The sequence below is a fragment of the Oryza sativa genome, chromosome 4 (assembly GCF_034140825.1).
Source record: "Oryza sativa Japonica Group chromosome 4, ASM3414082v1".
Classification (NCBI taxonomy): domain Eukaryota; kingdom Viridiplantae; phylum Streptophyta; class Magnoliopsida; order Poales; family Poaceae; genus Oryza; species Oryza sativa.
In genome coordinates, this window is record NC_089038.1 from 8890645 (window position 1) to 8962733 (window position 72089).

General features: G+C 45.0%; 2 protein-coding genes, 2 long non-coding RNA genes and 1 pseudogene across 4 annotated transcripts; 2 read left to right on the forward strand and 3 right to left on the reverse strand.

Annotated features, from left to right (window-relative positions):
• Window positions 1-11223: 11223 nt before the first annotated feature.
• On the forward strand, window positions 11224-13862 carry LOC136356400 (uncharacterized). The gene is made up of 3 exons (XR_010741185.1): window positions 11224-11721; window positions 12037-12234; window positions 13619-13862. It is a non-coding gene; the product is annotated as an uncharacterized lncRNA (long non-coding RNA).
• Window positions 13863-14019: 157 nt separating this feature from the next.
• Window positions 14020-20140, reverse strand: LOC136356155 (uncharacterized; annotated as a pseudogene).
• Window positions 20141-31843: 11703 nt separating this feature from the next.
• LOC107280604 (uncharacterized) lies at window positions 31844-32509 on the forward strand. The gene has a single exon (XM_066309734.1). The coding sequence runs from the start codon at window positions 31844-31846 to the stop codon at window positions 32507-32509; it is 666 nt and encodes a 221-aa protein (XP_066165831.1).
• Window positions 32510-47103: 14594 nt separating this feature from the next.
• LOC9267537 (uncharacterized) lies at window positions 47104-50457 on the reverse strand. The gene is made up of 7 exons (XM_026024587.2): window positions 50376-50457; window positions 49090-49208; window positions 48805-48953; window positions 48311-48727; window positions 48176-48235; window positions 47993-48106; window positions 47104-47914 (listed from the first exon to the last, which is right to left on the reverse strand). The coding sequence occupies exons 3-7, from the start codon at window positions 48841-48843 to the stop codon at window positions 47534-47536; spliced, it is 1011 nt and encodes a 336-aa protein (XP_025880372.1). The 5' UTR covers window positions 48844-48953; window positions 49090-49208; window positions 50376-50457; the 3' UTR covers window positions 47104-47533.
• A 7200-nt stretch (window positions 50458-57657) lies between these two features.
• LOC112938603 (uncharacterized) lies at window positions 57658-61854 on the reverse strand. The gene is made up of 4 exons (XR_003241764.2): window positions 61348-61854; window positions 61159-61258; window positions 59287-59342; window positions 57658-57949 (listed from the first exon to the last, which is right to left on the reverse strand). It is a non-coding gene; the product is annotated as an uncharacterized lncRNA (long non-coding RNA).
• Window positions 61855-72089: the final 10235 nt, after the last annotated feature.

Sequence of the window (72089 nt, forward strand, 5' to 3'; positions counted from 1 at the left end):
TTCTTCGGAATTTTCTGTCTCCAATAAGCCTATCTTATATGTAGAGACCACTACATATTATTCCTTGTATATCCGAAAGACCAATTGATCATATCATTGGACCCCGCACACTATGACAAGGAGACATTTATGGAATTCCTCACTATTTTGAATTTGTAAGTGATAAACATTTCATTACTATAAATTGTTTAGGTCGATCACCAGTCTTCTAACTACTAATAAAACAATTGTTTCCTTCAAACAGAGCACACAAGTACTACCGCAAAAGAGGTGGACCAGTACATATTCCATCCCAGAAGAAGTTATCCGTCAGGACTGGCTGGCCGGTACTATCAAATTTATACCAATACAACTAATTATCAAACAGTACATATATACTAAATATATCTACTGAGATCGGTCCCCATAATTATATCGCAGTGCTACAAACAACCACCAGGAACCAACTTGTGTGGTTATTACGTGTGCGAGATGCTCAGAGTAAATGGGAGGTACAAAACAACCAGTAACCGAGTAGGTCATCGAACTCTTCTCTACAAAGAAACCCATCTCGCACACACTTCTCACTGAGTACCATTTTATTTTCCTTTCTGTGTGCAGATCCCCGAAATCCCATATATTGCACAACGATTCAACGACACTACTATCTTGAACGTGGCCGCTGACCTCTGCCGATTCATCCGTCGCGATGTCTGCAACGCAAGAGGTCTCTTCTACGACAACCAGAGTGAACTCGCAATGGACGACAAATTTAAACCTCTCAGAGAGTGGGAGAAAGAACATATGCAATAACATGTACACTACTTATACATATGCAATAACATGATGAAAAAACTGTGCCACTTGCTATTATATATTTGTATGTAAATTACGATTGAATTAATGGTTATGTATTACATGTTTGTTACTGCGGCACTTGTCTTATCTTATTTGCTTACTACTCCGAAATACGATAATAAATCCCTCAATAATTTAATATTAATTACGAATCACCAAAATGCTAGAATAAATATTATTTTAGCTATTCGGAAATTGAATTTCGCATGCGGTCTACTTAAGACGCCCGCATGCGAAAATAGATCTTCGCATGCGGTCTTCTTAGGTCGACCGCATGGGAAAATATATCTTCGCATGCGGCTTCTTATATAGACCGCATGCGAAGATCTATTTTCGCATGCGGCCATCTTAAGTGTCTTCGCATGCGGCTGCGATGGCCGCATGCGCAAATGGTGATCTTTGCATACCATTTCGCGCATGCGGGCCGGCCAACCGCATGTGAAGATCGATTCCGCCCGTATGCAAAAACGCTTTCTGTAGTAGTGTTAGCACTGGGTAAGTTACGTAGGGTATGAAAGGAACACCAGGTAACTGAAAACGTTACCGGGCGTTCATTTGTCACACTAGGACACTACGCAATTATAAAAGGATTACGGAGTGTTCTGCCATCAAGCTACGGAATTTCAGGCGCCATCCGTCCAAAAAACTGATTTCGTTGGCGCGAACAATATTTGGTGGGAGGCGGGAACGGTTCAGCAGGGGCGGGAACGGGAATATAGCGAAAGGTGTAACGGCACGTTATGATTGCCGTGTTGTATATCGTGTAACACCCGGTAATCCTAACTGACCAACACGTCGTTGGCCCACCAGTTATTTAATCTTGAGCTCAAAATTCGCAGTTCCAGCCGTCCATGGTTCCCTCCCTTGAAAATTTTACAATCATTAAATTTTGAGAACCAAAATCGTGAAAATTTTACAATCATTAAATTTTGAAAACCAAAATCGAGGCTTCAAAGTATAACTTTATATATGCTAACTGTTAATTTAAAAACTGTTTCATAAAAAATAAAAATAAGACTCCCCAAACAACAAATCAGTTAGGATTAATTAATTAGACCAACTGTGGCGGATCCAGATTGATTTGTTGGTGTCATAACGTGTCTATTGGTGTCATAGTATGCTAATTATGCTTAGATCATAGTGTTATAATATATGGATAAATAGTTTCGCTATAAGTTTTGCCAAAAGTCGTCGGTGTCGTCTGACACCGGTCATTATACTGTAGATCCACCCCTGAGACCATATGAATATTTATTATTGGGTTTCCATACAGTGTACAATTTTTAGCATTAATTAATTAGAGTAATTGGGACAGTGATCCAAGAACTTGGCTGAAACCTGAAAATTCAACACATATTGGTACATAGGTGAGTGCATTTGTAGTCTAAAATGTTGCCACCCATTAAATTTTGATACATCAGCCGTCCACCTAGCTAGCCGAGAGTTCCACACCAGCTAGGCGGGAGGTTGTCGATTTTTTTTTTTGAAAATATACATTATTTCTAACTTTTTCTAATTATATACATGATTTCAAAAGAAATACGAAAATATATCCGTATCGTGGGGGTGAAAAGCAAAAACGCGGAACTGAGTGTTTGGCGCGATGCAAAAACGTGGGACCGAGACCACAGGCTGGTTGTGCGGCGCCGCACAATTCCCTGAGATGGCGATGCGATACCACACGGTGCCGCACGGCCAAGCCGTGGGAACGATGCGGTACGATTCGTCCACAATGCGGGATTGTATGTGCTAATGGTCCCGCACATTCACTTTGCGCCAAACAGCCCGACGCATATATTTTTGCAAATTTTTCAAAAGCATGTATATAACTGTAAAAACGCTAAAAATAAAGTATATTTTCAAATATTTTTCGGAGGTAGTCATGCCAAACTTTCTTATGTGGTAACTTTTTGGACTAGGATGCAACTAGCTAGCCAAGTTGTTATACTGGAATATTCAATTCAATTTGTAAGTTCTTGCACTTAATCGTACCTTGTTATCAACCTTTTTAATTGTTGCTTATTTTATTTAATTATTTAATTCCTAATTGCACGATTACTTATTAGAAAACTTAATAATGTAATATAAAGAATATCATTGTTGGTTATAGGCACAAACCACCACAGAATCATTACTAACAGTATACTAAGCGGTGATTCATAACAAGGACGTTCGGTGATACTACCCCTATTACGAACCATGCTTGTGGCGGTTCCAACTAGTATTGTTACTCCATTAGTTATCTCGTTCACGGGTCTAGAAGCATTAAAATCCATTGTCATGATCGGATATAGAATGTTATAAAATACTACTTCCTCCGTTTCACAATGTAAGTAATTCTAGTATTTCTCATATTCATATTGATGCTAGTCTAGATTCATTAGCATCAATATGAATATGGGAAATACTAGAATGACTTACATTATGAAACGGAGGGAGTAGAAAAAAATGCAAAATCGAACAAATGACTCAAGCCACTTGTCACCTGAACTTGACGCTTACCTTGTCGACGTTGTCACACCATTGTGTTTCAGTTTTATCCTAATTCAAAGTCCCCCTACTTTGACTAACTTTATAAAAAATAATTAACATCTATAATGCCAAATAAATAAACTATCGAAACATTTTTTTCCTTCAATGATGTTAATGAAACTAATTTGATTTGATGTTGTAGATATTGGTGCACTTCCTGTAAATTTCGTCAAATTTGAGAATTTTTAACTTTGCAGAAAACTGAAACAATATATATTTTTTAACATTTTATTAGTGATGGAGTATAATTGAATATTTAATCATGTACAACATTTTTTTAGTATGGTTGTAAAACAAAAGGGTTTGTAATATGAATCTAGATAGTGAAAGAACTACCTGTAATATTTAGCTCCATTGGATCCAAATCAAATGGCTCAGATCTGGTAACTGGAAGATATACTTACCTAGTAGTCACCGATCAGGTTCTGATTTTTCCAGTTTTTTGAATTTTTTTTCTGACCATTCTGCTGCTTGCCACGTGTTCTGCTGATTATCTCTGAGATTTTATTTTTGTTGGGTGACCGGTTGGTTTCTTAATTCAGGCGACGTATCCGGTGATTATGCCTCATGGACGCTCTCCGCGTACGTGCCAGTGATTTCTTTCGTTTGTTTGTATTGTTTTCTGCTCAGCCGGTTCCATCTACACATGTTGTTTTCTGATTCGTAGTTTGTGTTTTTGGTTCGTCCTTTTTTTTTGTGATCGCTGCTGTGAGCAAGCGTGCCCAGTTGTGACTTGTGAGCAAGCTAGCGTGTGAGCAAGCGTGCACAGCTATATGCTTGCCTTGTGCTGGCATGCGCTGCCTCAAGGCTGCATGCGTATTCCACGTGCTCCCACGCACACTCACGTGTCTCTCTGTAGGTTTTTTTTACGTGACTTAAGGCTGTGCTTAGTTCACACTAAAATTAAAAGTTTGATTGAAATTGGAATGATGTGACAGATAACAGAGGCGAAGCCCAATAGAGGCCCGTGGGTGCAGATGAAACCCCTCTAAAAAAAATTTTAGTTATTACCCCCATATCTCGGCCCTATATGCACCCCCTCGGCCCAATATAGTGCACCCACAGCCCAAACAACAATTATTAACGTTGTAAGCCCATGAGGAGAGTCGAATCCAGATCAATCTTTTCTCTTCTCGACTTCTCGTATGCCGCGTCCCGTCGCCGCCATTCTTGACGACTCCGCCTCGCGTCTGTTTGGCTTCCATGCCGCTGCTCTGCAATCAGCCACATTGTGCGTTAGTAGAGACAAGGTAAGAAAGCATGCTTCATCTATTTCTTTTTTAATCAATTTGATTTATTAGATACAAAGGCCTAAAATTTTTATTGGTTGTTTTTTTTACATTGTAGAATTAGGAGGCCAGTAGGGTTCAATTTGGAATCCTTCATAATTGGAATAAAATTGCAGATTGGGGGAAAATTTGAGAATTGAGTTGAAGGTGCTATTTGGATGTGAGTCATATCAATTTTCATTCTACTTCTGTACTTGAATGAATGATAAAATCAGTATATATTTACATCCTCCTGAATCATCTAATGATAGGTTAATTGATGGAACGATTTTACAAAAGGAAAGTGCCAGAGCCGAATAGTGCTAACAATGCATGTAATTCATGTTTGGATGATATAAACTAGGAAGATGAGATTACATATGATCCAGGATTAAGAAAACAAATTGATGAGTACCATCCTAATCTCAGAGAGAGGGTGAGAAGGAAATACTTGGAGAATGGCCCTTGTCAACCTCGCACATTTGCTTTTCCTATGACAAGTTCAAGAAGGTTTGTTCCGGAATGGTTTGATGAGTTTGGAAGTTGGCTTGAATACAGTGAGTCCAAAAATCGAGCATATTGTTTTTTCTGTTTCTTGTTTAGAGAAAAGAAGGATGGTGGATATGAAGCATTTGTTAAAAATGGTTGGAATGGTTTTCATAGAAAAGAAAGGTTGAAATTGCATGTAGGTGATGTCGGTGGTTCACACTATCAAGCAATGAAGAAGTGTGATGATTTATTACAAAAAAGACAGCACATTGATGTAGCTTTTCATAGTGTGAGAGAAACTTGTAAGAGGGACTATCTTACTCGGTTGAATGGATCCATTGATGTTGCTAGGATGCTAGTAAAGCTAGGATTGCCTTTCCTAGGTTACGATGAGTCAAAGGAGTCCAACAACAGAGGCAACTTCAGGGAATTTCGTGATTACACAGCGGAGCAAAACCCATCCTTAAGAAAGGCAATAGGTACAAAAAAAAATCAGATAACAGTCTTTTGGTTGCTCCTGAAATACAGAGGGATATTGTGAAATGTTTTGCAAAGGAAGTGCTACATGCTATTCTAGAAGAAATTGGGCATGATGTTTTTTGCTTGCTAGTTGATGAATCAAGAGATGTTTCTTGCAAAGAACAAATGGCAGTGGTCTTGAGATATGCTGATAAATATGGAATTGTGTGAGAGAGATTTGTTGGTCTTGTCCATGTGACTGAAACAACTTCTGCCTATCTCAAGTCTTCTATTGATGCTCTATTTGCAAAACTGAAGCTAACTCTAAAGCAAGTTAGAGGGCAAGGATATGACGGTGCTAGCAATATGCGAAGTGAGTTCAATGGTTTGCAATCATTGATCATGAGGGAAAATAGTTCAGCTTATTATGTTCACTGTTTTGATCACCAACTCCAATTGGTTCCTGTGGCTATTGTGAGAAAACATAAAGGCGTTAGTGATTTTTTTACTAAGATTTCCATCTTACTGAATGTGGTGGGTGGATCATCTAAGAGAAGGGATTTGATTAGAGATATTAATGTTAAAGAAATAAGTAAGGCATTGGGTTGTGGGCAACTTTAAATTGGAACCGGGTTGAATCAAGAGCAATGTCTTCAGAGACCTGGGGATACTCGATGGAGTTCCCACTATAAAACTCTCAAAAGTTTGGTTGGCATGTTTGCTACAATAGTCAAACTGCTAGAAATTGTGGAAAATGACAAAAATGATTAGAAAATTAGAGATCAAGCATCGAATCTTTTGGAGTACTTCCAATCTTTTGATTTTGTCTTCTATTTGCACCTCATGTTGACTATATTAACAATCACAAACAGCTTGTCACTAGCATTGCAACGGAAGGATCAAGACATAGTGAATGCTATGAAATGTGTAAAGTCAACTAGGCTCAATTTGGATGAGCTTAGAAGAGAAAAGTAGGAGAAAGTTCTAGATGAAGTCTCTGACTTTTGTGACAAGTATGATATTGTCAAATTGGAAATGGAAGATACATATATTGATCCCAAGAAGCATAGGCACAAATCTGGAATTACAAACAAGCATTACTATCAAGTGGATTGTTTTAATGATGTTATTGATTGGATACTTGAAGAGCTTGACAATCACTTCAGTGAGACAAGCTTTCAATTGCTTATTTGCTCATCGGCTTTTAGTCCAAGAGACTCATTTCATGATTTCAATCTAGAGAATTTGATGAGTTTAGCAAAATTGTATCCTAGTGATTTTAATTCTGGAAATTTGAGGGACCTTAGCCACCAACTTGGTCTCTACATCGCTGATGTGAGGGATGATGGTAGATTCTCCAACATACAAACTATTGCCGAACTTTCTCAAATAATGGAGGAGACAAGAAAACATCTTTGTTATCCATTGGTTTATCAACTTTTAAAACTTGTACTTGTATTGCCCGTCGCTACTGCCACAGTTGAGAGGTGCTTTTCAGCTATGAAGAATGTGAAAACATATTTGCGCAATAAAATTGGTGATGAGTACTTAAGTGATAGCCTTATTTGTTATGTGGAGAAAGAAGAAATGAAGAAAGTCACCAATGAGGCTGTTGTTCGTCGCTTCATGAAAATGCAAGGACGCAGATTTGATGATGATAGGTAATGATTGTATCTAAGTGCGCTGGATTCTACTTTTTATTTGAAAAATGAGAACTGATTTTGATGTTAACTTGTTTTAGGTTATCAAATCATCGTCGAGGATTTTGAGATAATGAAATAGAACGGTGTTTGCTTATGTTTGCATATGCAGATCATCTTTTGCTCATGGGTTAGTAACCAATTCTCAATTATTAATGTTATTAGTGGATTTCTTAATTTTGAAAAACAATGTTTGTCACTTTTTTTATTTTATTGATGCATGTCTGTCTCTACTGTTGATGTAAAAAAATATTAATCAATGGTTCTATCGAAAATGTAGCTTGAAGTTATATATATTGATATACTTGTGGCAAAATCTCAAACCCCCTCCATTTTGCTCTAGCTTCACCACTAGACGAATAAGTTGGAAGTTTGTGTGTAGGAAAGTTGTGATGTAATGGAAAGTTAGAAGTTTGAAGAATAACTTTGGAACTAAACACGGTGTTACTGAATATATACCAATGTGTTTTGTTGCTGCCCTCGATATTTCTGTTTCTCATACTTAGTATTTTTCTTCTGGGTTGGGTGTGTTCGGCCCCCTATTTTCCTAACCCCTCCCTCTTTTTTCACGCGCACGCTTTTCAAACTACTAAATGGTGGTGTATTTTTTGCAAAAAGTTTTTATACGAAAGTTGCTTAAAAAAATCAAATTATTCTATTTTTGAAAAAAAATAGCAAATACTTAATTAATCACGCGCTAATGGACCGCTCCGTTTTTCGTGCGCAAAGTTAGTGTTGGCAACCTAGCTGCCGAACACACCCTAGTGCTTATATTTCTATCTCGCTTTAATTCCATTATCTTTCTCTATTTAGGCCAGACTCTCTTGTTGTTTTATCGTCCCTCCTTTAAATCAAACTTCCATTCTTTCTTTAGTCTGTAGTTATTTAGCTATATGTGCTTTGGATCTAGCTTCTTCTATGGACGTCATAGTTCTTGCTTTGTGGTGTGTATTCTGTGTCGTGTCTGAGACTGGCAGCGTCGACACGTAGAATAGCAGGATGAGTAGTGGCGAGCTGCTACAAGTCGATAACTCAAGGAGGACGGTAGCGTGTTGGTGCGGAGGTTGACATTGGCGAGCCGGGAGTACGACGCGACGCATGGGTGTCATGGCCGCGGGCGATGAGCTCGCGGTTGTAGCACCGGAGGCGCTCGATCGGTGCATGTGTGGCAGTCGTCGGCATCGATGTCGACGTCCGCCGCGTCTTTGGCCTCCATGATGACGGGTCGGTGACGGCTGATCATGGGTCCTCTCTTGGGAGAAAGGTGTGGCGCTGGCACAGCAGTATAGAACCTAAGCTCCACATGCATGTGGTCGCACAATCGGGATCGAAGCTTGCAGTATTGGTGGTGCGCCAAGCCCGCCCACTCCAAACACGTACTCGACGATGAGGATTCCACCCTCCATTTAGTCCCTGATGCCTTCCCATGCCGCCAACACCGCCGAATTCCAACTTTGCAAGGCGCGTAGGTACGCCCCCTCCCTGATCAAGCATCGATGCCGCATTTTCTACCTAGCTTTCCATATCATCGGCAGTATCTCCTCTCTTTCTTTTCTGTGTAGAGATAGTGACCATTGATTTAGCATGCCATGTATTCTTGTTTTTTTGGTGGCAACCTCTCGGAGAACTTTCTTTAAGTATCTTAGCCAAATGTTTGCACGGTTCTATATACTTGTTTGACTAGCTTTGATTCAGTTTAATTTCGGCTGGATAGAGACAAGTGAGTATTTCCTAATGGAGTACGAGCTAGAGAAGATCAAGTAGCCTATTTAATAATGGAAGATTCCAACGAAGGAACGAACGAACGAAGATTAGCGCTCCAAAAAGAAACGCTGCAAACCATTATTAAAGAAAACAGAGAACCCTGCAAAACTTTTCTCCGTCATTTGAACTAAAATAATACTTTTTTTTAGAGAACGGTATATTTTACTCGGCCTCTACATCCAACTGGATATATGCAGCATTTTATATTAGAATCTTAGCCTATCAAACTAGGAACTTAGTCTTCAAATAACTTAATCAGCACTTCGCTTCTGTAAAGATTTGAACTCAGGACCTTGGGGTGCTACTTAGGTCACTGCAACCACTAGACTACATGTCCTTTTAAGAAAGATTTAAAATAATACGGCAGAGCTCATCAAATGAAAAGATAAGTGGTTGTAGCAGAGAAGGTGATAGTGTCTGAATTATTTGAATGCTTATTCTCATAATAATATGGTTAAGCTTAGGATTCCTAAAAGAATCGGTCGATATGTATGCATGTGTATCTGTTCTGTTCTGAGCTATACATATTCTCACACGCGTAGAGCTTCATGGTGATTCAACTATCGATTAATTTCTTCCTGTGTATGTAGATGGTTCTGTGGATTAGTTTTAAATTATGGATGGAAATTAATACACATACACATCCATATTTGGAGAAAAAAATTACGGTGTATTGGTCTCAGTCTACGAAGTAACAAACTATTGCATACTCCCTCCGTCACCCAAAAAAAAAAAAAAAGACAAACCCTAATTTCTGTGCCCAACGTTTGACCGTCCGTCTTATTTAAAAAAATTATGAAAAAAATTAAAAAGACAAGTCACGCATAAAATATTAATCATGTTTTCTCATCTAACAACAATGAAAATACGAATTATAAAAAATTTTCATATAAGATAGACAGTCAAAGTTGGACATGGAAACTCAGGGTTTGCCTTTTTTTAAGGACGGAGAAAGTATGTACGATAAATAAATATAAAAAAATAGCATAATCTTTCATTGACATTTCTAATCGCGCGGCGTCACGCTGCGCGAACCGCGTCTAGTATATTCAACCCTCCATCTCAATCTCTAGTCCAGTCCGGCAGTCCCCTTCCCTGCCACCCCTCACGGGGAATTTAACTATTTGCCACTTTTAGGTTGGACAATTATCCAAATGCCCCTTTTAGGTTTGGACATAATTTTTTGCCACTTTTACGAGATGCCTTCTTAACTATTTGCCACTTTTGCCCACGTGGCATGCCAACATGGCAACGGAAGGTAGAAACCGGTGTGGGTCCCACTTGTCAGCCTCTCCTTTCTCTCCTTCTTTCTCTCCCTCCGGTCCGGCGGAGAACGAGGCAGAGCGGCGGCGGACGGGCTCCTCGCAGTCGCCGGCTAGGATGAGCCCCCGGCGAGATGCGCCGGTCGTCATGGGAGCGAAGACGACAACGAGGTGGGAGCGTGTGACGGCGGCGTGGACGGGCAGTGGGGGCGAGCGGAGGAGGAGGCAGCAGCACACAGCGTCTGCGGTTGCAGACGAGGGCGGCGCAAATGAGGTCGGGCGGAGGGAGGCGGCAGAGAATGTCGTGGAGGGCATGGTTGGCGAGCACTGTGGTGGGGGAAATTTAACCGCCGCCACGCCTCCTCCTCCGTCGGCGCCGCCGCCACGCCTCCACCTCCGGCGGCGCTCCTCCGTCGGCGCCGCCGCTACGCCTCCTAGGCCGTCGCGAGGAGCCCGTCCGCCGCCGCTATGCCTTCTCCTCCACCAGTGACGCTGCTACTACTCCTTCTCCACCGACGCCGCCGTTCCACCTTCTCCGTTTCCGCGAGAAGCCCGTCCACCGTCGCTACACCTCCTCTTCCGCCGCCGCCGCTGCTCGCCTCCGCGAGGAGCCTGTCCGCCGCCGCTCTGCTTCGACCTCCGCCGGCACCGCCGCTCTGCCTCGTCCGCTGCCACATCGGACCGAAGGGAGCGAGGAAGGAGAGAGAGGAGAGGCTGACTAGTGGGTCCCACACCGGTTTCTACCCTCCGTTGCCATGTTGGCATGCCACGTGGGCAAAAGTGGCAAATAGTTAAGAAGGCATCTCGTAAAAGTGGCAACAAATTATGTGTAAACCTAAAAGGGGCATTTGGATAATTGTCCAACCTAAAAGTGGCAAATAGTTAAATTCCCCACCCCTCACAGCCTCTCTTCCCCTTCCCCTTCACCTTCTCCAGCGAGGCACCGGCGCACCGCCTCCACCTCCCTCTCATCCAATCCTTCTGTTCCTCACACCCCTTCCCCTCCCTCTCGCCGGGCAAGTGCCACTACCCTGTCGTCATCCACCTCACTCTTCTCTCCCTTGACCAGGCCAGCGCAAGCTTGTGACGGCCAGATCCGGTGCCCTTGAGCTCGAGACGGACAGATCCGGCGCCCTTGTGCTCGGTGCCACCGGATCCAGCCCCAATGCGACGTAGTGGAGGCGGCAAGAGGGAGAGGGCCGCCAGATCCAGTCAAGACCCGCTATTTTCTTCTCCAGCCGTCGTGGCGGCGGAAGCATGCTCGATCCCCAGCCCCCCAGGACCTGAGGGTGGGGGTTGGGACGCCGTTGCATGTGACACTCGATGAGGAGTGTCCACGCGCCGTGGACGCATTCGACCACCACGCTTCACGGCTGCTTCATACCATGGAGCTCCTCGGTCGCCACAGGAGTAAGCTAGCTAGCATCACTTTTGTCCCATGCATTCTTCATCGCTGCACATATGTTATAAAGGTTGCCTTTGTATATTCATTTCCTAGCGCTATGTCCAATTTCACCCTTATGCATGAATACTATCAGTTTAGTCTTCGCAAGAGTTAATTTGACCTACACTACTTTAGTTCTAGCTTATGGCATAGGTAACAGCTATAAATACATACCAGAACTAAGTGTTTGTCACTATATAGTACTCTCTAAATACCATAACAAAGTATCTATCGATGCATATTTTTTCCATTTGATTTTGATTTTTTTTTCAAATCTACAGATCATTTACCTCTTATGGTTGGCTTCAAGCTCTACTTCGCTAGCTAAGCTATTTTCCCAATCCCATGGAAAATAAGGAAGCAGAGTACAGCTAAAGGTCCAAGCAGAGGTTTTAACACCATGGCTGGTAGCAAATAGTGGCATGTTATTTTTGAGTGCTACAGTGATCTTACAATGACGGAAATATACCTGGTTCATGGTTAGTATCAATTCCTTTTCTTTTGCTGAACATTCTTTTTCTTTACTCGGTATCAGACTCTTATCTTATCCCCTGTATCATGTGCACTTGCCTAGCCACCTTCACTTTACTACACTGTTTTTGCTGCTAAAAAAACAACCCTTGTAAAGAATGACTCTATCCATGCTTCAGTATTGCGTATATGATTAAATTGACACCCCTATTATATGCATTTAAATGTGTCATGTACTGCAAACAACATAATAATAAAGCATTTAGTTCAACTACTGACCTACTACTACCACATAGTATCTAATTAGTAATACTATGATCTTGGCATGGTCAATTATCCAACTGTGCTGTACAATTAGTAATGTCCTAGTAGTGTTTTTCATCCTCTTGGCGTAGTTATTTAATCAATGTAGCTAATATGAATTTTGTATCAAACCTAGACAATCATGAAGAGAAAATTGCTTTCGACTTCCATAGATTATATCTTGCTCAACTGCTTTGTGAGAATCTACCTAGTTAATACACATCTTCTATGCAATGTACCTAGTATGACTACTCTCCATGTCAGTACTATGTTTTGGTTATGATTTTGCATAATTGCTGATTGAACATTAGCTGATACCTAAATTTTGTTATTTCACTCGTTGACAAATGCTGATTGAGCAATGCTATTCTAACAGTAAGATACATCTCTTTATACAACCTTTTTAGCTCTTCCCGTATCATGTTCAGAACAGAGGTAGTTAGATTAACATTTATGTATAAAATTTCCCTATCAACCGGCTTTTGTTTTTTGAAAATTTGTGGAGCCCTTGTCAAATGATTATTGTATTGTTGAATATAAGGTTATCTTAGTAAATTCATATACCCGAGGCTATGTCCAATTTCTCCCTTATGCATGAATATTGTTGTGCTAGTCTTTGTAAGAATTAGTTTCACTTCACCTACATTTACTTATATGTACCTGAATCATACATAGTAATGAGTCCATTTCTTTTGCTGAGCCTATTTTTTTCTTTAGTATCAAACACCCTTGTAAAGAATGACCAGGTATTCATGCTTCAGCATTGCATACATGATTAAATTGACACCGTTATTTTAGGCATTTAAATGTGTCATATGTACTGCAGATCAGTAATGATCTTTTGGCCAGATCAATTATCCAATTGAGTTGTATCTGAGTCCTGCTAGTGTTTTTCATCCTCTTGGCATAGTTTTTTAATCATCGTAGCTATACATGAATTTTGTAACAAATCTAGGCAATAATGAAGAAATCATGCACAAGTTCAGATTACCTTATTGTTGTCGATTTGCCGAGATCATTTATTTATCTTGTTCAATGGCTTTGTGAGAACCTACCTAAATAATTCTTACCTCTTCTATGCAATCTCAGGGTATCAAAATTAACCGGCTACTGGTAATCATCCGAGGTGCTGTCAAATGACCTACGACGCCATTTGTCAACATTTTTCTAGTTGCATGGCCTCTTGGTTGCCCAAGGATGTACTCATATGTAGGAAGTATTGTTCAGATTCATCTCAGTTGTAGCTGTTCCCGAGATTGGTATTGCTAGTTTTAGATTACATTGTTGTCAAATTGATTAATTCAACATGATGGTAAATGCATTCAGAAAACCATTCTTTTGTGTTTTCTAGATAATGGAAGCTTTATTGATCTCAGTCAATACTCCCGGCCTCTGCACCACGACAGTGCACACAGCCAACAAACTCCAACACACTCAAAATAAGAGAAAAAAAAAACAGCGTGCAAGATCAAGGCCCTACAACCCAAAGACTAGGTCGCCACCCATATGCCGGCGTAAAAAACTCCTTGACCACTTGCTCTAAATGTAGACAAGCCGAAGTGACAAAGTCCTGCAAATTGGGTTTCTAGAGAATAACCCATGATCGGAGCTAATGTGTAATCAAGAAAATAACCTGTAAAGGAGAAGAAATAGTTTTCCTATCGAAAACCACATCATTCATTGAGAGCCAAATTGCCTAGCAAGTTGTTGCCGCCCCTAGTAAGACTAGAGGTCTAAACTCTTTAGTATGTCGTAAAACCCATTGCCCAAAATATGTGACACGTTCCTAGGCGAACAAATGTTTGAAGCAATCTGGATTAGAGACCAAACTGACCGTGCTAGCTGACATTCAAAAAATAAGTGTTTTATCGTTTCTTCTTTGTGGCAAAAACAACATATCTTACTCCCTTTCCATTTCCGCTTAGCCAGGTTATCTTTTGTTAACACAACTCCTCGACGTAGATACCACAAAAAGATCTTTACTTTAAGAGGCATTTTTAACTTCTAAATAGTTTTGTTAATATTGGGAGCTCCCGTATGAGCCAAAGCAAGATAATGAGATTTAACCGAGAATCTTCCATCTGGTGTTAGATTCCATTTAAACTCATCTTGCTCATGTGACAAAACTATATTAGCGATGCGTGGGAATAGATGATTCCACGCCACTAATTCGGAGCCAATAATATCCCTACGCCAAGTGAAATTTAATGGGGTTGTTTGGAGAAAATATGATATTGTCGCTTGTTTGTGTCTTACAACGTTATAAAGACAAGGATATTGTTCTCGTAAAGCTGCATTACCCAACCATTTATCTTCCCAAAACCGAACTTGAGAACCATCCTTAATAAAGAAAGAGCCAAACTTTAAAAAATCGGGTTTGACTCTCATAAGGCTAGCCTAAAAGTGCGAATCCCCAGGTTTCCACTGGACTTGTGATAGATTGTGAACCGAGGTATTTATTACGCAGTATCCGTTGCCACATTACATCAGTTGATAGTAACTTAAAAAGCCACTTGCTCAGAAGGGGTATATTTTTAAGTTCCAAGTCTTGTATCCCTAAACTCCCTTGATCTTTTGGTCGGCACAAAATGTCCCATTTTGCTAGCCGATACTTTCTTTTATGTCCATCTCCTTGCCAATAAAACGTAGATCTAAAGTAATCCAATTTCTTGATTACGCCTTTAGGTATAGCAAAGAAGGACATCATATGCATCGGCAAACTTGTGAGAACCGAATTGATGAGCGTCAGTCTCCCCCCAAGAGAAAGAAGTTTGCCTTTCCAACTTGCTAGTCGTTTCTCAAAATGTTCTAGCACCTCCTTCCAATCTGCGTTACGGAGTTTCCTATAATGTATAGGGATTCCTAGGTAACGAAAAGGAAAGTTACCAGTGGCACATCCAAAAAGGTCAGTGTATTGATCTTGACAAACTTTTGCCTCGCCAAGACAATAAATTTCACTTTTATGGAAATTGATTTTGAGGCCCGACAGTTGTTCGAAAGCGTTGAGGAATGATTTCAAATTGCGTGCCTTTTCTAAATCATATTCCCGAATAGAATAGTATCATCGGCATATTGCAGAATTGACAAACCACCATCTATGAGATGTGGCACTATTCCATCAATCTGACCAGCTAATTGTGCTCTCTGTATCATAATGGCGAGCATGTCAGCTATAAGGTTAAAAAGAATGGGAGAGAGAGGATCTCCCTGTCGAAGATCTTTCTTTGTTTGAAAGAAACGTCCAACATCGTCATTCACTTTGATGGCTACACTTCCACCCGAAATGATGGACTCAATCCAAGAGATCCATTTCGGTGAGAAACCTTTCATTCGGAGGGTTTGTAGTAAGAAAGGCCATTTGACTTTGTCATAGGCTTTTTCAAAATCAATCTTGAGAATGATCCCACTGTGCTTCTTGCGATGCAATTCGTGAATCGTCTCATGAAGGACAACCAACCCATCCAAAATGTTGCGACCTCGCATAAAAGCTGTCTGAGATGGTCTCACTATTCGGTCAACCACTGAATTAATTCTGTTAGTGGCATTCTTAGTGAAAATTTTAAAGCTGACATTTAGAAGGCAAATCGGTCTGTATTGCTGAATGCGATTAGCCTCCTTTACTTTGGGTATCAAGGTGATTACCCCAAAGTTGAGGCTAAACAAGGGGAGATCACCAGTATAAAATTCATTGAAAAAAATTCAATAAATCATATTTAATGACTTCCCAAAACTTTTGATAAAACTCAGCCGGAAAGCCATCTGGACTCGGCGCCTTATTGGACTCCATACCGAACACCACTGCCCTTACCTCCTCCTCAGAGAAAGGCGCAGTGACGAAATCGTTTTTAGCCTCAGTTACTTGGGGGATGTCATCAATTCTAGATTCATCAAAAGAAAGGGAGTTCACTTCTGGAGGACCAAAAAGTTTCTTGTAAAATTCTGTGATCTAGATTTTTAAAGCTTCATTCCCCTCGATCTTTCCATCGTCCTGATCTAGACTAATAATCCGTTTCTTCCTATGTTTGCCATTAGCAATAAAGTGATAATATTTTGTATTATTATCACCAAGAAGAATATCGGTAGTTTTAGCCCTTTGATACCATTTTATTTCTTCCTCCCGAAGAAGTTGTGCTAATCGATCTCTGGACCGAGCAAGACACTATCTTTCCAGATCAATTAGAGCACGACCTTCAGCGGTGATGTCAAGATAATCGATTGAATGTTGTAAGCTCACTTTTTCTTTACGATAATGGCCACTGATGTGTGCTGCCCATCCTCTAAGATGACATCGTAAAGCACTCATCTTATTATTCCAACGTTGGACTGCATTATTCCCTTTTACCGGCTTATTCCAAATGTCAACCACTCTATCATGGAAGTCATCACGAAGGAACCATCCCAGTTCAAGCTTGAACTACTTTGTATTCCCCGTAAATGCCTGTACACCAGTGTCAAGTAGGAGAGGGGTATGATCTGATAGACCTCTATCCAAAGCATGAACCGACACAAGAGGGTACTTGGACTCCCATTCCGTAGACATGAGTACCCTATCCAACTTCTCAAAAGTAGGACTTGAAAGGGAGTTCGCCCAAGTAAATTGTCTGCCTGTTAGGTCAACTCTTAAGTCAAAACTATCGATGACAGCATTGAAAAGAAAAGGCCATCGGCTACTATATCGGTCATTGCTTTTTTCTGTACTCCTCCTGAGGATATTGAAATCACCACCCAACAAAGTTGGTAGGTGATTCTGTTGACATGTATGAACCAGTTCAGCAAGAAAACTCGTCTTAAAGTCATCTTGTGCTGGCCCATAAACTGCCATAAGAATCCATTGAAAGTTGTCTTCCTTATTAGTTAAATGGAATTTGAGATAGAAATCTCCTTCCACAATAAGAGATAAGTCCAACTTCAATGCGTTTATCCCCAGCAAAATACCACCAGACTGACCACGAGGAGGGAGACAATGCCAGATAAAATCTGCACCTCCCGCTAGTCGATCTAGGTTTGTCTTAGATATTTCCTTTTTTCTAGTTTCAGAAATCGCAACAAAATCCAATTTGTGTTCCCTAATGCAATCAGCCACATACCGATGTTTAGCCAAGTCCGAAAGACCTCTGCTATTCTAGAATATGCCTTTCATTAGGAAACTTTGTTGGATTTTTTGGATTTAACGGATTTGGCTTTGCGCCCTTTCTTTTTATTTAACGGTTTGGATTTTCGAGAAGAAACAAACAAGTCACATAATTCTGTGCTTTGGTCTACTTCATCCAAATCGACCTCAGAAATGTCCTTGACTAAGTGAGTGAGTAGGCCGTTGTCATAATCATCACCCTCGTTATCACTGGTCAAAAAAGGATCCATCTCATCATGTGAAAAATCTTCCTTTGACAAGGTAGAATTATGTTTCTTAGGATATACTTTAGAGCGATCAATATGCATGTGTCTCAAATTATTAACAGAAAGATCAAAAGCAGTAGCAGTAGTACCCAAAGAAATCCCCACTTGATTAAACATCGAACACAAATTAGTAGTAGATGAAATTGAGGGGGATTTAGAGGTACCTTGTGCAGTGGCTGGGATTTCCAAATTTTTTTCAGCCTTTCTTGATATGGCTTTCGTCAGGGAGTCGACATCGGCCGAGGCGACACCGAGAGCCATCTCCTTGTTGGATCGACGGCTCCAGCGTCGCTCTGGCTGCTGGTCACGCTTTGAGTCAGCCGAGATAGCTCCCTGGACATGTTGCGCTCCTTCTGGTGGTGATGCAGCCGCTCGGCTCAGCATCTGTATGTTCCCTGCTGCTACCGCCCCCAACTGCTCGGTCGACGGTTGGTGTCGTGCAACACGAACTGTTGTTGTCGCTGCTTGTACCGGTTGCTTGATGCTTTCTATTGCCACCGAGGCAGCCACCAAGGCAGCAGGCTGAGCCGACTGCTGGTCCACATCTGCAGCCGCTGTGTGAACCCTCTGCTTGGCACCTCTTGTTGTTGCCGAAGCTGCTATTAAGACAGCGGACTGCACCGGCTGTTGTTTCACATTTGCCACTCTATCCATCATTGCCTCCAAGACCGGCGACTTATCACGACGCACCACCTGATCCCGCGAAAGGGCAGGCCTTGCTGCCCTCGCCGAATCACCCGTAAGTGGCTTAACATCCACTCCAACCGCTCCATGCACTGCTGCTGTTGGATTTGCTTGGATAGCCTCTGGACGTGCCACTGAACCAGCTGTACCAAAGTTTATACTATCACTTTTTCTGTCGACAACACTAAGCTTGCTTGGTGGTGGCCTACATGATCCAAAAGGAGTTAAAGCCAGTTGCATTGAGGAAACATCGGATATAGGTTGCTGTCCCTGCGAGGAGGAAGACGCCTCCGATTTCTTCGGACATTTAGCAATCTGGTCATCCCCTCCATTATTTGTGTCATCCTTGTCCCCCACTCCGTCATCATCATGGTCCATTGGGTCATCATGCAAAGGTATCGCAGGTTCGAAACCCTCCTCCTCAAGGGCAAAGGTCACCGGATAACCCATTGTACCAAAAAGAAGGTCTGTGGTAATTGGAAGGTCGGCTCTGCTCAACAAAGCTACCCTTACTCGAATAATTCCCTTTTGGCGGAAGGTGAGCATGTCTACTTCTTGTGTTACACCAACTACACACCCTAGTGCCCAGAACGCCAAATAATGACGCCATTTGTGAGGGACACCAGTGATATGAACCCACACTTCATCCAATTGGTATGCTGGGGTAACATCCGTCGATGATTTCCAATCTGAAATAGACAGTGACACTCCATGATTTTTCAAGCGGAACTCGACGTCATCCATTCTTTTAAGCTCTTCAGCGGAAGGGAATGTCACTAGGTAGGAATTCTGCTCATGTGGAATGGCCTCCCATTTCCAATCAGCGCGGACAAGGCGTGCAAGTTCTCCCTGTACGTTGTCCGCCGATAGATGGCCACCCCCAATGGAGACAAGAGCTGTTGGGACAGGTGATGGTGTGTCAAACTTGAAATCAAAATCAGGGATTTGGAGAAAACCAGTCTCGGTCTTCCCAAAACCAAAAAGATTTCCTGTCGGCTTGGGTAGCTTGAGAACTGGGCACCTCTCTGCTCGATGTGAATTTTTCTTGTTACACACGAAATAGTCAAGGTCCGCCTTGCATTCAAGCATTGTGTGACCCGAAACCTTGCAGCGGTGACAGTGAGGTGGTCGAGGCTTCTTCGCTTTTGCAGGCACTGCTATGACCGGATTCTGATGTGGCTGCTGATGCCCTGCGCCCTGGTGTGGGCGATGGTTCAGTTGAGACTGCGTCTCAGCCTTGATCGATCCTGGCCGTGGCTGATCTCGGTCTCTACCACGAGGCCCCCCTTTGTTCAAAGGGAATTGTTGATTCGATCCTTGCCCAGCAGCACCGACCGGCCGCCGAGGGAACGGAGGATGCTGATGAGGTCAGTTGAAGAGCTGATGCGGCCGGTGCTGCGGACGCTGTGGAAAGCGGTTCGGTGGAGCAGCATTGTGATTCGCGGTGAACGGGCGCTGCGACTGATGCTGGCCAGGGACCTCGCGATCAGCTTGACGGGCATCCAGATTGTCTGGATGGCGCGCCGCCATGGCTGCATATGAAGGTTTGGTTGCGGCGGCTGGGTGTATGAGGGAGTTGGATAAATTGGGAAAGACACAATTGTTTTTGTTGTCCCACCGATTTGGCCGAAGACTTTCCTTCGACCTACCGAATTTTCGCTGACCAACCGGGCCCAGGTGAGGAATGACAGAGCGATGTTCAGAATCCACGCGCAATCCCCGCGACCGAGCGGTTTCAGGAAAATCTGGCGAGATACTCGATCCCACAACTGTAATTACATGCGGCAAAAAGTCAGCAAGAATCACCGGCGGCGATCGCCGGGGACGAGGCAGTGGCCCTTTCCACGGCCGGACAGCCCATCCCTTTCGTCGATTCACCGGTTTTTCCAGAGGTCTAGAGACAGGATCGTCGGTGACATTCTGTTCTAGTGTTTTGGTCGTTGACCTCGCAGTTTCCATCCGAGAAGCATCACTCTCCCACCAGCGTGATGCTGCAGACGGAAAGCCCACGTCCGACCAGAAATTTTGGACGATCGCAGAGGGGCATGCATCGTCCTCATTCACTTTCTCATCAGAGATCAGCTCCTCCACCAGGAATTTAGTAGGCTCTTGCAGTTCACCTGGCGAAGCAGGAGCGAAACTGACAGCCTCCTGGTCGAGTGCAAAGGCCTCAAAACCATCGTTCATTGAGAATAGGGGAGATGCATCTTGAGCTAAGCATTCATCCGACGAGAACAAACGATCGCTGTTTTCCATTACCTTGGATGCTTGATGAGGTGCTAGAGTCAAACGTCTTTTGCGAAGAAAGCTTTTGTGCCGCCCGACCTGACATCACTCGTAAACCCGAAGGCTTGTCGAAGATGCAAACCCTGCAGGCAAAGAAAGAGGCGAGGCAGGAAAAACGAGACTAGGAGAAGAGGGAGAAGGAGAAGAGGAAGGAGGAGAAGCTAAGCAGGCGAAACGGTTGGAGATTGGCGGAGGCGGCGAGGGGAGCGCCGTCGCCGCGAGCGCCGGGCCCCTTGCCGGCGGCGAGGACAGGGCACCGTCGCACGCTTACTTACTATTCACCGTCCTGCAAGTCGCCGATGCACCGCGACAAGCGGTGAGAAACAACGATCGCTGGCTGGTATCCATTCTTTTGTGTTCTATACGTGTGATTATATATGTGCGTTGTGTTCTGCTGTACCTAATATAAATAAATTTGCAAAATGGTATTGAATTACTCCCTGCGTATCAAAATGCTGAAGCAACCAGAAACAAGAAGATTTACCGAGTTCTTTTACAGCTCAAGGGGCTTTGAAGAGCACTCCCTAACAAGAAAAGTTTACGGGGTGTTACATGCAGAAACACGGTATAGGCAACACTCCGCAAACTAAAATCTTGCTGGGTGTTTCACTGCCACTACATAATTCTTGTCGTTCTCCGTTCCGCTACCGTTTGCCGTTTCCAGTTACAGTTAACTCATGTCCCGTTCAATGGCACAGTGCCACAGTGGTGTTGTTACCGAGTTTTTGGTTGCGCTCTTAAACTTTTCTGATGTTCCAGAGTGTATGCATTTAGAACACACCGCATGCATGCACGGGAATTTTGAATCACTCCCGGGTGGAGTTTACCTGGTGAGCCACAGGGGAAGTAGTGTTGCAGCGTGTTTTTCTAGCGTTACATAGTGTTTTAGGCACTAGGGAGCCTATTGTTAGTGATATGTCCTATAGGCAATCATAGAGATGATTATATCACATACCATGTTTACATATTTATCCGACTTTGTTCCTTGAAATAGATAACTCATTATTTGTTAATGAATATGTGATTCTTTCATGAGACTCTTTATGTTGTGTGTTGCTATTTCTAAAGGATCCCTGATCAAATATCATATGAGGAACAAATATATTTAGATGATCAGCACATGTATTAATTGATGATCATGTCTCATGGATCATGGTATAGATATACCAAATTAATAATGTGGACACATGTTAGTGAACATGTTGTTGGATAGACCCAACATGAGACACTGCAAGAGTCATATGTGTTGTGTCATTAGTGATCTCATTTAGTATTGATGTTGAATCCTTAGACCTGATATTATCATGGTTCCCAGCATGTGTAGTAGCTTACTTAGGGACTGCTAAACGCTACTCCGTAATTGGGTAGTTATAAAAGTAGTTTTCGGGTATGCTATGAAACATGTAGTGGGATATGAATAATCAAGATGAAGTTTGCCCCTCCTATGGAGAGATATCTCTGGCGCCCTTGATGTTGTAAATTATGGAAGTGCATGGCCATGCCAAAGGTGGTTGAGGAGTCAATCACAAGTTATATAATCTATCAACAGGTTCGAGTGAATGATTGAGCTGTTAGAGGATGACACATATCTAGTCTTGAGCTTAATCGATATCGTGAGGCAAAGGGGTTCATACAAGTATACACTAGAGGTTCAGCCGATATGATTTTTATGTATGCCCGGTGGGTCAATACGTTCTGCTAGGGGCCGCTGTTGACGCGTGGACCGAAAAGGAGTTTTTGGGTTACAGCCGAGTGTACATGAACCTACAGAGTCGCACGCTTAATGGGCCGGAATAAGGGGATTGGATGGAGATCCAATATGAGCTTAATTTGGATAGGGATCCTAATAGGAGTCCTACGGGCCTTGGAGGCCCGAGTGATGGATCCCATATATTCGTGAGGGGTGTGACCGGCGGAGGTATTGCATCACGTGAGAAACCCTAGCCGTCACTCCCCTCCCCGAGCAAAACCCTAGCCGCGCGCGGGTGCTAGCACATCTACGCGTGGCGTTCTGTCCCTGTACGTGTGGATACCGGTAGAGGCGCCGCTGGTTTGCGGTGCTGATTAGCGTGGGAATACGGCAAGGAGAACGCACGAGGAGGAGAAGGTCGAGCTGGTGCGATCGATTACTTCCTCTACATCGACGCGCGCTACTTCGCGAGAATTCCTTCGACTTCTTAGCGCCTTCTTCCGCTGCGCAGCGCGTCGAGTGGTAACGATCTATGGTCTAATACTTGCATGGTTCCTGGTTTACGCGATAGAAAATTTTGATTTATGCTATCGTAGCCTATGCGTATCCCAACACCTCTCCCTCTCCAGTAGTGCCCCTGCCACTGCTGTTCAATAACGACATCCTACGCAACTGCTATGAGTGGTACCGGTACCAATGATTCAACATATGCGTGTAGCTTAGCAAAGCCGTCTTCGGCGAGTCGGTGGACAACGCAAACACTAACGAGGGCTGGTACACCATAAAGGCACGAACCACTTCAGCTTCACCGACATCTTCCATGCTAGGATCAAGCAATACATGCGCTGGTTTTGACGATGTGTAGCACCTGTAGGGCACCTGCGCACACGCGTCCAGCTTCTATAACTTGGTCGGTTGGTCCAATGTTAGAAGGGTGAGAAGAAGTGCCTCGTCCCAAGCACCAGCATGTACGTGTTCGCCGGCTTCCATCGTAGGGACTCAAGTCAGCGCAGACATCGGCTTTCCTCGACGTGCGGAACTCGCGGAATCCGCCTTAGCCCCGAGGCCCCCTATCCACTCAAGTCAGCGGTGATAGATGGTGGGGAATGAGTAGAGGGATGCTCGAGGGATGGAAACAGAGGAGGTTGTGCGGCGGCAGAAGTCGGGGAGTAGTGGGAGGGAGGCGCGAAGGACAGGGAAGGAGGAGTTGGTCGTCAGCGAGGGAGGAGATTGCAGCCAACGATGATGGATGCAACAATTGAGGGGATGGGGACGGGGATGAAGACGACGATGTGACATAGTGGTATGGTTCTAATTTTAGAAGATTGTAGTGGCATCCATCCGATTTCATTAATAGTAGTGTTATTTTTTTAATACGATATATTTGCAATGGCATCGATCCAATTAACCTAATTTTAAATAAATCGGCACCAATGTATTCAGACAAATGTATACTAAATACATTGGTGCCGATATATTTAATATTAACCAGCACTGATGATCTCATATCAGTGCCATTTGTTTGCTCCCATTTTTATTTGAGACACCAAATCCTTTGTGTTTCCAAATATATTGCATGTAACTCATAATTAAGGCCTGAAATTTTAGTTAAGGCTTTGTTTTGTATTACGAGAGTAAACTCCGCTTGCATGTGAAACTATCAAGTCTTCCATGCCAACATCTAACTCTGCTAAGTATTGATAACTATCTCTATATTCTTAACTTATTCGTTGTTTGATCCGTTGCAATGCACGGGCTTCTTTGCTAGTAAAAATTAAAGATGTTTTCGTCGGTATTTTGGTACGTCATCTGTGTATGAGTTGGTTTTTAAGTTTGTTTGCTTTTGAAAATGCATATCCGTATTTGAGTCAGTTTTTAAGATCGTCACTTTTGGTAATACAGAAGGGATCATGTAAGAAATCTGTTTTAAAAAACTTGTATGCTAACTTGAGACGATCGGACTTCTAACTGCACCTCATGATTTTATAAAAAAATATGTCCAAGCGAACTCCCACGGTGAATTTCATCTTAACTAAACCATATAACAATAATAAGATTAAAATAGACTTCACCCGTTGCAACGTACGGGCATTTTTTCTAGTTTTATAAATGTTTTACTCTTTGCATATAAAATTGCATGTTTCACTAATTACATGAGAATAGAGTCTAACTATCTGCTTGCTTGTGCCATGTTTATTTGATATCCATCTTTTGTCAAACTTGGGTAATAATTTGACTAGCCTCTGTCAATAGGGTTGCACAAAAACAAGATATCGAGGATAGTAATGTAAATTACTACTTTAATAGAAATGTGTGCCGTCCATCGAATTCTGTAGAGACTCTGATACGTTGGATCACCGGTGCCGACTTATATTCTGCATGTTCAACTCTATGAAACAGTTAAACTCCATGCATTTCTGTACTTCTGAATCTGCATCGTGACATCTTTTCACTTGTTTCTAGTTTGTGACAAAAAAAATTGTAGTTAGAGTTAACTCCAGTTTCTTTCATCACAGTTGAATTGGATGGTGTAAATTTTCTGACGTCAAACTTAAAGGAACCAAGTTACTAGTAGTACTTAATTTTCTAGGACTTGCAGTATGAAATTATATAATGTGCACCAGGAATAAATGCACCATTCTTAATACAAATAATGATATAATTGCACCATTCTTAATACAAATAATGATATAATTACTCACTCCGTATTTTAATGTATGACGCCGTTGACTTTTTTTACCACCGTTTGATCATTCATCTTATTTAAATTTTTTGTGCAAATATAAAAATATTTTTGTCATGCTGAAAGATCATTTGACGATAAATCAAGTCACACTAAAATAAATGATAATTACATAAATTTTTAGAATATACGAATGATCAAACGTTGTTCAAAAAGTCAACGGCGTCATACATTAAAATAATATATTATAAACGGACAGACTTTGTATTTTTGCCCTCAAATTTGTTAAGGTTGTTCACCTTTTTTGTTTTTCGGATTCATTATCTCTCCATTTGTCCACATTGTTGTTGATATGTCTTCTGAAATTGTGGACACCATCATCAACTTGCAGAACATCCAGAACCTTGCAAGTTTCGGCGAAGAACTTGGCGAGGCGAACCCCAAAGCAATTCACATCCTCCATCTGAAACTGCAAAACCACACGTTTCAGATGATTCTGCAAGCAGTCGAACCCGCAGCCAGTCAAACCAGGCAGGTCGGCAACTTCTTCAAATTCAGACGATTCATCATCGTCGTCAAGCATAGTTCTTCTATTGTTGAAGAGATCCCTGGAAGTATTAAATTCCGTAAATAGTAGCGACTTTCTTCCACGGGCACGGCGACTTCTAAAGGACATAAACTTGCTACTCGTACTCTCCAATGCGAGTTTCAGTTCATGGATTACAGGGAAGCAACGGAGCAAGGTTGCAACAGACATGGCTGAACCTTTCTTGCTGTGGTGCCAGCCATCTGTCTCAGGGTCACATTCCACCTCCAGATGTTTCAGATTTTCAAACACAATATTGTCGCCATTATCGAGTAATGGAATGCTTCCCATTGCTGGAACATTCAATTTGAGTGACTTCGTGTTGCGAAGGCTGCCAAGAAATTTCCAGAACGTAGAGGCAATGGCGTCTGACTCACCAGGAGAGTACCATATTTAGAGGTTCAGATAAACATGCGTCAGGTCAGTTGCTTTGGATTTCATGGCGAGATCGACGAGTGTTCCTGTGTATCTGAAGGTGACAATACATGGCGCGTAGAGGTCGATGGCTCTGACCTCTGATGCCTTCGATGCATGTTATGTCGTTGTCCAGCGTGAGGGACGTTAGACTTGGGCAGTGGAGGACGAAGCGGCCGTCGTCGAAGTCGCGTTCGGGGTACCAGCAGAAGTTATGGCGGGCGATGTGCAGGGTGGCCAGGTTCGGCGCGGCGGAGATCAGGGTCGCCAGATCGCGCATTGGCGACGAGCACCTCTCCAGCCGCAGCACAGCAAGGCGTGGGAAGGGGAATGGCGCGGCGTGGTCCGGCGGCGGCAGCTCGATCCGGCAGCTCGCGAGCTCCAAGATGCGGATGGTGTCGCCGGGGATGGAGCTAATAAGGCGGAGACGGTATACGTAGGTCAGGGAGCTCCTGTCGTCATTGCCGCAGTCGATCTGCACGCGCAGCTCCTCGGTACGGTGCATCGCCTGTTCGAAGAGCACGCCGTCAATCACGCAGAACTCGTGGTGGCTGTATCGGTCGCCGCTGGCCAGGACCTCCTGGCAGCGTCGTTCTTCGCTCCCCGTCGCGAGCACGGACAGCTTGGTGACGGGATGCCGCCCCGGCGCTCGGAGTGACGCCGTGACGTCGTGGTAGAGCATCTCGTCGAGAGGGCAACCGGGGACGCGCTGTCAGTGACCGTACGATATCCCTGAACAGACGAGGTTGAGGTTGAGGGTGGGCGAGCAGAGCCAGAGCGGCCGCCAACGCCGCGAGAGCGATGCAGTGCGGGCGGCGCCGGTGAAGGAGAGGAAGGAGATGATTTTGACGAGAACTTCGTCGGGTAATCCGGAGAATAGATCACCACCTTCCGCCGCCGCCGCCATCATCGTGTATCAGGCGCGAACTGGAACCTGAGCAGGATTTCTCGCTAGTCGCAATTTATCAGATTTCTCGAACCGGCTTGAATTCGAGATTTCCATTTAGGAATAGGTAGAATCCAAATACCAGAAATTCTGAAACCGTCCAAAACGGATTTACCGCCGGAGATAAGGATAATGGGGAGGGGTTGTGTGGGGGTGGGGGCGGCGGCGGCGGGAAGGGGGCCACGTGGTGGTTTCTTTTTTTTTGATTTGGACGGTTAATTGTATACGAATTTTGTATATGTGTATATATAATTTTTTGTGAGTAAATTTCACCGAACTACAGGTATTTTACCCAATCTATCATAAAACTATAGATTTAGTGCATCCGTTATCACAAAACTACATATTTTATCATTCACCGTTAGATCCACTGTCACCTCACATGTGGAACCCATCCGCAGTCTCAGGAACCTTTAGGATGCACCATCTTTCGCTGTCACGTCAGACGCTTGCGTGGTTGAATGATTATATGAACAGAACAAGCATCCTTTTCTTGGAAGGAATCGGACCCCTTGGTGTCCTACAACTACATTATTTATTATTGTTATACGTATAAGAAATGCTAATTTCCCTTTATTAACCATGAACAAACAAGACGGTGGGTTGTATCTTGTGGGTATAGTTGTTCACCTCTAGCCAGATTAAAACTATTTGAATAGACATGTAACGGTTATGGGCGAACGATCAGATTCACCGTCATTAGTCCCACTCTCTTAATTAACTGGACGTAATGAACTAGTGTAGTTCAGAAGGTATGGTTGGGCCTATTCATTGTGGTGTAGCAATATTTAGTGGATATTCAAGTAGTCAACTGTTTTACTATTTTAAACTATAAATGTTTTACAACCGCTTTTATGCAAATAGCCACAAACCTCACTTGTTTCGCCTTGCACAATTGCATCGTTGGTGTGGTTTGCTGAGTACGGTGGTTGTACTCAACCTTACTATTATTCCCCTTTTTAGAAGTGTTGTGCTTCTAAGCTGAATACGATGTTAGAGGACCAAGGCTTTTACCCCAATTGAGTTTTTGCCTGTGGATTGGAGCTGAAGCCCCACTAGGATCGCATTTTTCCACTGATGTTGCTTTCTTTTCGGTGTGAGGACTAAGTGCTCATCTATAAGTATTTACTCTTTATTAACGTCTGGATCTATATATTAATTTGTCATTTTGTGTACCCTGCTTGATTCCTGGATAGGGGTTTATACACAAGATAGTCTGAAAAATTGGGCTAAATTTCTTTGTGTGACACATTCCGTGCCATTCTCCGAGTTGTCTTGCCAGAAACGCTGCTCCTTCGAACCCCCTCTTGTGCAACAAGAGGAATGGTTAGCTCCCGACAATTATTACTACTGAAATTTTGGGTTAGGTAACAGAATCTCCCTTGTATATTCTGGAAGGAAAACACAAGAGAGGCATTTGGACCATGTTTTAAAGTATACCCTTGCACAAGATAATCCTCGTTAATAATGGAGCAAGGTTGGGGAATGTCTATGATGGTGATGGGACCATTCAGACTTTAAAAGCAATACGAGAAATTATGGATATGCATTCAATTGGTCCTGCCATCTTAACATATTCTAACCATTGTTTAATCATGGGTTTTGTCAAGGTTACAAATAAGGTATACCCTCTATCCTTGGATATATGTTGTATGCCAACACGGTATACCTGTGCGTATACGGATATTTCCTGTATGCATTAAGGAAATCTATTACGAGATAGAAATAGAGTTCACAGATGGACGGAGTCCTATTTGGAAAAAACTGGGTCGTTACCATTTTGTGAGGGGCCCGATATCTCCGAGTCCCACTTGAAGATCAACTGATCCGCGGTATAAAATGGACCCCCCGGGCATGACCTAAGGCATCGAATCTCACCACCAACACATCCACCACAGCCTATGAAGCCGGAGCCTACAGGAGCCAAGTCGCCTGGTGATCTAGTCGAACCAACTCGATTACGATCTCGTTGGTATCATCAAGTTCCATTATTCCCTTTGTAATCTGTGACTTCCATCATATAATCCCATACCAATTGGATTAGGGCTATTACCTGTCAAGGGGCTTGAACCAGTATAATCCTTGTCTTCTATTTGCTTGATGTCGTATTATGTAGATCCTCGTACCAGCGTACCCCAATACCCTCCCTATCCGGTCTACGGGCATCCCCCGTTGGCAGTGGCGCGCCAGGTAGGGGGACTTGGTGCTCAAGGTTCTACTACTATGACTTCAAACTTTTTCGACGACAGCGTCGACCCCGGCATCAACCAAGGATCTTCAACCTCAACGATGCTGGTGCGGACCCAAGTCGGCGAAATCATCTTCCCGGTCTATACTACGATGCCGATCTCGACTAGCCCAGTAATGGCCGGAAGCGAGAGCGATGTGGCTACGACCCCAACAGACTCCATGTTGAAGGATCCTCCCGCAGAAGCGGAAAACGGAACATCGACAACGTCTGAGCCCGATAAGGATCCTAATACGGCCCAATCTTGTCCTTCCGACAAGGAGTATGAGCCGACGAGGACAACTTCTGAGGCAACAAGGTCCTGGTGTCCTATCCACAAAACCAGAAAACACACCTTGCAAGCTTGCTGGGTTTTTCTTGACGTACAAGCCGAAATCCGTGCCTGCAGAGAGCACGGAATTCACCGTACTTCTCCAACCCATGATGTCTATTGTCCTATCCACAAGACGAGGAATCACGATCTTTCAAGCTGCAAGGTTCTTCGCAGCGCCATGCGGATGCCACCTCCTAAGGTCCAGCAGTCACAAATCTCTCCTAGAGATGCGGACAAGGAACGAGGAGCGGCAACCATCTCAGATCGATTCGTTGGGGTAATCGATGTCGATCCCCACGAACCATCTGTTCTACATTTGCTCGAAGACCAGGCCTCGTCGTCGACAAGTACACCACATGACGTGTATGCTATCGATGGGACTAGCACGTCTAGGGGTGGCAACACGGAAACGGAGGATCAAGAGGTTACACCGGCACATCACATCAGGACCATCAACGCAATACTGAGGGAAACCCCTTATGATCCCGTTCTGAACGATGATCTCGAACAGTGAACAGAACGACTACGGGAATCAGTGGCCAACCTCAGCAACGCGTTCGAGGAGGCCGCTGCCAGGGTACCACCAGAACAACCACCAACCGGCGGTGCTAATGGCGAACTACCTGAGCAGCGGGCATCACCTCGTCAAGCCACCCCTCCGCCTCGTGGCACCAGTGATCTCCGTGACCATCTGAATGGCCGCCGAGAAGCACGACGCACGCGAGACAATGAAAATCGTTCCCGACATCGCGTCTCTTCGCGACGTCACGAGAACGAAGAGCAAGGAGGACATTTGAGCGAGAACCAAGACCATGATAATCGCCACAACCGCCGCGAACACGATAATCGCGAACAGCGGATGCCTGGCGATACTAGGCGAGGGTGCCGCCGTAATGATGACGACGACGGAGATCAGTGCCGGGACAACAACGGTGGGCGACGACAAGATTCTCGAGAACCCGGCATCATCCTCGTAATCGCACACCGGAACCGAGTGACTCATCGTCATCGTCATCATCCTCATCATCTTCGTCATCGGACAGACATCCACGGAGGACATATGATCGCCGACAATCCACCGCCCCTGGCGGCGTTGTAGGGCTTTCAGTTGTGCCCTACGAGATGTCCGATGGCCTGAGAGATTTTGACCGGGAGCGATAGAGAAGTACGATGGAAGCACCGACCTTGAGGAGTTCCTTCAGGTGTATTCCATAGTACTCTACGCTGCCGGAGTAGACGACGACGCATTGGCAAACTATTTGCCGGCGGCATTGAAAGGATTTGCACGTTCATGGCTGGTTCACCTCCCGCCCTACTCGATTTCTTCATGGGCAGGTCTGTGGCAGCAATTCGTCGCTAACTTCCAAGGAACATATAAGCGCCACACGATTGAGGACGACCTACACGCATTGACGCAGAATCCAGACGAATCATTGAGGGACTATATTCGGTGCTTTAATGAGTGCAGAAATACGATCCCCGAGATCACCGACGCTTCTGTGATCCGTGCTTTCAAATCCGGTGTCCGAGATCACTACACCACCCAGGAGTTGGTGACAAGACGAATCACGACTGCTCGCAAGCTATTCGAGATTGTCGATTGTTGCGCTCACGAGAACGATGCCCTAAGACGCAAGAACGACAAGCCGAAGACAGGGGGAGAGAAAAAACTAGCCAAGGACGCACCTGAGTCAAGCAAGAAGAAGAGTCACAGGAGTGGGAAACGGAAAGCCCAAACGGAGGTCCTCGTAGTAGAATATGTGGACCTGCCCAAACACCCAGACCCACAAGGCGACGACACAAAGAAAATATGGTGCCCTATACACAAGTCGGACAAGCACTCTCAAAAAGGCACTCGCAAAGCAACTGGCATTGGAGAAGGGCAAGCGAGTACGTGTAGTCGAGAAGGCCGCTGAAGCAGCTACTCAGGACTCAGACTTAGCATACCCAGACTCCGACCTCCATGTCTCGCACATTTTCGGAGGTTCCACGGCGTACTCCTCAAAGTGAGAGTACAAGAAAGTGGAGCGCGAAGTCTATTCGACATGGCAGGGGGCTGCACCCAAAATGAAGTGGTCAGAGCAGAAGATCGAATTCTTAGAGGCAGACCACCCCAAGAATGCTGTCACCTCAGGGCGATATCCGATCGTGGTTGAGCCCACTATTCGGAATATCAAAGTTGCACGGGTTCTCATCGACGGCGGTAGCTCCATCAACCTACTCTTCGCTAGCACCTTGGACGCAATGGGGATCCCACGAAGCGAGTTGACGCCCACTGACCAACCCTTCCATGGAATTACCTCTCAGTCGTCATCCAAGCCATTGGGCAAGATCACGCTTCGTGTGACTTTCGGCCAAGCAAACAACTTCCGAACAGAGCAGATCACCTTTGATGTTGCTGAGTTTGACATAGCATACAATGCCATCAGCGGGAGAACTGCACTCGTGAAGTTCATGGCCACATCTCACTACGCCTATCAAGTGTTCAAGATGCCTGGGCCGAAGGGAACAATCACTATTCAAGGGAACGCGAAGCTGGCGGTACAGTGCGACAAGCGGAGCCTCGACATGGTCGAGCACACCCCCAACCCACCCGCCACAGCTGAGCCACTCAAGAAAGTTAGCAAAACAAACAAGACGCCGAAGCCAGATGGCGCAATCAAGATCGTTCCGCTCTCCAGTGCCAACCCCGGCAATACCGTCAAGATCAGGGCATCACTGGACGTGAAATAGGAACTCGTGCTTATCACCTTCCTCCGCGACAATGCAGACGTGTTCGCTTGGCAGCCATCCGACATGCCGGGGGTCCCCAGGGAGGTGATTGAGCACAAACTCATGGTGCGACCCGATGCCAAGCCAGTAAAACAAAAACTGTGGAGATTTGCACCAGACCGGAAACAAGCCATACGAGAAGAGCTCGACAAACTTCTTAAAGCTAGCTTCATCAGAGAGGTTCTCCATCCAGAGTGGCTAGCCAATCCAGTCATGGTGTGCAAGGCCAACGGGAAGTGGAGGATGTGTGTTGACTTCATCGACCTCAACAAGGCGTGTCCCAAGGATCACTTCCCTCTTCCTCGAATAGACCAATTGGTGGACTCCACAGCTGGTTGTGAGTTGTTAAGCTTTCTTGATGCCTACTCCGGCTACCACCAGATCAGCATGGCAAAAGAGGATGAGGAAAAGACAGCATTCATCACGCCGTTCGGTGTATTCTGCTACATTAAGATGCTGTTTGGACTAATAACCGCAGGAAATACTTTCCAACGCACGGTCCAAGGGGCACTTAACGATCAACTTGGGAACAATGTCGAGGCCTACATCGATGACATTGTTGTCAAGACCAAGACAAGCGACTCATTGATCGATGATCTTCGGGAAACGTTCGACAACCTCCGACGATATTGCCTCATGCTCAATCCAGAGAAGTGCATGTTCGGAGTACCATCGGGCAAGCTACTCGGATTCCTCGTTTCTGGAAGTGGGATCGAAGCAAATCCCGAGAAGATCAAGGCAATTGAGAACATGAAGTCGCCCACAAGACTCAAGGAAGTCCAGAAGCTAACTGGATGCATGGCGGCATTGAGCAGATTCGTCGCTAGGATGAGAGAACGAGGACAACCCTTCTTTGCTCTGCTGAAGAAACAAGACAAATTTCTGTGAACACAAGAAGCCGAAGACGTGTTCCTCGCACTCAAACACTACCTGTCAAATCCCCCTGTGCTTGTTGCCCCCAACCTAATGAAGAATTATTCCTCTATATTGCCGCCACACCATATTCTGTGAGTACCGTCATTGTTGTCGAGAGCGAGAAGGTGCAAAGACCAGATTATTACGTCAGCGAAGCTCTCCACGACGCAAAGACAAGATACCCACAGATTCAAAAACTGCTTTATGCAGTAATCATGACATCAAGAAAGCTACGCCACTACTTCCAAGCCCACAGAGTCATAGTTGTTTCCTCCTTCCCTCTTGGTGAAGTCGTGAGAAATAAAGACGTTGCCAGCCGCATTGCGAAATGGGTAGTCGAGCTAAGCCAATTTGATGTTCATTTTGTGTCACGAATAGCCATCGAGTCCCAAGTCCTCGCCGATTTCGTAGCTGACTGAACTATGCCCGACAACAGGCCAGACAATCAGACCGATAACGAGACATGGACAATGGCATTTGACGGTGCACTCAATAGCCAAGGAGCAGGGGCAGGGTTCATCTTGACATCTCCTTCGGGAGATCAGTTCAAGCATGCAATTCACCTCAACTTCAGGGCGACCAACAACACAGCCGAGTACGAAGGACTACTCGCTGGGATAAGAGAAGCAGCCGCACTAGGAGTCAAGCGACTAATCGTGAAAGGGGATTCCGAACTAGTCGCAAACAAGGTGCACAAAGACTACAAGTGCTCTAGCCCTGAGTTATCCAAGTACCTCGCAGAAGTCAGGAAGCTGAAGAAAAGGTTTGATGCGATCGAGGTCCAACATGTATACCGCAAGGACAACATCAAACCAGACGACCTAGCACGACAAGCATCAAGATGAGAGCCACTCGAACCTGGCACCTTCCTGTACGTCCTGACAAAACTATCGGTGAAAGAGGCAAACGACGAAGATAGCACAGTCGTCCCCGACATCGGCTTAGGGGCTACAGAGGCAGGATGCACCGTTGCCGACATCGAGACCACAGACGACTGGCGGACCCCACTCATCAAGTTCCTGAGAAGTGACGAGTTGCCCGAGGACGATGCAGAAGCCGAGAAAATAACCCGACAAGCCAAGATTTATTGTATGATCGGCAACGATCTATACAAGAAGGCGCCAAATGGGGTACTTCTCAAATGCATCTCATTCGACGACAGCAAACATCTCCTCCTCGACATAAATGAAGGGATCTGCGGGTCACACGCCGCAGGTCGGACATTAGTCAAAAAAGCCTTCCGACAAGGGTTTTTCTGGCCGACCGCGCTCAAAGACGCTTGCGACATGGTTCAGCGGTGTGAAGCCTGTCAATTCCACAGCAAGCACACAAGGCTACCAGCGCAAGCGCTCCAGAATATCCCTCTTACCCATTCTCGTGTTGGGGGCTCGACATACTCGGACCATTCCCGCGAGGACAAGGCAGCTACAGGTTCCTATTCGTGGCGATCGACAAGTTCACCAAGTGGATTGAAGCGATGCCCACCGGGTAAATCAAGGCTGACAACGCCATTGAGTTTATCAAAGGGATATTCTGCAGATATGGATTGCCTCACCGCATCATAACAGATAACGGCTACCAGTTCATCAGTGCCGACTTCCAGGATTACTGCATTAGATTGGGAGTAAAGATATGCTTTACCTCAGTTTCTCACCCTCAGAGCAATGGACAAGTCGAGAGGGCAAACGACATAGTACTATAAGGGATCAAGACCCGTGTCTACGACAGACTCATGTCACACGACAAGAAGTGGGTCGAAGAACTCCCCTCTGTCCTATGGGCCGTGAGTACCACACCGACAACGTCCAACAAGGAGACACCCTTCTTCCTCATGTATGGCTTAGAAGCCATGCTCCCCACGGAGCTACGACATCAAAGCACACGAGTACAGAAGTACTCCGACGAGGATCAAGAGGAGCAGCGAAGCAACGATGTGAATCTACTCGAGGAACATCGAGAAAGAGTTGCCGTCAGAGCAACCAGTTACCAACAGTCCCTTTGCCGATACCACAAGAAGCGCATCAGAGCACGCACGCTTTCGAGCGGCGATTACGTCCTCCGACGGGTTCAAAGCGAAGCAGGGCGTAACAAGCTCTCACCCAAGTGGGAAGGACCATACACGACCACGCAAGTCTTGCGACTTCAATAAAGTTGATTTCAGGTAAAGACTATGATCAAAGAGTTCCTTCCCGACGACCCCTTACCACGACGACACCTAGCGTTGAAACCTATCCTCATGTCCCTTTACGCCATCTTGACAAGGCCTCTGAGAACCTAAGAGAACTTCGGCTGGGGATGCCCAGAGCGGATAAGGCCTTGTCGGATCATGTAGAGACAAACGACCATGTAAGATCTGGTCATGTAAGAGTCCTCGTCGTGCGTATTAACCAAACCGTGTAATCGGAAATTGAGTTTTCCAACTTCACGGCTGGGGGCTAGTGTCAGTGCTTTTTCAACCAAGGCAGGTCAAGGGTCCAAGAGCCTTATCCTCCAAGAACGATTCTCCGACGACAAGGCTGGGGGCTAGGGAGAGTGTATGACTCAAGTGACTGATCGGAGTCGCAAAGTGAGAAAACACTCATACACAGCATATCCAGAGTAAGAGAACTTAGCTAGATAGATTCCTTTCCTATTTTACAAGTACCTCTTACAATTCGTAAATATCCCAAAATATATTACATGTCTCCCCGAGATATTTTCTACAGGATACGAAGACTACCAGGACGGCCAACGCCAATCCATGGATTAAAAGACCTTCCGGCGAGTGGCGCCATCGACTTCGCCAGATCGTCTATCTCTGCGGGAGCCCTCCGAGAACGTGAGAACCCTTCATCGAGGAACTCGAGGTGCAGCTGCGGGCGGTGATCTCGGATACAGGTCAGCACATGCCCTCTGGCATAGCGGCTCGATCAACGACACTCCTGTTTCAGGGCCTCGTCGATACGCTTGCCGATGCCTTCGAGTTGGGTGCAGGCCCTATTCAACCACGAGATATATCCGGCCGCTGACTCCTCGGGATTCCTGCGAGGTACTTGGAGCTCCCTACAGACTCCAGCCATTGCCGTACAATAGCTCCTGAGGTACGCGTGGAACCACACCTCGCGACCTCGGAGGGCTTCCACGGCTTGGTCTTTCTTCACTTCCACCGTGGTCCTCTCGAGTTTGGCCACCTCGAACTTCGTCCTCCAGTACTGGATTCGACGATCTCGGTCGGCCAACGCGCTCTCGAGGTCTGCCCAACACGGAAAGGACTGAGTCAAGCTGTCCTTCTCTCCCGAGAACAAACCAAATTAAGTCAATCCAAACAAAAGAGCAAAGGAAGTGAAGCCCAAAGTACCAACCTAAGGACGTTATTGCCATGTTCGTCTCCGCGGACAGGCTTTGATCGACGTCATCCTGCGGCACGTATGGCTCAAGCGCAAGTGCCGGAACGATTACCGGTGTCTCAGGCTGCCTGCGCTGCTGGACATCCTCAATATCGACATCTCTACAATGACAACAAAGTACTCGGAATCAACATGCTAAGAAAACAAAGGAAACAACCGCATACACAAGGGCAATTTGAACCTACAAAAGTTTTACAGCATAATTGGTGGTTAAGGGAATTAAAAAAGGGGGACCACGGATTCCCCTAGGTCACCGACCTCCTCCATTACGCCCCGACGCGCGTCATCAGTGCCCCCTGATCCAAAACCTTTTTAAGGTCAAGATCACAGTGCGCCAACCTCACGCACGTGAGGACGTGGCACACCCCAGTGTAGATCCCGTTGGACGTCTCCTCGCCGATCCTGGCCGCATGCTTGGAGGGGATCTCCTCCATCGCCGTAGCCAGCTTCGCAAGCGAGGACGTCAGTGAGAACTGATCAGGGTTCGCCGGGATGGTAGTCGTGACGCCGCATTCCCCGGCGAGCTGATGTAGGCCGGTGTATGACACCCGCAGTGAGCCACGGATCTCCGACAAGTTGTTCTCGAGCTCCGACATCCGGTGCTCGAGTCCTTGCTGCTGCCTTTCATTGCCGGCCACCAGCTCCCTCATCTTCAGGAGGTCCTCGCGGGCCTCCGCCAGGTCGTGTGCTAGTTTGTCGGCGCGCTGGTTCGCCAACGACGCCGCCGTCCTGGCCTCCTCGATCTCGCGGCCTATGCCACGAGCACCAGCCTAAAGGATGTGCTCCATCTCGGCCTGGAGCTCCCCCTAGGTGAGGGCATCAGCAGGCGGGCCCCGAGCGGGCACAAGGTCACCGGCGGGGCCGCTTGGTGTCACCTCCTGGTGCCTAGTCATGACCACGACATCTGTCGAGGCCGCTGCAGGGGATGCACTGGAGGCCGCACCAGACCCGTCTTGCGCCGCCTTTGCTCGCACCGCCTTGCGAAGAGTTTCCGCGATTTCATAAAATCAGGCGATCAAGGTTTTGTGAATAAAAAGACTTCAAAAACATCTACTTACTTCTCGCCAAGTGTCACTAGCCTCTGCCTTCGCTGGGGCGGGGGAGATGCATCCGAGGCCTAAGCAAGATAGCAAGGTGTGAGGTCAAAATATTCCGACTACGCGTTAAAAGACAAGAGAGGCTTACCAATCAATTAGGCGCCTTCCGACGGGTCCCGAGTATGGAGGAGAATTTCCTCCCCTTCTTCGGAACATTGCTGCCGCTCGTCGTAGCAGCAGCAGCAGCAACGTCGGACGCCTCCTTTGTGATGCCCTCCTTCAACGACGTCGCCTCTTGATGGTCTGCAAGCGGCCCTATGACATCCGTCAGAGGGAGAGCCTGCGTACATGAAGTCACGATGCGATCCCTAGAAGACAGAAGTAAAGGAGTCATCGAGTACACTCACGTTGATTGCGGCTTCGCGTTCAGCCGGCCCCTTCTCGCAAAGAGTCGCTCGCCGTCACGGGGCTGCTGGTCATCACCTGGCCGACGCGGCGTGCCACGGTTTCACTGTTTAAACCAGTAGATCGAGAACATGAACTCGATAAGTCAGGAGAAACAGGCACATCCGGAACAAAATCTGGAATACAAGAAAAATACCCCAGAGGAGAAACCCGGGTCGCGTCCTCCGGCCTAGAGTAGTCAATGGCCGGGTGGGCACGGGCCTGGAGCGGTTGGATCCGCCTACCAATGAAATCGGTAGCGACTTCGTACCCCGACAACCCTCGTACTCGGAGGTCATCCACAATATCGATGAAAGACTGGAGGGAGGGAGTCAGGGCGGGTTTGGCGGTCCACTCTGGAATCTTGTCTGGTTGTTCCTCAGGGACAACAAGGACAAGATCCGAGTTTTCTATCTAAAGATAGAACCATCTCGCCCGCCATTTGCTGCGAGAGGAAGGGCACTGGAAGGGGATGTAGCACGACTTCAGGCCATCCCAATGTCGGAATCCGACGCACCTAGATATCCTATTGGATTCCATCCAGCATAACTCGTAGTAAAAATGGAAGAGATCAAGGAATGGCTCTACCCCAATGTAGGCCTCACAAAGATAAGAGAAGATACTGAGGAATGTGATGAAATTGGTGTTCAGGTGAAGCAAGGAAAGGCCGTATAAGTTCAAGACGAGAAGAAGAAATTCGGAGGGCGGAGGAAGAAAACCTCAAGAAATGTAATCCTCAACCGCAACCATGCGGCCCAAGATGGGTTCGAGTTCAGTACCTCCTGCTTCCCTCTCCATGGTCCCGCGACCAGGGAGGGTGCCGTCGTCCTGCAGTTTCTTCAGGGACGCGGTGGTGGAGGTGGACTTGTCGAGATCCATCGTCGCCGGAGATCGCCGGAGAACAAATTGAGATGAGCAAGCTAGGGTTTTTTCTGCGGGAGCGGAGAAGACGAGGGGCGTGTGAAGGCTGGAGAGTTCTTTGGCAAACGGACTTCAAAATGGATTCCCAAAATCCCCTTAAATAAGCGCACCACCGACGGTGCGTATTCCAAGGAAAGGAGAGAGATTGCCGCTGGAAAATTCTGGGTCCGTTACACGCAACGGTTTTTCGGACTTGAATTTAAATTCACTCATGACCGTTGAACTTCGTATGGTGTTGTCGATAACTCTTCGTCTCTACGGTTCCCACACCGAGATCGACCAGATGAGAACGACAACGATTCTGACATCAGAAGTCGCGATCGGTTACATGAGTTCATTTAAGTAGAAGTCGGGGGCTACTGTCAGGGTTACGGATAAGGTATACCCTCTATCCTTGGATATACGTTGTATGCCGACACGGTATACCTGCGCGTATACGGATATTTCCTGTATACATTAAGGAAATCTATTACGAGATAGAAACGGAGTCCACAGATGGAGGGAGTCCTACTCGGAAAAGACTGGGTCGTTACCATATCGTCAGGGGCCCATATCTCCGAGTCCCACATAGAGATCAACTGATCCGCGGTATAAAAGGGACCCCCCGGTGTTAACAACCAAATTTGGTAATATCGGCATCGGAAAAGAAGATTAGATCGAAATGGAGTCGAAGGCGGAGATCGATTCGAGAATAGAGTAAGAATCGGCTGGAGTCCAGATCGGCTACGATTAGGATCGGCTGGGTTTGAGTCGGACTGGGTAAGCCGATGCAGCCGATTCCGACAATACGACTTTGTGTATGACATCGGGTTGAATTGAGGTACTTCGGGATGATTGCCACACATGGATAGAGTCCTGAGAAGGCAATTGTATCTATTAATTAGGATATTTTATATAATTTTCTTAGAGATATGTTTGGTCAAAAGTCTGCCGCAAAGACTTATGGTATCTTAGAGTTTGTTAGAGATAAGAGTCGTGTCCGGTATGGACATAGTTTGTAATTTTCGGGTATAAATAGAACCCGAACCCCATGTAATCAATTAACACACATGTTTAATACAATTTCGGCGCATCGCCACCCTTTTGCTTTAGTTTTATTTCGACGAGTTCTTGCTTTCGGGTTGAGCTGCATCGGTTTCGATCTTCAACAAGAGGTAAAACTTGTTATGATGGCTTGCGTTCTCAGGATTAGTGCTTCCATCTTTATGATACTCTAATCTTGTTTATGTAATTCATCAAGTTATCATATATCTTACATAATCTCTGGCAATATCGCTATCTAACCTACAATCGGCTAACATCTGTTAATAGATGGCAGCCGATTAGGTTAGATTTTGACGTTGATTTAGATTATATAAGATATCCACCACTCTATGAAACTTCCGGCGGTTTGATTGTCTATACATTGTTCTTCTTTTCATACTTAATGCTGCACCACCTTCGGCTCCAGGCCAATTGGTCAATCCCCGATTGCTGATAAGAGAACAACCACAACACGCTGGACAGAATGTGGATCGGCTAACACAAGACCAGGTTGCATCTATGTTTTTGCCTCTTCAAAATACTGTCGATCCATCCCAGCAGCAGCCGATTCAGCAAGCACCGCCAAGGCAGCAGGTTGTGCAACCTATCCAGCAAACACTGCCAATTCAACAAGTTGTGCAACCGGTTTAGCAAACACCGCCAATCCAACAGGTTGTGCAACCAGTTCAGCAGACGCCACCAAGACGGCAGGTCTTGCAGTCGATTAAGCAGCAAGTTCCAATGAATGCATTGGCTGGGTTTGTAACACCTGGTGGTCAGCCTATGCAACATGCTGCAAATGAGGTTGTCCCAGAACACTTAGTTCATCATGTACAACCAGATGGCACAGTTGTTCCTCAAGTTGTTCCTGAACACTTGGTGTGTAATATTCAGCCAGACCTTCAAAATTACCAGGGGGGCAGTTTAAACTATCAGTATCAGCCACCATCTCCTCATGTTCAGTATCAGCAAGCAGGATTGGCTCAACCCCAATTTGTTCCTCAATACAACTAATTCGAGCCTATGCCACAACAACCACAAGGAACACCTCAACAGCGACCATGGGCCGATTTGATTGCAGACGTCATGAAGGAGCAGTCTGGACTTAGGCCTAAAGATGGTGGAAATCTATATCGATAGCCATATCCTGAATGGTTCGAGAGAGTTCCTCTACCTAACCGGTTCAAATTTCTAGATTTTTCAAAGTTCTCAGGGCAAGATAGTACATCGACTTATGAGCACATTAGCTGATTTCTAGCTCAGTGCGGTGAAGCATCGGTTGTGGATGCCTTGAGAGTTAGGTTATTCTGGTTGTCTTTGGCTGGATCGGCCTTTACTTGGTTTTCCTCTTTACCATATGGATCAATTAACAGTTGGGCTGATCTAGAGAAGCAATTTCATAGCTATTTCTATAGTGGGATTCATGAGATGAAATTGTCCGATCTAACGTCGATCAAGCAGAAGCATGATGAGCCGGTGCATGAGTATATTCAGAGATTCAGGGAGATGAGAAATAAGTATGACAGCCTAAGTTTGATTGCTGCCCAGTTAGCCGATTTGGCTTTTCAGGGTATGATTGCTCCAATTAGGGAGAAGTTCTCATCTGAAGACTTTGAAAGCTTGTCACACCTTACACAGAAGGTAGCCTTGCATGAACAAAGGTATGCAGAGGCAAGGAAAAATTCTAGAAAGATTAATCATGTATATCCTTATATATATGGGTCGGACGATGAGGATGATGATTCTGAGATAGCTGCAGCCGAGTGGGTAAGGAGTAAAAAGGTTATACCATGCCAATGGGTAAAGAACTCTGCATACCAGTGGGTATGACTTTGACATCACTAAGGCTGACAAGATTTTCGACTTGCTACTCCGAGAGAAGCAGATTCAACTTCCTGCCAGTCATACAATTCCATCGGCTGAAGAATTGGGCAAGAAAATGTATTGCAAATGGCATAATTCTGGGTCTCATACGACTAATGATTGCAAGGTCTTCAGGCAGCAGATCCAAGCGGCTATTGAAGGGGGCAAAATCAAGTTTGACGACTCTAAGAGGCCGATGAAGGTTGATGGCAATCCTTTTCCTGTTAATATGGTGCACACAGCTGGCCGAACAGCCGATGGGGGCCGTGCAAGGGGTATTCAGGTAAATTCGGCTAAGATTATCAATAAATATCAGAGGAAGTATGACAAGTAGCAGGAGAAGCATCATGAAGAAGATGACGATGGCTTTGATCCTCATTGGGGTTGTGAGTTCTTTAGATTCTGTTGGAATGGCGGTATGAGGCTGCCATCTATTGAAGACTGTCCTGGGTGCAGTGGTATTGCCGAGAGCTCAAGCCGATCATATAGTAGGGGCAGTCGGCTAAGGCAGACAAGAGTTCCTGTTCATCAAAGATTGGGTCCAGTGAATCAAGATCGTGGCCAGGAGGACAATGAAAACAGAAAAAATCAATGGTGTCCGTTTGGTATCTTTACGAAGAATCAAAAGAGAAAGGTTCAAAGATTGAGGAACAGGGAGCGCTTTCTGGAGGTCGAGCAGGAAATTAACCATCGGCTGAAGAAAACAAAGCCGAGGCAGGAGTGGCGTGTTAAGAATTAGGTTCCTGTAGCCGATGAAGCCACAACTGATCAGGCAAAAAGGTTAGCTAAAGGAAAAGGCGTCGTAACTGCTTTGGTCAACATGGTTTTCACGTTGCCTACCGAGTTTGGGATGAAGCAAGCCGATGCCGATGAAGTTGAAGAAGAATCGGCTAAATTGATTTTGTCACCAGAGCAGGCGGTTTTTGAGAAGCCAGAGGGGACAGAGAATCGGCATCTTAAGCCATTGTATATAAATGGTTATGTCAATGGGAAGCCAATGTCCAAGATGATGGTCGATGGTGGGGCTGTGGTAAACTTGATGCCTTACGCTACATTTAGAAAGTTGGGTAGAAACGCTGAAGATCTCATCAAGACAAACATGGTGCTTAAAGACTTTGGCGGTAATCCATCAGAAACCAAAGGAGGTTTGAATGTGGAGCTGACAGTCGGCAACAAAACCATCCCTACAACATTCTTTGTCATCGACGGGAAGGGTTCTTATAGCTTGTTGCTTGGAAGGGATTGGATTCATGCTAATTGTTGCATTCCTTCAGCCATGCATCAATGCTTGATTAAGTGGCAAGGCGACAAGATTGAAATTGTGCCAACCGATAGGTCAGTCAATGTTGCCAGTGCTGATTTAGCTCTTTGGGAGATGGATGGTCTTGAAATTGTGCCAACCCAAGCTATTATTTTGAGGGCGTCGTGGAGGGTTCAGATGTCTACAACAAGGACACAGTAGATGATTTCGATGACAAACAAGGACAGGGTTTTATGTCGGCTGATGATTTGGAAGAAATTGATATAGGTCCAGGTGATCGACCAAGGCCGACATTTATTAGTAAGAATTTATCTGCAGAATTTAGAACCAAGTTAATAGAGCAGTTGAAAGAATTCAGAGATTGCTTTGCTTGGGAGTATTATGAGATGCCTGGACTCAGCCGATCGATTGTTGAACATCGGCTACCTATTAAACCAGGGGTTAGGCCACACCAGCAACCTCCGAGAAGATGTAAAGCCGATATGCTTGAACCTGTCAAGGCTGAGATTAAACGATTATATGATGCTGGTTTTATTCGTCCTTGCCGATATGCTGAATGGGTTTCTAGTATAGTTCCTATTATCAAGAAAAACGGCAAGGTTAGGGTGTGCACTGATTTTCGAAACTTAAATAAGGCTACCCCGATGGACGAATATCCAATGCCAGTGGCCGATCAGCTGGTTGATGTTGCTTCGGGACATAAGATTTTGAGTTTTATGGATGGTAATGCAGGATATAATCAAATCTTTATGGTTGAAGAAGATATCCATAAGACAGCTTTTAGGTGTCCTGGTGCAATCGGCTTGTTTGAATGGGTTGTGATGACTTTCGGCTTGAAGAGTGCTGGAGCTACATATCAAAGAGCCATGAATTACATATACCATGATCTAATCGGCTAGTTGGTTGAGGTTTACATTGATGATGTGGTTGTTAAGTCTAAAGAAATAGAGGACCACATAGCCGATTTGAGGAAGGTTTTCGAGAGAACCAGAAAATATAGCCTGAAGATGAACCCGACAAAATGAGCTTTTGGTGTATCGGCTGGCCAGTTTTTGGGATTTCTTGTTCATGAGAGGGGAATCGAGGTGACTCAAAGGAGTGTTAATGCGATCAAGAAGATTCAGCCTCCGGAGAACAAGACAGAACTACAGGAGATGATCGGCAAGATAAATTTTGTTAGAAGGTTTATTTCTAATCTGTCTGGAAGGTTAGAGCCTTTTACACCATTGTTGAGATTAAAAGCCGATCAGCAGTTTACTTGGGGGCAGAGCAACAGAAGGCTTTGGATAATATTAAGGAATATCTTAGCTCTCCTCCTGTTTTGTTTCCTCCACAGAAAGGAATACCTTTTAGGTTATATCTGTCAGCCGGTGAGAAGTCAATCGGCTCAGACTTGATTCAGGAGTTGGATGGAAAAGAACGAGTTGTATTCTACCTCAGTCGTCGGCTCTTGGATGCTGAAACTAGATATTCCCCTTTGGAGAAGTTATGCTTATGTCTGTATTTTTTGTGTACAAGGTTGAGGCATTATCTACTATCCAACGAGTGTACTATCATATGCAAGGCCGATGTTGTCAAATACATGTTATCAGCTCCAATTTTGAAAGGAAGGGTTGGAAAGTGGATATTCTCTTTAACTGAGTTTGATCTTCTGTATGAGTCGCCGAAGGCAATTAAGGGACAAGCTATAGCCGATTTTATTGTGGGACATCGTGATGATTCATTCGGCTCGGTCGAGATTGTGCCATGGACTTTATTCTTTGATGGGTCGGTATGTACTCATGGTTGTGGCATCGGCTTGGTTATAATTTCCCCTCGAGGGGTATGTTTTGAGTTTGCTTATACTATTAAACCTTATGCGACTAACAATCAAGCTGAGTATGAGGCAGTGCTTAAAGGGTTGCAATTACTCAAGGAAGTTGAAGCCGATGCTATTGAAATCTTGGTGGATTCTTTGCTAGTAATTAGTCAATTGTCAGGAGAATATGAATGCAAGAATGATACATTAATGGTTTATAATGAGAAGTGCCAAGAATTGATGAAGGAGTTTCGGCTGGTTACTTTAAAGCATGTATCTCGAGAACTAAATATTGAAGCTAATAATTTGGCCTAGGGGGCATCGGGGTATAAGCTGATGATCAAAGATGTTAGGGTTGAAATTGCAGCAATGACAGCCGATGATTGGAGGTATGATGTGCATCAGTATTTACAGAATCCATCTCAATCGGCTTCTAGGAAATTGAGATATAAGGCGTTGAAGTACACTCTATTGGATTGATGTGGTGTTTCTTAAGTGTTTGAATGTCGATCAGGCTAAAGTTGCAATCGGCAAAGTTCATGAGGGAATTTGTGGTACTCATCAATCGGCTCATAAAATGAAGTGGTTACTTCAGCGTGCAGGATATTTTTGGCCGACAATGCTGGAAGATTGTTTTAGATATTACAAAGGGTGTCAAGACTGTCAAAAGTTTGGGGCAATTCAGCGAGCACCGGCGTCGGCTATGAATCCTATCATTAAGCCATGGCCATTTAGAGGTTGGGGAATTGATATGATCGGTATGATAAATCCACCATCGAGTAAAGGACATGAGTTTATATTGGTGGCGACTGATTACTTCACCAAGTGGGTAGAGGCGATTCCTTTGAAGAAGGTTGATTCTGGGGATGCAATTCAATTTGTTCAAGAGCATATAATCTACCGGTTTGGTATTCTTCAAACTATTACAACTGATCAAGGCTCAATTTTCGTGTCCGATGAGTTTGTTCAGTTTGCCGATAGCACGGGTATCAAATTGTTGAATTCTTCACCATATTATATACAAGCTAATGGGCAAGCCGGGGCATCTAACAAGAGCTTGATCAAATTGATTAAGAGAAAAATTTCTGATTATCCTCGGCAATGGCATATTCGGTTGGCCGAAGCATTGTGGTCTTATCGGATGGCGTGTCATGGATCGATCCAAGTTCCTCCTTATAAACTTGTTTATGGACATGAGGTTGTTTTGCCATGGGAAGTTAGGATCGTCTCTAGAAGAATGGAATTACAAAATGATTTAACAGCCGATGAATATTACAACCTTATGGCCGATGAGAGGGAAGATCTGGTTCAGTCACGATTGCGAGCCCTTGCAAAACTTACTAAAGATAAGGAGCGTGTTGCTCGGCATTACAATAAGAAAGTAGTCCCCAACGATTTTTCGGAGGGAGAACTTGTATGGAAATTGATTTTGCCGATTGGAACTCAGGATAGCAAATTCGGCAAGTGGTCGCCGAATTGGGAAGGACCGTTTCAAATTTATAAAGTTGTGTCTAAAGGAGCTTACATGTTGCAAGGACTTGATAGACAAGTTTATGGTAGAGCACTGAATGGTAAATATTTGAAGAAATATTACCCAAGTGTTTGGGTTAATGCATGATCGGCTGATGTTGCCGATACATGATAGCCGATGTATTTTCATCGTCTAGAGATGGCCGATATTGTTATATTGCCCTTAGTCGTTTTTCTTCCAATTGTAATCGGTTGTGCTTTGCCGATATACAATGGCCGATATTGTTATATCGCCCTTAGTCGTTTTTTCTTCCAATTGTAATCGGTTGTGATTTGCCGATATACAATGGCCGATATTATTATATCGCCCTTAGTTGTTTTTATAATTTTATCAATGCTATTGACATTATAAAATTAGGGGGGCACATATATTCAAAAAATGAAAGTGAAAATTTTTGAGAAAAATTGGAAGTTATGTTAATCGGCACAAAGGATTGTTAAAACAGCGGGGTATTAAGGCATCTTAGCCGATTACAAAAATTTCTAAGTCCTATTACACAAAAGTTATTGAGACAAGTACCGTTGGATAGCCAAAATAGCCCTTTGCCTAATTTGTTTGACTTCTTCAATAGCTTGGGCATCTTGAGCATCGGTTCCAGAAATGACCTTCAGGGACTTGGTTAGGTCAGCAACATTCTTGATAGCCGATTTAAGCCTTGCTTTCTGCTCTTCGACAGATTTTGGGAGATCGGCTAGCCTTTTGTGCTCCATATCTAGTTCAGCATTGCATTCTTCAAGCTGTGCCAAGAGATCGATCTTGCGAGCTTTGAGCCGATTAATATTGGACTTAATCGGACCCTCAGATAGCTAATCTAGTTTGACTTTTTCTTCATGCACAAGCTGTCGATTGACCTGGATTGTGGCTTCAATCTCCTTGCACTCACGGCGTTCGGCTAGTCTTTGATTGGCTTTTTCCAGCTTGAACTGGTTTTGCTCGAGATAAGCGGCTGGAGTTAGGACAGCGGCCAGTTCTTCGAGAATCAGAGCTTGAACTTCATGTAGCCGTGTCCTAATTGATCCATAGTCGACCACTAAGCTATCTAAAGAAGAGGCCTCTAGCCGACAAGAGATATCTTCAAGTGTTTTCTTCACATCGTCAGATAAGGGGGCTAGCGCTTTGCTTGAAGTATCCTCTTCTGCTTCATCAAGATAATCTCTGATGTCAAAAGAAATCTGATCGGCTAGAACCTGCAGGAACAATTCCGGGAGATATTAAGAGCTAGGTCAATATAGCCGATCAGATTTCTTGAATAAAAGGAAACTTACTGGGATAGTAGGAGCAGCTGGTTGTTCTTCTTCCCCAATATGATGACTCCCTACAGCCGATGGAGTCCGGTCACTCGACGATTGCAGTACAGGAGGAGAAGGAGGGGGAGGAGGCTACAAAATAGACAAGTATTATATGGAGTCAGCTGAGATTGACTAGTAAAAGAATAAAAGATATCTTACTGGCGGAACTGGCTTGACAATTGTTGTTGTTGATTTCTTCTTTACAGCAGTTTTCTTCTTCTGTAGTTACAAAGTTTATGAGTAATCGGCCGAAAAGTGAAATAATTACAAAGGAGATTGAAGAGAGCTGTTTACTCTTAAGAAATGAGTGGGGGCAGAAGGAGTCAGAGGCGTCTGCTTGGGTAATGCCGATGGCGTTTTTTCTGTGTCACTCACTTCAGCTACAGCCTGATCAACATCGTCTTCAATGTCTTCTTCATCCAGAGCTCGTTCAATGGATGGATCCAAGGCAAGCAGGTCATCGGTCGGCTTGGTTTTCTTAGACTTGACCTTTCTCTTTGGAACTAGAGCCAAAGTGCCCATAGCCGATGATCTAGTTTTTCTTTTCTTGCTTACATCGGTTGGTTCTCTGATTAAGCCTTGAAGAAGAGTTGAAGTCTTGGGGGCATGGTAGCCGATGACGGGGGGAGATGGTCCACCTCCATTTGGGATCAAACCTGGGGCATATTGGACACCACTGTTGCTTTGACGTGGAGGGGAAGAGTCGATTGTCTGCAAAACGAGAACAAGAGATTAGTCAAGTAGTGAATCGGCAGACAATTATTGAACTTAATAATGACAAGGTTTACCTTGGGTATGATGTCAGGGAATAGGTCTGTCATGTACATCGAAGCTGATTGTTGAAACAAGTGCAACTTCCACTCACCCCACCATCTGTCGAAGTTTCTGCTCTTAAATCCCGCCAACTCGATATTGTCAATACTGCCCAGAGGGGGTCCTGTGTCACGCCCGGAAATTCACTAGTAATTTCCGAACTTATTTGTGCACAAAATCCTCGTCCAGGAATCAGCCGAGGTACACAAACTGACAATTTAATATACAAATCCATCTTAATAATAACGTTACATACTTACAAAAGAAAAGAAAACAGCAGCGGAATAACGATCTAGCGATGGCTTCAGCTCCACTCCCACAGGCAGCTCAACTGGGGTATAAGCCAAACGTCTTCTCCTTCTGGATCCTTTATCTTCAACTGAGGTTTGATGATTATTGCAAGAATGAGCATATGACATACTCAACAAGCCACACAGCAAATATGCAAGTGCACAAGGATTCCAAAGGATGGCATAATATAGGCTCATTTGCAAAAGCAGCGTTTAGCAAAGATTTAAGATAAGTAAAACAGTAGAGTAATTAATCATCAATTTTAATCAACACTGAACAGCACACCCATGCTGCTCAGGCCCAACCAAACCTGAACAACCAACCCCGGTCGTACAGATCAAACCTCCAAACCAGGAATTATCCATTCCAAACCAGGAGTCAAATTAATTATCACATTATTAACATTGATGAGTAGTGTGAGACTAATCACGAAAAACATTGCTCAACTCGCCCATAACCGCGGGCACGGCTATTCGAATAGTTTTACTCTGATCAGAGGTGTACCACTGTACCCACAAGACACAACCCCACATCATGTCACCATGTGCCTCAATACCACCACGGTACCTCGGAAAGGAGTTGTGACAATACCCCTTGCATAACATAATCCATTACAGCGCACCTTTCCTGGATCATAATCACCCCCTTATAAACAAGGCATGGACTCCCCAGCGACCCCCGTGGACTTCTCGCCACTTCACAGTCTGGCGCACTATATTGAATCATGCTATATAAAAGATAAAGCCGTTGCCCACGCTGGCTTGTGGTTGGCACGATAAATGTTTCACAACAGTAGCTCGCGAACCGGTCCTTAATTGCCATGAGCACGACCTTCAAAACCATGTGCTCACAACCCATCATTAATCATATTTTAATTACCAATTAATTATCATAACACGATTAACCATCGTGAGCTACCATTAAATATAACCATAATTAATAATGTAGTATATATGATTCATCCCATTAGTGAGCTAATGTTTCTAAGCATGGCTAAGCAATTATATATATAACATTTAGCTGAACCAAACCAATACATAAGGTTCAAGCTAATCAATTTATTACCCAAGGTATCAAGGAATAGGGCACTCAATGCAAATTGGCCATAACAAAGGAAAAGGTTCACACCACCCGGTGACATTCGAAAATAAATGTGGTGACATTCGAAAATAAATGCACAGTTGAAATAAATAGAGAATTTAAATATAGGATCAACATGCTCAAAGGAATTGTGTTTAGGATCTGTGTGACTTGCCTTGCAATAATCGGTCTTCAATTAATCTTCTTGAATACTTCCGGCGCACTCACGAACCTTCGCAACGACGGAAACGACAAGCTAACACGCAAAACGAAGAAAAAGACTAATAAAAACCAAATAAACAGTACATATAAAGTAAACAAACATGTAGATCATGATTTTAGATGAATTTAGCAACTTGAACCACCTGAAACGGATCTACGGTTATTTAGTTATGATTTTCCGAAGATTTAATCTATTAGAAAAACAGGAAAAAGAAAAACCGATGATGACATGATGACATCACCAAAGGTGGCCGGCTAGGATGGCAAGCTCGCCGGAGATTGGATGATCGGCTGCGAATTTGGAGGACATGTACGCGTAGAGGACGACGAGACGAACCCAACGGTACTCACCCTCGAGCCAAACGACAAACGACGACGGCCGGCGACGAAGGGGCGGCGACGGCGGCTCGGCTTACACGGGGACGGCGGCGCTCCGGTGGTCGGCGACGACGGGGAACGGGCGGCCGGGCTTCCCCTCACCACGGCGCACCTAAATGCGGCGACGACGGAGGTGGCGGCGCTACCTCGCCGGAGATGGCTGGCGGCAACATGTGAGCTAGGCGGCGGTGGCGGCGAGGCTACGGGACACGGGAGACCACGAGAGAGGGGGCAAACGAAAGAGGAGGACTAAGGGGTCCTATTTATAGCCTTGGATTGAAGAGATCGGACTCCTCCCGCAAGAAATCGATCCGGGAAATCAAAAACTCGGTTTTGGAGATAAACTCAAAAACGAGTTCGATTCGGATAAAATACTCAACGGTTTGCTCCGATTCTTGGGGAAAAGGATAAAGGAGGATGAGAGGATCAAAACCCCGCAAACAATCGGAAGAAAAGGGGAGAGATTGGGGAGAAAACGGCGCGGCAAAGCGGCTCGGCAAGGCGACTCGGCTCAGCTACAGCCGGCGGCTGGAGCTGGAAGATGAACAGTAGCGCGGGGGAGGTCAAGAAGACTTTTGGGCTGGGCCGGAAGGGAGCAACAAAGGACTTCCAAAATAATAAATTAATCAATGAGATGATCTTTGAATTGTTAAAAATACTTCCAATGCTCAAATAAATCCCAGAAAAAAATCCTGAAAATACTTGGACACTCAAAGTACTTAACAAAATTATAATTAGACCATTTAATGATTAATTTAATATGTGGGTAATTACTGAAATGCTCTTTGTATGATTAAAATTAGGAATTGAGCTCCGAAAAATCCGAGAATATTCCAGAGAGTATAATTAACCACGGAGAATTTAATAAAAAATTAAATCCATCCATGCTTTATATTTAGAAAATTTTATTTCCCACATTTAACTTCACTTGTAAATTAATGAACATTTAATATAAATTCTAATAATAATTTATTAAATAATTTATAAATCCTGAAACGAAAATCAGGATGTGACATCCTGGGAGGTTAAGCAGCCGATCCATCATCAGAGTTGATGTGATTTCTCCTCGGCACTGGATCTTATCGGCAAAGAATAAGCCGATTGGGAGTTGGCCTAGTCCAAGTTGTCTAGCCGAGCTCATTGGGTGATAAAACTTATAGGAGACCTGGATGTTTCTTCCTTGGTGAATGCCAACAGGAAGGATGCATGGGCTGATTGCAGCTGTGAGAATTTCTCTGGATTTTTGGAATTCTTCATGATTGATGTCTTCAAATCTAAAGTTTGATGGAAGTTCAAGATTTGTTGAATCTTCATAAGGGAACCAAACCCGTGCATCTTTCTAAAAGCCTTCATAGAAGCTGTAGAACCAATCCTTGAGCAGCTCAGCCGATAGCTTTGCTCCAGCATCGGTTGGTGTGGATGCATATTCTCCGTATGATGTGCATCTGCGATGAGTGCGTTCTTCTCGATCGTCTCCTACAATCGGCTCTGGCAATGGGAACTCAGCTTCTGTCACAGACGGCAGATTGGCAACTTTCATGACCATCAGGTTCAACCAGGTTTGCAGCAGCCAGCATGGTCCACCTGCACCAACTACTGAGCCGACGGCTATCTTGGCCGATGCATTGTTCAATGTTTGGTATAGATAGCCGAGGAGGATTTTGCCCAAGGGAAATTGTTTCTTTGATTCTAGAGCTTCGGCTACAAATTGCCAATTGGTTGTAGGGCCACAGCTGGATCCACTGAAGAGGAATTTTTCTAGCCACATTAGCAAGAAAGCTAAATGCTCTCGAGGAGTAACAGATCCTTGGCCCATATATGCTGCCACATAACCAGACCAGCCACCTATGCTTTTGGTTCTAAAATCAAACTGATTTTTGGTGTTCATGCTCATGGGATTAGCCGGTGAGGTTACATCTAAACCGGTGATAATGGTAATGTCGATCAAAGTTGGAGTCATCGGCCCTTAGTTGAACAGGAAGGCATTGATGGTGTTGGACTAGAAATAGGTGGCGGCAGCCATCAGAGGTTCGTCCTTGGCAGAATTAGCTATGGTGAGGGCAAGTGCTTGGCCGATCCCAATCTCATCCTAGTGAACTTTCTTACTAGCCGACACGCGCTGGTACCATGTGGTCCAACTCTTCTCAGGGGTAGTTTTCTCAAGAGATGGCCAAGACTTGAAAGTATTCTTCCTATGACCCAGATTAGGGTTGGCTAATCTAAAAGGGATTCTGTTGGTTTCACCAGTGATAAAATCAGTGGGGTCAAGATTGCCGATTGGACCAAGGAAATAGTGGTTTTCATGTGACAGGCTGGGAACTGCTACTAGGTGAGAAAGGTGCTGCAAATCCAAAGGAATCGAGAAGAAGAAAACATGATGAAAAAGGGGTAAATCGATTTGATGCGAAGAAAAGGAATCTAGCCGATGAGAACTTACCTCAGCGTACTCGGCTGATGGCGCGGTAGATGGGCTGGCGGAGGACGACATCGCTGTGGGTGGAGATCTGACTGGAGACGAAATCGCTTGGGGATCGCCTTGAGCGTCGAGGAAATCGCCGGAGAGAGAAAGAAGGCGGTTGGCTTCGGCGGTAAAAACGGAAGTAACGGGGTGAAGATTTCTCGAGGGTGGTAGTTAGTATTTAAAGCACGGGGATAACGGTCGGAAAACGGCAGAGTGCGAGAATTGCTTGGAGTCGATATACAGCAAATCCGAAACATTGCCAAATATTCTGGACTTGGGGGGCATGTGTTAACAACCAAATTTGGTAATATCGGCATCAAAAAAGAAGATTAGATCGAAATGGAGTCGAAGGCGGAGATCGATTCAAGAATAGAGCAAGAATCGGCTGGAGTCCAGATCGGCTATGATTAGGATCGGCTCAGTCTGAGTCAGACTGGGTAAGCCGATGCAGCCGATTCCGACAATACGACTTGGTGTATGACATCGGGTTGAATTGAGGTACTTCAGGATGATTGCCGCACATGGATAGAGTCCTGAGAAGGCAATTGTATCTATTAATTAGGATATTTTATGTAATTTCCTTAGAGATATGTTTGGGCAAAAGTCTGCCGCAAAGATTTATGGTATCTTAGAGTTTGTTAGAGATAAGAGTCGTGTCCGGTAAGGACATAGTTTGTAATTTTCGGGTATAAATAGACCCCGAACCCCATGTAATCAATTAACACACATGTTCAATACAATTTCGTCGCATCGCCACCCTTTTGCTTTAGTTTTATTTCGACGAGTTCTTGCTTTCGGGTTGAGTTGCATCGGTTTCGATCTTCAACAAGAGGTAAAACTTGTTATGATGGCTTGCGCTCTCGGGATTAGTGCTTCCATCTTTACGATACTCTAATTTTGTTTATGTAATTCATCAAGTTATCATATATCTTACATAGTCTCTGGCAATATCGCTATCTAACCTATAATCGGCTAACATCTGTTAATAGAGGGCAGTCGATTAGGTTAGATTTTGAAGTTGATTTAGATTATATAAGATATCCACCACTCTATGAAACTTCCATCGGCTTGATTGTCTAGACATTATTCTTCTTTTCATACTTAATGTTGCATCAGTTGAGTTTGATCTATTAAGTCGTGCTTAGAATATCAATCTCTAGCCTTCCTTCTGGGTGTCGATTAGGGTAGTATCGGAGTTTCAGCCAATCTTATCTGGTTTAACTACATTTGCTCTATATGCTTCGTTGACATGTTAAATCTGCCCTTTATGTCAAGATATTATTGCATCTACGTATATTAGGCTTCTGTTTGGTATATTCTGCTTGTTTTAATATATTAGGCTTCTGTTTTGTATCGGAATATTAGTTGATACATGCTAGGTCTATCTAATCGGCTATGCTGTAAACATATATAGTTTTGTCGTTAATATATATTTCGATCTAAGTGATTTATACTGTCTCGGCATGGCGACCGATCTATCCCAATCACTTGATTTAAGTATATATCGATATAAGAATTATATATTGTTAATATCTACAGCCGATCGAATAGATTTAGTTCTTTATTATATATTTCCAACCGCCGATCGATTTACATATGACATCGGCTCAGAGATAAATGATATGTCATCGGCACCTAGCCGATATTTCAAGATGAAGTTGATGAAGCAGCTCAATATGCCTTGTTTCAACAGTTTGGAGTTTTGGCGGATATATTGCAAAATTTGATCAAGAGAACAGTTGATGAGTTAATTGTTCAGAGATGCCAGCTCGGGGGGCAGATTGAAGAACAACAACAATATTAGCTCAGGGGGCAAGCACGTCAGTATCAGCTTATGAAAGCCGATTGCAAGAAGCAAAAGAATATTGGTTTTGGAGTTATCAAGACAAGAAATTTTGAAGCATGAATTCTCATACTCCAAAACTGGGGGGCATGTGTTAACAATGAAATTTGGTAAATCATGCATCGGCTGAAGCTGATTTGGAAGGAAATCGACAATCACAGAAACAGAGCAAGAATCGGCTTCGAACTGCGTCGGCTACGGTGTGATCGGCTGATACCGAATCGGACAAGAGAAACCGATGTAGCCGATTCGAACAAAGTGATGTTGGAATCACTATTTGATTTGGTTGGTGTGCTTCATGAGGATTGCCACGTACGGATTGGGTCCGAAGAAGGCAATTGTATCTATTAATTAGGAATAGTTTGTTAGTTTCCTTTTATCTTTAGGAAAGTGTGTTTAGTGTCCGATTAGGACTTTATGTTTTCCTTTTATCTTTTAGGAAAGTTTCTTTCTTGTCCTACAAGGACTAGTATCTACCCATGGGTATAAATATGTACACCCGGGGTCATTGTAATCTATCGCTACGATCAATACAATTCGGTTCATCGCCACATTTTACCTTTTCTACTTTATTTTATCGTCCGGCGGGACTTGGCACCTGACGCGGGGCTGCATCGGTGTTTGATCTCCGGCTAAGGGGTAAGTCCAATGTTCCGCCGGCCCAGGCAATTGTATCATTTACGTCGGTGTCGTTCAATGCTGCATCAGTACATTCGACCTCTTGGATTGCTCTGATTTGGATGGTATATTTGCCTACCTATTTATCATATGTCTCTGTTAATCTAGTCTTAGCATATCAATTTAGCTCTATCGGCTGCTTCTCGTTTTAGGGTTTCTGCCGGTATCAGCTAAATTGTGTTGCTAGATTAGATTAGCTTAGGCATCTACCACCCTGAAAAATCAGTCAACGGCTTGATTGTCTAGATAGTATGTTTCTTTTCATACTTAGTGCTGCATCAGTTAAGTTTGATCTACTAAGTCGTGCTTAGAACCATAATCTCTAGCCTGCTTCTTGATTGTCAATAAGGGTTTCATCGGGGTTTGAGCCGGTGAGTTATCTGGACGTTGCATCGGCTCATAAGGATTGCATATACATATAAGTTGGATTGAGCCGATGACAACAAAGGTTTCACTGTTTAATCTAATCTTGCGGATTTCATGACATCGGACCTCCAGCCGATGTGTGTTTTAACCTTCGGATCAATGCTTATTTATCATATCATTATTTGCCGGTTGGTTTATATTGTTATTTTATTACATCATCATCAGCCGATTGCCTTTATATCATTATCTACTTTGGACATATAGCCGATTGCTTAAACCCTATTGCTATCAGCTGGTATCGGCATCGGCTATTATCGGCTATCGGCTGGAACTACTCCATCGGCTTGCCAGCCGATCGGCTGTTTTGATCTACTATATGCATATCTTGTCAGTTGCAGGATCAAACTGACTGGCACGCCCGCACCTCACCAAGATTTGGACCTGCACTGGAGCTAAGCAGATCTCCCAGGCCGATGTGTTCGATTTTTTGTCAACACACGGGCATGACCTAAGGCATCGAATCTTACTGCCAACACATCCATCACAGCCAAGTCGCCGGGTGATCTAGTTGAACCAACTCAACTACGATCTCATCGGTATCATCGAGTTCCATTATTCCCTTTGTAATCTATGACTTCCATCATATAATCCCATACCAACTGGATTAGGGCTATTACCTGTCAAGGGGCCTGAACCAGTATAATCCTTGTCTTCTATTTGCTTGATGTCGTATGACGTAGATCCTTGTACCAGCGTACCCCAATATCCTCTATATCTGGTCTACGGGCAGGTTTGACAGGAGAGATTTTAATCTTTTTAACCATGGCATATAAGATTAACAACTGGTCATTGCGGATTGGCCTCACTTCTTCCCGAGGCAATAGAGTAAAAGTCAACCATTTGTGTATCAGACGCAATGTGGTATTCTGAATGCCGCTGACTCGCGCTTCCCTATATACAAATTCTCAAGTAATACGTTGCCAGAAGTCTGTTATGTTAAAACCTGAAGTCACGGATTCCAAGTGAACCGAAATACGTTGCCAGAAGTCTGTTATGTTAAAACCTGAAGTCACGGATTCCAAGTCAACCGAGCATCTTCTGTTGAATCCCAGATGACTAACAAGAACCTGTTTGGTACAGCTCCAACTCCTAAATTTAGCTCCAGGAGTTGAGTCTGTAGTAGAGTTGTGGAGCTGCCTAAACCCAGCTCCACAACTATAGTTCATTTTGTGATAGATCTCCCCCCAGCTCTACTCTCAGTTTTGGTGGAGCTGAAACTATTTGGCTGTCGTAGGCTCTCCGGACCTTCCATTATAATTGAGAGATGAAGTGAATAATTCAAGTCATCGAACAAGCATAATGAAATATCCGATGCCTCGAGAGAGGAATATTGTAGACATTGCTGGGCCTTTAGCCTGCCAGTCAACTTCAGCCTGAGATGTGCCCGTCAAACCACTCGAAAGCGGCGACCATATGTGTTAAATATTCAGGAGACTTGACAAAAATGGCTAAAGATCTGTAACATCTCAAATATTCTTAACTCATACTCATGTGAATCTAGTTCGATGTGCACTAGATTCACACTTTCATCAAAAGCATGGTTATACATAGCAAACATAAATAAGATGAAAACGATTATAAACTACATCTACTTTAGTTACACCAGCCGACCGGCCAAATAAATAATAGAACAGCGGAAGCTTGTCTACCCAATGCACACCGACTAGGGGTTTACCCCATTAAGTTTAAGTCTTAGAAGAAGCAGTCGATTACCCGCATCACTCAAAGACTAAGTCTAAACCTACAAACAAAAGGTTAATTCAACAGCAAGAGTCAGTACATTATTAGAAATAATGTACTGGCAAGCACCAAGACAAGCCTAACACTCTACTTGCAAGGCATATAATCAAGGAAGGCATGATATGTTTCTTTTTAGCATAAAAAAGTTTTATTTGCATAAAACATTTCCAAATCAGATTTGCTTTCAAATAAATTTTACCAAGCAAGTACTTGACATATTGGGCATCAAAGTAGTCATTAATCATGTATAAATATACACCTCATTGCCATCCATGGCACCAAGGAGATCATTCTCAAATCTCATCACATTTTCAAGTTAAATTTCAGCATTTAGAAGAATAAACACAAGTCTATATTCAATACATATCCACATGCCGCTCATGACCATGAGCACGGCTAATCGATTAATTTTAACTCTGCAGAGTTTGTACACTTTACCCAAATGATACGAAATAATAATCATGCAAGAGCATGACACGCGATACATAAGTACCCGATTTATTACCCGCAACAAAGCTTTTCTAAAATTCCTGATTTAGCCTTACACCAGCACGATACGTGTTCCTCCATCCTAGTCATACTGGAAATATGACCTAGAACCGTTAAGTGGCAGGCCCACGCCTTAAACTTAATGCCGTGGTGGCGGACACAACGGGAACCCACCTCGTGGCACAATACCGTTGTATTGGACACGCTTAGTCACCTAAACTACCACTTCGGGGTAAATAGGAAGCTCCTCTGAATTATACGAACTCATACACACCGGCGTACCAGAATGTAAGGATAAACCATAAATAATTTACTAAGCTTGGGCTATCCCATACTAGCACATGTAGTTGTACTATATACAAAATAAACTGACATTGAGTGAAGTCCTTAGGTCGGTTTGGGCACACTCTCCCCCTATCGGTACACAACTAATCACCATATGTGCACCACTTGAGGCCCAAACCTAAAATCCATGTTTTCCACCATTTTATTTATCAAAATCACAAGTATTAAAGTTCTGTCCAGATTATTTAAAAATCAATTTTCATGTTTGTAATGAGCCCATAATGACAAGGAAGACAATTCTAAGCATGGCTAAACATTATAGTAACCTACTGTCACCAAAACTCATATATAAAGTGGTATAGTCATATTGTTACTAAGGTTAGGAATGAGGGATATGGATATATGTGGAGTTAAGGTGATAATGCAAGTAGTAGTAGTTTGTCTAACAAGTTTAACAAGATTTTAATTTATTAGTGTGCAATCGACATGCAAGATTTGCATACATTTTCAATAACCTCCAAAACATAAGTTCAAAGTGATCAAAGAGGGGGAGGTGGGACTTGCCTTGAAACTGGAAAATGTCAGCACCTAATTCACTTCTTCACCGATTAAGCAATTATCTATATAAAGTACACGCTATACAATTAAACACCGAAATATGCGAAAAATCTAAAATGCTCTAAAATGCATGATTTGTGCACAGTGGATAGGTACTGGTCTAAGATGAATTTAGATGAAAGAATTTCTATTTTATCTCTTTTTATTTGGGAGTTATGAATTTTAGAAGTTTGCTCGGTATAGTATAGAATTTACTTAGGTACTATTGTGAAATACTGTTGTAAGGTGATTCTTATTAAGTTTATGTTTGCTGGGGTAAATATATGTGTTTTCTAAGACCAACACATTTGGTTTCATAAGTTTTGGAGTTAATGTGAATTCTTTATGTATTTTAAAAGTTATAACGTGTTATAGGTGTATAGTGTTGTATAGGTTCATGTCTTTAGAGGTTTAGGTCCAGAACTTGCCTCATCTAGCTAGTGATAAATAAAATGAGTATTTTAGTTAACTAATCTAACCTTAGTTCATAAGCTTATGGTTTTTATTATCATGGTTCATATTTTTATAAACTAGGGGAGCTAAGTTCTTCTAAGTTTTGGTGTATGGGGATGGAACTATGGCTCCACTGGTCCTAACAAGTTTTATTTGGATTTATTTGGAGCTACCATGCATATATTATACTTATTCATATGTATTGTTTAACCACTACTATGTGTTTAGTACCTATTCTACCAAATTATGGTTTAGAGCTATGGTCTGTACAGAGGGTGCTATAATTCACTCTACTAGGTTGAAGTATATTACTTGCTGGTTCTATAGAAATTTGGTTCACTTCATTTAGACTATAGATGAATTTTCTACAAATGTTACAATTTAATGTATGCTCCATGTTGCTTATTCCTTACATAAATGCTTAGGGGTTTTTATTATACTGTAAGTATGTCTTTTTATTTTATAACATTGAAGTGCACAACTCTATGATTCTACAGAACTTGAGTTTACTCAAAAAGGATCTAAGATGAATTTTATATTAACTTCTAAAGTTCTGCTTATGCAGAACTAGTTATTTTAAATATAATAGTTTTAGATGCATTTGATGTAAAGTGTGTATATGTTTTATTTTACTTTTTTTTTGATAACATGTTGGTGGATCTGTAGAAACTAAGTTTGCTCTAAATGAGTATTTTGTATGCATTTTATAATCCTGTGCATGTTTTATATGTGATTTTTCTTAGATAAATTTTAGAGACAGAAATTGTACTGTGAGTGCAAGTTTTTATGCAATAACACTAAAGATCATGATTTTATGAGTTAACAGTAATTTGAATTACTCTAAAATGAGTTGTTTTCAATTTGTTATGGATTTTACAAGTTTACATGTTTTTCTGTTGAAAATATAAAGCTTTAGGCATTTCATTTAGATTTTTCAAGAATTTAAATAGATTGGGTCCACAGGTTAGTCTCAGGCCAATATGCAAAAAGGCCCATAGGGCTTAAGGAAATCAAGCCACAGTCCTAAGTCCATATGTCATTGAGTGGAAACATTACACATTGAACCTTATAGTTGTTTAAATTCTCAAAATGAGGTTCCTGACTTCTTTTTCACACGCATAGGGACAGAGCAGCCATGGCTGAGCTCGATCCCGGGCTCACCGGCGGCGATTGGTGGCTCGGTTGGAGTTGGGGTTAAAAGATAAAATGAAGAGCATGTTCTTGTGAATCCATTTCTCTAGTTTTCTTGGTTAGGGGACATCGGAGTAGCGCCAGCGGCGAGTCCGAGTAGAGGATGTTTTCGGGTGGTGGTGCATGTGCTTCTACAATCATGTATTGGTTAATTGGGTGCATGCATGTATGTTCTATAGGCTGCAGGGTGCTCACCGAGATGCTAGACAAGGCTGGGGTTGTCTGCAGAGCCACAGCGACGGCGAAGCTCCATGGCGGCATGGCACAACTCCAGGGATGACGTCGGCTGCTCGATCTGTAAGGGGAGTCACCAATAAGGTGCATGCAAGATGTCAAAGGCTATCCAGGGAGGCCATGCATGAATGGAATTTGACTGATGCTCACCAGAGAGAATGGATTCGATGATGGAAGCAGTTGAACGGAGTTGGAGAAGACGATGTCGATCTCCAAGATCGCTGCGCCATTGGATGGGTTTCTTGGGGGTAAATGGAGAGGCGGTCGAGGTGAAGCTGGTGGCGTGGTGGCTCGCTCCGGCTCAGTCTAGATCGATGGCAACGACGACGATGCCGCCACGGCGGCGCCCGGTGCGTGCTCCAGAGCATCGCCGGCGAGGTTTGCGTTCCCACCAAACCACTGCATGAAATGGGGTGAAACTTAGAGGGATGGAATCGGCGTGGAGAGGTGATAATGGGACGCAAGAGAAGAGGAAACGACCGCGGCGTAATGGCGCTGGAGGCGGTCGTCGTCTTCACGGTCGGCGGTGAGGTTGAGATGGATAAGGGAGATGGAGCTCTCCTTCTCGGTTTCTTCGGGTTAGGAATGGATAATGGGGTGTGGCGATGCAGCTGGGATGAGGAGAAGGCTAGACTAGGGAGTTTGATGGCGTCGACACGTTGTGGCCACGTATCGTTCACAGCCGGCGCCGATCTCTCTCTCAGTCTCGGCTCTCTGGTCCGTTGGAGGAGATGCACAGGGTGTGGAGCAAGCCAAAGATGCTGCCATGTGGGCCCAGGGCGAAGGGAACAAGGCTGGAGTGAGAGAGGTGGGTAGAAGATGGGGTGTTAAGTGATTTTGGACGAATTTTCAGGATTATTTCTCTCCATCTCACTTTGTAGCTCTATAGTTTAATTTTTGTGTGTGATAAATTCTCGTGGATTTTTCTGGAGGTAGATGAAGTTACCTAGTTTCCATTTTCTTTGGATGCACTTAAAAATTATGGATAGATTACTCACAGAAATTAGAAGAAGAGGGGCTCTTTGGAAATTAGTTTGGATTTTTAGGGGACCTAAACAGAGAAGATAAATTCTGGAAAAATTATATTTATTCATGACAACTAACCTAGTATTTTAATAAATTATTTTCCCTATATACTATCATGCAGTTAAATGCACATTTTAGTTATGTATGGTTTTAGCTGATTAAGAACTATATTTAGCCTATTATTTGACTAGTTTGACTTGTTTATTTAAGGTATCAACTTGAGTGTTAATGTTTGACCAAAATTATAGTGAATAGCTTGTGCTAATCATATTATACATAAATTTTTCCATGATTTTATCTTGCACAAAATATTTTAGATAATCCGCAAGGCTTATCTCTTATATGTGTTTCCCTTTCCTAAATGCATGTAAATGTTTATAAAAGTTTTATTTGGACTCTTCTTAACATGAGGTGATGTTGATATGTTAGAATTACAGTTTACCTTACACAGGTCATAAGCTTCTTACCTATTTATGCATAAGTTTACTTTAGTATTAAATTAAGAGGATGCTTATAGAGATGATTAAGATAGAATATACCCTATATGAGTTAATTTATTTGTTCACTTTCATGTTCATGACATGTCTTCAGATGGATGTCCAAATTAGTTTTGTGGGGCTTGACATTGGCCTTGTTGATATATTTTAAGGTGTATTATGGTTTCTATGTATTATTTTCCATTAGTTAGCACTAAGCTCTAATAGTTTAGTTGTTTGTCTAGATTGTAATTATATTCATGAGACCTATTATGAAATGCAAATCAAAAATCCAAATGCATATGAAGGACTCAAGTCTAAACATGTCCTATGAGGGTATGCATGCTTACACATAGGTTTACATTTTTGTCCTAGGTTAGAGATGCAAAGGTTTTAATTTGTTCTCAAATTTTACTTAGGTTTAAGTTCGATTGACCACACCTAGGTTAAAAATGGAAACTTTTGGCTCTCAAAAATGGAAAAGTTAGCTTCCAACTATTTTGACAGGAAATTTTTAAAGTCTAGAATTTGGGTATGTTACATTGGCTGAGCTCCAGCTCCAGGAGGGGTGGAGCTAGAGCTGGAGCTGTGCCAAACAGGCCCTAAGATTCTTCCATGTGAGATAGTATTTCGTCCCAAAAAATCGGAACGTAATACCTTCCCTCACGTTTCGCAACAAACAGAGAAATTGTATGGCAAGAAACCGTGAACCTTGATCATCCACGATCACAAAACTATCCCATCCTATAGCCACTAATGACGCTCTCTCTCATGTCCCGATCTTCTGATGAGGGAATAACTATCGCTTTAATCGAGTGCGACGTTTGCGACATGGCTACCAACCAGAACAAGTCCAGGATGCCGTGCAATAACTACATCACAAACGATATCGTACCAACCGTGATGTGCGATTGATGATCCCTACAACGCAAACGAGAAAATACTGCAAGAACAAGATAAGATGCAATCTAAAAATGGCGAATAGGTGATTAAGCACAAAGAAATAGTTGCGATTGAAGTGGTAGATGTAATCGACCCAGCAAATCAACACACCAACTATTGGGATCTCTGAATCTATAGTGTCACGTCCCAAAACGACTCTAAAATACATCCTCTAAATTATGCCTAGAATAATTAAAATCTGTGTGAAAGCCTCCAACAATTAAAATGTGCAAAGTTAAAAGTCAAATAAGGCTTGGAGGATTTTTGTATATTTCCTAAAAGCCTAAAATGCGTAAATAAATTTTAGTGGAATTTTCAGAGTACAAATAATAATTATTAAGAAATAAACAAAGTTAAAATGGTTTTATAAAAAGAAAAACTCTAAAAAGTCCCCTTTCCCTCCCTCTCCCTCTTGGGCCGGCTCGGCCCATCTCCCTCCCCCTCCCTCTCCTCTCCCCGCGGGCCATCCGGCCTCTCCCCGCGCCCGCCACTGACGGGCGGGCCCGCCCGCCACCCTCGCTGACGGGTGGGGCCCACCCGTCATCCCCTTCCTCCCGCCGCTCCCGCCGCCTCGCCCGCGCCCTAGCGCCGCCGCCGCCGCGAATCCCGCCACCTCCCGCCGTCTCCGCATGCAATAAAGAGGGGGAAATCACTCCCCGTGATCCCCTCTCCCTTTCCCCCCCATTTTCCCTCCCTCTCTCCCTTGGATTCGTTTGGAAACCCTCCCCTAATCTCGCCGGCGCCATTGATGGAGCCCGAGAACGCCGCGCCGGTTTCCTTCCCCTCCGGCCGCCCTCTCCCCCTTCCAACCCTCGAGTGCGGCTGACGTGTGGGGCCCATGGCGCCGGCCGGTGCGAGCCCGGGTGCACCCGGTCCACCGTGGACCGTGAGGCTGCCGCGTGGGCCCCACTCCCGTGGAACCGGTCCACGCGCCCCCTCCCCTCGGCTGACGCAATAAACCCTTTTAAAATTAAAATTTGAATGAAGAAATTCGCAAATATTCATTTAAAGAGCATATAAACTTCAAATGACCATAACTTGGCCATTTGAACTCGGAATTGGGCCGTTCAAGTCTCTAATTTTTCCTTAAGAAGTCAAGAACCCATTTTTGTGCTTTGTTCCTGCTTGTTATATGGAGTTTATTAGAGTAAAAGCCTTTTCTTTTTGGTTGGTCGTGTAGACGCTGCAGCTTCGGAAGATCCGCTCTTCGTGGAGGTTGAAGCCGATGTTTGGGAAAGCGAGCAAGGCAAGTCACATCATCCTTGAACATATTGAATCCCAGTTTATAAAATTATTTTGATTTAAATTATCGCATTACCGCTTTATTTAAATTCCCGCGTTATCACTGTTTTATTTAGCCATGCCTATTTACCTTTGTTATGACCTTATTATTATTGTTATTGATATTATTACCTTGTTCACCCTAGATTAAACAAAACCCCAACTAGTGGACACTCTACTCATGGTACCACTAGTATGATTTTAGGTAGATGCTTCGCTGGTTAATTAGGCAACATTAGGTGGTTTTACAACTCTAGACCTTGGGGATATTCTCATCACCTGGACACTATGGAATTGTTGGATTATTGTGGAATTGGATTCACACCTCCCCTCTATTCAAAATCCTCAAAATGGTTTTAGGCTGGGATCGGGGTGCATGGTTTTGATAGTAGCACCTCGGCCATATAAGGACCGGTCTTCGGGCCTCTGATGCAAAGCACTACCGTACTTCCACATGTCTAGTGGGTAAGGCTTAGTTCGTGGCTCAGTCTGGTCATAAACAAAAGTACACGGATGGAGATGGACGAAGTCGGGGGTCGATGGACATCTCTAGGACAAATGAAGGCTACACGAGCTGCGGCCCGGTAGTCGAGATGTCATGGCACAGGGCCGGTGTCCTGCTGCTAGGGGCTCAGTCCTGCCTACCTGTCCTGGGGGTTCCGGCCGTAGGTGGGGTTGGGTCGGTACTCTTGTCTATGGCTAGGATGGGTTGGAAACTATGTCACGTCTTCCGTCCGTATACCGTGGTGGTATGTGGCACGTGGTTACACGTGAGGAAGATGTGTCTTGTGGGTAAAGATGTACACCTCTGATCAGAGTATAATCTATTCGAATAGCCGCGCCCTCGGTTATGGGCAAGCCGAGCAATGTACCCAAGTTAGTGTTTTAATTCTTAAAACCTGCTTAACAACTAAAATGTGGAATGGTTGGCCTGGGTTGGCTTGGGACGAGCTGGGACCTAGGGTCGGGTTGCCAGTTCGGTCTAAATCATCGTAGGCCTTGGGTTAAGGCAGGTTCGTGTTGGTTCACGGCCTTGTTTAATAATATTGTATAGCTCTAGGACCGTGTTTACAAAATAGCTTTGAGCAACTAAGTGACTTTTAATGCTGTTTACTGCAAACCCTAACCCTTTATATTATAACTCACTTGTACTCCCTTGCATTTATTCTGCACTTGTGGGTGTGTCTTGTTGAGTACGGTGGTTGTACACAGTCTTGCTCAATTTTTCCCAAACTCAGAAGAGGAGTTCCTGGAAGATGAAGGCTTTGGAGTCTAGCTCGTGCCTGCAGTGCCTGTGGTCATCGCCCTAGTCTTCCGCTGTTTCCCGTTTGTCTTTGTGTGTGCTGGGCCTTCGCCGCCCATGTAATAAATTAACTATTTACGCTTCCGCTTGTTAAACTCTGAACTGTATCAACTTTTGGTGTACCTTGCCTCCTGGGACAAGGAATAATGCACGCACGTAAGGAACGACCGTTGGGTTATTTCCGGTCGTGACAAGTTGGTATCAGAGCCCCCTTAACCCTAGGACGAGCCGTAGATCCCAAGCCTTAGCAATATTTTCAAAATAAAAATCCTTTCTTATTTGTGAAAATCCTTTAGTCTCTCTCCGTCCTGCTGCTTCATTTATCGTCAAAATCTGATCTTTAAAATGTTGCTTTTCTCTTTTGTTTTTGTTTGTAGATGGCCGGCAGCATCAACCGTCGTGGCCTGGACCTGACTGGATTCGTTTTGGAGCTGCGGGGCATGTGCGTTGTCCTGGGGTATCTGCATGGTGTGGACTACCAGGGCAAGCAGCTCCCGGAGCAGGAGGGTGACGATGCAGATCCCCACGCTGCTTGGGAGGTTACTGCAGTGATCCTCACTGGCTCACCCGAGAGGACTTCGTTGGCAGTCACCGCGGGTGGAGATTCCTTCTCCGCCGCTTGCCAGAACGCCGCACTCCTCGCCATCGGCACTCTTCACCAGCGCTACCCGGACGAGTTGCAGCACCCGCCTATCGCTACCACCCACGCCGCGGAGGAGCCCGCGACTACGCCACCTTCCGGGATGCTAGCTTGGAGGATGACGCTACCATCATGCACCTGGCGCGCATGGTGGAGGCGTACGACGCGGCCCGTATCGACTTCCATCAGATGGTGCGCCGCGGGTTGGTCGAGAACAACATGAAGATCCTGGAGCTGCGTCAGGAGAATCTGCAGCTGAAGAAGGACCTAGACGCAGTGGAGGCGCAGCTGCGTCAGCTCAAGATCGCCCAGGGAGAGGTCTGTCGCCCCAAGCGTCGCCGCGTCTGTCGCAGCCTGAAGATCACCGCCCGCAAGAGTACCTCCAGGCCCGAGCTTGTTCGTCAGTCCCTGGCGTGGACCTGCTTCGTCGAGACCCCTCGTGCCGAGCCCGCGCCCGTGGTTCCTCAGGAGGAGGGAGCCTCCGGCGTTGGTAGCACGGAGGATGCGCTGCTGCTCACCTTCCACCCTGGCCCGTCGCAGAAGTAGACGAGTAGTTAGTAGGCTTGCGCGTGTGTTCTTCTCGTTTGTTTTTCTGCTAGAGTCGTTTGGGGCATGGTTATGCTGGTGTGTGGTATAACTGTTGTCACGACCGGAAATAACCCAACGGGCGTTCCTTACGTGCGTGCATTAATCCTTGTCCCAGGAGGCAAGGTGCACCAAAAGTTGATACAATTCAGAGTTTAACAAGCGGAAGCGTAAATAATTAATTTATTACACGGGCAGCGAAGGCCCAGCACACACAAAGACAAACGAGAAACAGCGGAAGACTAGGGCGACGACCACAGGCACTTGACGGCAGGCACGAGCTAGACACCGAAGCCTTCATCCTCCAAGAACTCCTCTTCTGAGTTTGGGAAAAATTGAGCAAGACTGAGTACAACCACCGTACTCAACAAGACACACCCACAAGTGCAGAATAAATGCAAGGGAGTACAAAGGAGTTATACTATAAAGGGTTAGGGTTGCAGTAAACAGCATTTAAAGACATTAGTTGCTCAGGGCTATTTTGCTAACACGATTCTAGTACTATGCAATATTATTTATCAAGGCCGTGAACCCACACGAACCTGCCTTAACCCAAGGCCTACGATGATTCAGACCGAACTGGCAACCCGACCCTGGGTCCCAGCTCGTCCCAAGCCAACCCAGGCCAACCATTCCACATTTTAGTTGTTAGGCAGGTTTTAAGAATTAAAACACAAACTTGGGTACATTGCTCGGCTTGCCCATAACCGAGGGCGCGGCTATTCGAATAGATTATACTCTGATCAGAGGTGTACATCTTTACCCACAAGACACATCTTCCTCACGTGTAACCACGTGCCACATACCACCACGGTATACAGACGGAAGACGTGACATAGTTTCCAACCCATCCTAGCCATAGACAAGAGTACCGACCCAATCCCACCTACGGCCGGAACCTCCGGGACAGGCAGGCAGGACTGAGCCCCTAGCAGCAGGATACCGGCCCTGTGCCATGACATCTCGACTACCGGGCCGCAGCTCGTGTAGCCTTCATTTGCCCTGGAGATGTCCATCGACCCCCGACTTCGTCCATCTCCATCCGTGTACTTTTGTTTATAACCAGACTGAGCCATAAACTAAGCCTTACCCACTAGACATGTGGAAGTACGGTAGTGCTTTGCAACAGAGGCCCGAAGACCGGTCCTTATATGGCCGAGGTGCTACTATCAAAACCTTGCACCCCGAGCCCAGCCTAAAACCATTTTGGGGATTTTGAATAGAAGGAGCGGTGTGAAGCCAATTCCACAATAACCAAACCATTCCATAGTGTCCAGGTGATATGAATATTCCCAAAGTCTAGAGTTGTAAAATCGCCTAAGGTTACCTAATTAAAAGCGAAGCATCTACCTAAAATCATACTAGTGATACCATGAGTAGAGTGTCCACTAGTTGGGGTTTTGTTTATTCTAGGGTGAACAAGGTAATAATAACAATAACAATAATAAGGTCATAACAAAGGTAAATAGGCATGGCTAAATAAAACAGTGATAACGCGGGAATTTAAATAAAGCGATAATGCAATAAGTTAAATCAACATAATTTTACAAACTGGGATTCAATATGTTCAAAGATGATGTGACTTGCCTTGCTCGCTTTCCCAAACGCCGGCTTCAACTTCCACGAAGAGCGGATCTTCCGAAGCTGCAGCGTCTACACGACCAACGGAAAAGAAACGGCTTTTACTCTACTAAACTCCATATAACAAGCAGAAACAAAGCACAAAAATGGGTTCTTGGCTTCTTAAGGAAAAATTAGAGACTTGAACGGTCCAATTCCGAGTTCAAATGGCCAAGTTATGGCCATTTGAAGCTTATATGCTCTTTAAATGGATATTTACGAATTTCTTCATTTAAATTTTGATTTAAAATCGGATTTATTGCGTCAGCCGAGGGGAGGGGCGCGCGGACCGGGTCCACGGGAGTGGGGCCCACACGGCAGCCTCACGGTCCACGATGGACCGGGTGCACGCGGCTTACGCCGGCCGGCGCCGTGGGTCCCACTCGTCAGCCGTACCCGCGGGCGCGGGCGGCTGACGGCCGGGCCCCACATGGCAGCCGCGGGGCGCGCCCGAAGGCGGCCTCGCCGGCACAGCCGACGGGAGGCGACGCGCCCGCGCCCCGATGGTCGCCGCCGGCGACCACCGGCGCGGCGGAGCGGCGCCCGAGAGAGGGGAGGGAAGGGGGAAGCGAAACGGCGGTCCACGGCTCACCCCGGGTCGACGGCGACAACGGAAACGGCGACCGAAGCGGAGAGAGGCGGCGGCGCGGCTCGGGTCGACGGGGACGGCGGCGTTCCGGCGGTCGGCGGGCGAAACGGAGGGGTGGACGAGGTCGGCGAGGTCGCGGCGGAGCCGAAGGAGGCGACGCCGAGGCGGGAGAAAGTCCGAGGCGACGACGGCGGCGGACCGAAGCTCGGCGGCGACGGCGGAGAGAGGGAACGACGGCGCGAGCTCGATTCCGACGGGGAGAGAGAGCGGCGATTGGCGGAAACGGTGGAGGGAGGCACGGGGAGCGTTTATATAGTGTTGGGAGGGGGAGAGAACGGCCGGATGAGGGGGAATCGGCCGCGGAAGATCCGGCCGCCATTGATGCGCCGGCGAAGTTTGCGGGAGAGTTTCCAAACGAATCCGAGGGAGAGAGAGAGGGAAAAGTGGGGGGAAAGGGAGAGGGAATCACGGGGAGTGATTTCCCCCTCTTTATTGCGCGCGGGGGCGGCGGGATGCGGCGGAATCCGCGGCGGCGGCGGCGCTAGGGCACGGGCGAGGCGGCGGGTGCGGCGCGAGGTAGGGGATGACGGGTGGGCCCCACCCGTCAGCGAGGGTGGCGGGCGGGCCCGCCCGTCAACGGCGCGCGCGCGGGGGAAGGCCGGATGGGCCGCGGGGGAGAGGAGAGAGAGGGAGGGAGCTGGGCTGAGCCGGCCCAAGAAGGGGAGGGGGGAAAAAAGACTTTTTAGGGTTTTTCTTTTTATAAAACCTTTTTAACTTTGTTTATTTCTTCTTAATTATTATTTGTGCTCTGAAAATTCCACTAAAATTTATTTACGCATTTTAGGCTTTTAGGAAATATACAAAAATCCTCCAAGCCTTATTCGACTTTTAACTTTGCACATTTTAATTGTTGGAGGCTTTCACATGGATTTTACTTATTCTATGCACAATTTTGAGGATGTATTTTAGAGTCGTTTTGGGACGCGACAACTGTGTCAGAGCCTGTCTTTATTTTATTTGCTTAAGCAACTTGAACTTTAATGAGCCAATTTAATAGCAGTAATAAATTCAAGAATTATGGTAGTCATGGGTGGTTAGTTTTAATAGTCTGTTCTCTCTCTTGGCTGGTTCTGTATGGGATATTTCAGATGGTGACAACCAGGAGAAGTGCTGCTACCGGTGAAGGCAGTCACCCCGAAGGCAGCAACCACAACAACCATGGCAGCCCACCTCCACCTCCTCCCCCGCCTCCACCACCACCACCAGACACCAACGCCATCCTCACCCAAATCCTCGCCCAGCAGGCCAACATGATGGCTGCTTTCCTCCACCACATCCAAAATCCGCCACAACATAATGCTTCACCACCACCCCCACAACATTCTAAACTCGCCGAGTTCCTCCGCATCCGTCCGCCTACCTTCTCTAGCTCCAATAACCCCGTGGATGCTTTGGATTGGTTGCATGCCGTGGGGAAAAAGTTAGACATCGTGCAGTGCAACGATGAGGAGAAAGTCATCTTTGCCGCTCACCAACTGCAAGGGCCCGCATCGCTATGGTGGGACCACTTCCAGGCTATGCAGCCAGAGGGGCAGCCTATTACTTGGGCCCGCTTCACCGCCGCTTTCCGGAGGACCCATGTGCCCGCCGGAGTCATGACCCTTAAGAAAAGGGAATTCCAAGAGTTGAAGCAAGGCAACCGCTCCGTGATGGAGTATTTGCATGAGTTTAACAACCTGGCCCGGTACGCCCCGGAGGATGTTCGTGAAGATGAGGAGAAGCAAGAGAAGTTCTTGGCAGGAATGGACCCTGAGCTGTCCGTGCGTCTGGTCTCCGGGGACTATCCGGATTTCCAACGTCTGGTGGACAAGAGCATCCACTTGGAAGCCAAGCACAAGGAACTGGAGTCGCACAAGCGTCGCTTGGCGAATTTCCGCAACCAACAAGGGGCTAACCAAAGGGTCCGCTACACCAATCCCTATCCAGGGGAATCCTCCTCGCAGCAGCAACAGCAGCAGCAACCTCGCTCCGCGCCCCGACCTCAATTCGTGGTGCGCGTCCCACAGCCGCAGCAGCAGCAGAGTTAGCAAGGGACCCGTGCGCCCCGTCCTCCTACGCCAGCTGTGCAGCCTGGTCAAGGCCGCAGGGACGCTCAAGGTCAGCAGCGTCTGTGCTTCAACTGCTTCGAGCCCGGGCACTTTGCGGATAAATGCCAAAGCCGAGGCGCCAGCAAGGCCAAGCGCCTCCCCGCCCCAACAACGGTGGTAAGGATATCATTCGGGGTCGTGTGAACCACGTGACTGCCGAGGATGTGCTGACAACTCCAGACGTCATCGTGGGTACGTTCCTCATTCATTCTGTCCCTGCTACCATTTTGTTCGACTCTGGAGCTTCCCACTCGTTTATATCTGTGCCATTCATGGGGAGAAA

Bases quoted from the DNA above. Each gene is read 5' to 3' on its own strand.
- LOC107280604 (XM_066309734.1), top strand. From the start codon at position 31,844: ATGAAGTGGTCAGAGCAGAAGATCGAATTCTTAGAGGCAGACCACCCC.
- LOC9267537 (XM_026024587.2), bottom strand. From the start codon at position 48,843: ATGTACATGACAGACCTATTCCCTGACATCATACCCAAG. The intron at 48,107-48,175 runs GTAAGATATCTT...TCTATTTTGTAG, and splicing joins TTGTCAAGCCAGTTCCGCCA to CCTCCTCCCCCTCCTTCTCC. The intron at 47,915-47,992 runs GTAAGTTTCCTT...TTGTTCCTGCAG, and splicing joins CAGCTGCTCCTACTATCCCA to GTTCTAGCCGATCAGATTTC.